This window comes from Spinacia oleracea, chromosome 5 (genome assembly GCF_020520425.1).
Source record: "Spinacia oleracea cultivar Varoflay chromosome 5, BTI_SOV_V1, whole genome shotgun sequence".
Taxonomy (NCBI): Eukaryota; Viridiplantae; Streptophyta; class Magnoliopsida; order Caryophyllales; family Amaranthaceae; genus Spinacia; species Spinacia oleracea.
The window spans coordinates 96,341,304-96,413,392 of NC_079491.1; the positions used below are offsets into that span (position 1 = coordinate 96,341,304).

The 72,089-nt window shown below is 35.8% G+C and overlaps 2 protein-coding genes, 2 long non-coding RNA genes and 1 other non-coding gene across 7 annotated transcripts; 4 read left to right on the top strand and 1 right to left on the bottom strand.

Moving 5' to 3' along the window:
- The first annotated feature begins 6,396 nt into the window (after positions 1-6,396).
- On the top strand, positions 6,397-6,798 carry LOC110793669 (uncharacterized). The gene has a single exon (XM_021998571.1). The coding sequence runs from the start codon at positions 6,397-6,399 to the stop codon at positions 6,796-6,798; it is 402 nt and encodes a 133-aa protein (XP_021854263.1).
- An 11,405-nt stretch (positions 6,799-18,203) lies between these two features.
- On the top strand, positions 18,204-24,564 carry LOC130461249 (uncharacterized). 2 transcript variants are annotated; one of them, XR_008921666.1, is made up of 6 exons: positions 18,204-18,471; positions 18,708-18,815; positions 19,743-20,192; positions 21,130-21,260; positions 21,461-21,868; positions 24,367-24,564. It is a non-coding gene; the product is annotated as an uncharacterized lncRNA (long non-coding RNA). The 2 variants fall into 2 exon arrangements; XR_008921665.1 differs by having other exon boundaries at positions 18,205-18,471; positions 19,743-20,189.
- Positions 24,565-25,937: 1,373 nt separating this feature from the next.
- On the top strand, positions 25,938-28,102 carry LOC110793665 (uncharacterized). Of its 2 annotated transcripts, none has more exons than XR_002534751.2 (2): positions 25,938-26,792; positions 27,405-28,102. It is a non-coding gene; the product is annotated as an uncharacterized lncRNA (long non-coding RNA). The 2 variants fall into 2 exon arrangements; XR_002534752.2 differs by having other exon boundaries at positions 25,938-26,764.
- Positions 28,103-41,155: 13,053 nt separating this feature from the next.
- Positions 41,156-41,258, bottom strand: LOC130462228 (small nucleolar RNA R71). The gene has a single exon (XR_008922340.1). It is a non-coding gene; the product is annotated as a small nucleolar RNA R71 (small nucleolar RNA).
- A 1,472-nt stretch (positions 41,259-42,730) lies between these two features.
- LOC110793668 (uncharacterized) lies at positions 42,731-43,234 on the top strand. The gene has a single exon (XM_021998570.1). It carries the CDS (start codon positions 42,731-42,733, stop codon positions 43,232-43,234), a length of 504 nt encoding a protein of 167 aa, XP_021854262.1.
- Positions 43,235-72,089: the final 28,855 nt, after the last annotated feature.

A 72,089-nucleotide genomic window follows, 5' to 3' on the forward strand; every position in this document is an offset into this window, starting at 1 on the left:
GCAAAAGTTCGAACCCAGAAAACCTCGGCACTTCCAGGAAAAGAAACCACCACCAATCGACGTGCAATCACCGGAATAACACGAAAACACAAGAAAGTAAAAAGCTTGGAGTTAGAACACTTAGGAAATGGCGAAATTGAGTTGAACGAAGAGAAGTTGAAAGAGAGTAAGAATATGAAGAAGGTAAGAAATAAGAGAGAGAAAAGGAAAGTGACTGAAGTGACATATTTAAAGGGGAGAACGAACGGCCCAGATTAGAGAAACTCTTCAAGTCACCCACCTTGATGAAGGGCACGTGAAGCACAGTAAACCGTGACGGTTTATTTCTCAAAAAAGTTATTACAATTAAAAAATAAAATATAAAATAAAATAAAAATAAAAATGGTGGTAATGTATATATTCAAATGCACGAAAAGGGACTCAAAAGAGCAGACCTAACTCCAAGCAGTCAGCCCTACTCTTGGGGACTAGTTGTACAAGGTGCAGCTAAAACATCAGAAGAGCAGGCCTAACTCCAAGTAGTCAGCCCTACTCTTAGGGACTAGTTGTACGGGAATGAAGATAACCTACCAGACCATTCGTTTCCTAGCAGAGGATCCCACCACTTGACAAGCCTTCCGACAGAGCAGCCGCAAAGGTAGTTGGTAAAAGCAATATAAACGCTTAGGAGACCACGCAGACCAAAAGGTCTGTGGGACAACGACCTGCTAGACGACAATGGAGGCATGTCGTTAAGCAAAAGGACAAATAACAAGTACATCGTCGACGTACACGCGGCAACATCTAAATAGGCCAAAGTACTAAATAGTACGCCTATAAATACTGTCGTCCCCATTTATTTGCGCAGACGTTAAATGCAAGTACAATTCTTAACCCTCTCTACTTTCTCTCTCTAGTATTACTTCATTTGCTGACTTAGGCATCGGAGGGGGTTTCCTCGGTTAAACCCCCGAGGTTAGCTTACGTTCGTTCTATCTAACAGGACACCATCTCCAAGAAGAGCATCTCTCCAGTTCCATACTCGGAACACAAGGTTTTGATTTTTCCAGCTTGTGTGTGTAACTTGTCCAACATTGTTTAATTTACTTCTTTACTCCTTTTTATGTATTGATGCATTTGATAAGCTTGTTGATACTGGTATATAATTATGTATTGATATTTGACAGGGCACAAAAAGTGCAGCAGGTGCAGCAAGAAGTCCACCTTATATAGTCCTGGGAGTGTGTATTTATGCAATAAGTCCACCCTATATAGTCTTGGGAATGTGTGTTTTATGCAATAACTCCACCCTATATAGTCTCGGGAGTGTGTATGCCACATGACTTTCATACTGGCCAGGTATTTCTTTGTTGCAATACACCAATTCCATGTTAGTATTTCTTCGTCAGGCATTTTCTCAACATTTATTGTCCCAGGGTTAACAGTAAGAAAATGTGGTTAAACTTAAAGCCAAAGCGTGAACTAGGATTTATGTTTAAAGATCTGATAAGCTTGCTCTATGCTTCTGAAAATGCAGATCAAATTCGTATGTTGGTTATTTTTCAAGTTTAAGTTGAGAAAGATCTTGTCTGACCTTCCTGCTATTTCTTGAAATGTGCTTGTGATGATGAAGTATGCTGAGTTCATTGCTATTATATTGGCTGTAAACTAACATGAAAAGTGGTACTTGGAATCCTTTTGTTTCCAGTTGACATCATCTGAGTTTCCATACCTCGTCTTTTATAAGGCATGTGCTATAGTAGCCTATTAATAGTTTAACACAGACGGTTAATTGCAACACAGACGGTTATTAATTACAATAATTCATGGATAATAGTCTAGTCAGAGTACAAATTTAAGTTCACATAATTGGTTATCTGGATTTCAAATTCAATTCTGTTATTTAATTACAACAATCCAGGAATAATAGTCTAGTTAGAGTACAAATTTAAGTTCACATTATTTATCGTGTTTTAGCTAGTGTACTATCTTTGACTTGTGCTCATTTGTGATTTAAACTTGCAGGAGCATGGTGAGCTAAATGGAGGAGAAATGTAGATCTAGCGAATGAGACTGTGGAGGCTTTTGTTTGTTTATGGGTCATTTTGTGATTTCTAGTAATATTGAATTTATTTCTATGGATTTTAATTTTATGTATTTTGTCAATAAAAACACTAAATTAATTAGTGAACAACTATTTTGTAATGCATGTGTCCTATGGGCATTAATATTATGATATTACTTTTTAAGTCAATGAAAATCTTTTGTTATTGACATCTTTTTTTAAAAAATAATAATAATAATAATAATAATAATAATAATAATAATAATAATAATAATAATAATAATTGTTATTGTTATTATTATGAATAAATAAACTCGTTGCATTAGGTATCCAACAAATTTTTTTTGACTATAAATTACCGTTGTATTAGGGAAAAAGGCATTGCATTATTTCATTAAGCTATCGTAGATAAGCGTTGCATTAGCTAAAACTTTCGTCACATTAGCTAAAATACCCCGTCGCATTAGCTAAAACTTCCGTCGCATTAGCTAAAATACCCGTCGCATTAGCTAAAATAACCGTCGCATTAGCTAAAGAACTAATGCGACACCCCTATAAGGACCATCGTATTAGATGTCTACCTAATGCAACGGTATTAAATTTCAGTTGCATCAGGTCACTGATCGTTGCATTAGGCCTAATGCAACGCCACCGGATGCAAGGGTCATCTGTCGTCGCATTAGGTCTAATGCAACGGATTTTCATGCCTACTGCAACGATTTTAGGCGTTGCATGAGATTAGAAATGTAGTAGTATATGGGCCTTGTATGGAAGTAAATGAAGAAGTCCACTATGTTGGCATGACATTAGTGAGACAGTTGTGTTAGGACCTCAATGATAGAGGACACAATGAACCAAATTAGAACTATTCAATCCAAAATTCAAGTAGAGAAAGATCGCCAAAAGAGCTATGCAGACTTGAAACGTAGGGACGAAGAATTCCAAGTGGGTGACTAAGTGTTACTCAAAGTTTCACCAATCAAGGGTGTGATGAGATTTGGCAAGAAAGGAAATCTTAGCCCAAAGTACATAGCTTAGGTCCTTATGAGATCCTAGAACGGATAGGAAAGGTAGCTAATAGGCGATTTTCGTGTCGTTAACAATAACCACCCAATCAAATAAAATTTGTAATACTCCTAGCCTACCAAGTATATTTATTATAGTGATAAGTTTGGGATCGTCCCAAGAGAACGGTGAGCAAGATTTTAACAAGTTCGGGCTAGCTTAAAAGAGAAAGGAAATTAGGTTTGTAACGAACTAACATTTCTACAACTAATTAACGAGAGAATCAAGATGGATATAACCAGGGATCGGGGATCAACTCTGTTTCATTGGGAAAAGGCTAACAAAATTCAAGCACAAAAATGCAAAGACATGAATCATAGGGGGCAAACCATAAATGTAGCATCCAACACCTCCAGGATAGGATGCAATAGCCAACTAATTCCAATGACATGCTTTTGCGTCACCTCAAAACTAGCATGGCTCATAAAATCGACGATTCACCCTTATGCTCTCATTAATTCTCAATCTCTTGACAAATTAACAATGGGCACTCCAATCAAATAGCTATCCTAGCATTTGCAACTACTATTCAAGATAAACATGAAAATCTTATTCAACACATCACAATTTAATCACAACATTATCATGAATCCCTTTCTAATTCCCCAAATACTATCCAAGCTTCACCCTACCCCTAGCAAGAAACTACGCAAGAGCCATAGAAATGAAGAACAATTTAAGTATAGAAATCAAACAATGAAGCACACTAATTAATCAAAAAAGAAATTAAAATCAACAAATCAAACGAACATATTTTTGTGTTTTTCTTAATATGAAGGAAAATGAAGAGCATAACAAGTGAACAATATTGAAAAGAAATAAAGGAAGAGAAATAAGGAAGAGCAAGGTCGGGGTTCAAATATGCTCCTTTGACCATTGGAGCAAAGGGAAAATTATAGTTTATACTTACAGTTGTTCATACATATTGGTTATTTTTTCATCTTTGGGGGGGGGGATACTAGCCCCCTGTCTCCGCCTCTGCCCATGCAGCCCCCACCCCCTTACCCCCTTTAAAAAGTTGACACATATCCCTATCTATATTAAAAAAATACCCACTATCAACTACTCCCTCCGTATTTATTTAAGAGATACACTTGACCGGGCACGGGTATTAAGAAGAAGAATTAAATGAAATAAAGTAATAAAACAAGTGGGGTTGGGTAGATATTTTAATAAGTAAAACAAGTGGGGCCCATGTCATTTTAGTGTGGGGGGTGGGGGTGGGGTGTAAATAGATTATTTAATTAGATAGTGGGGTTTATAAGTTACTAAAAATGACAAGTTTATCTCTTAAATAAATACGGTCGGAAAAGGCAAGTGTATCCCTTACATAAATACAGAGGGAGTACCATTTAATTAAATAATAAGTCAATTACTTTCTATTAAACTCTGTGCCGGTCAAATCGTTTCAAGTATTCCGCGACGGAGTACGATTTTATATTTACCAAAAAAATAACTATACTTGACAAGCGCGGCTCTTAAGGGTTTTAAATCACCTACACCCAATATTCCATTAAAATCTAATATACATATATAAAGGAGGCATATTTGCTGAAAGATTAGAGCACCACCTAGGATTACTAATGGTTTCGGCCAATGAAAAATAAGATTTCTAATTTCTTTTTGAATTAAAAAATCAAGTGTCACGTAGATAATTAATTAGGTGCCACGTAGATATTTTAATTAATTAATCTAATATATATATATATATATACATATATATATATATATATATATATATAAAGGAGGCATATTTGCTGAATTATTAGAGCGCCACATAGGATTACTAATGGTTTCGGCCAAGGAAAAATAAGATTTCTAATTTATTTTTGAATTAAAAAAATCGATTGCCACATAGATAATTAATTAGGTGCCACGTAGATATTTTAATAATTAATTACTAATATATAAAACTCCATCTAAAATCAAACACTATAATAATTTAAAAATTAATCTAAAATAAAATTAATCCGAAATCAAACACTAATATAAAACAAAATAAAATAAATAAAATTCAATTTAAAATCAAACATTAATCCAATAGGCATATTTGCTGAATTATTAGAGCACCACGTAGGATTACTAATGGTTTCGGCCAATGAAAATTAAGATTTCTACTTTATTTTTGAATTAAAAAAATCAATTGCCACGTAGATAATTAAGGTGCCACGTAGATGTTTTAATTAATTAATTACTAATATATACAACTCCATCTAAAATCAAACACTCTAATAATTTAAAATCAAATTCATCCAAAATCAAACACTAATCTTAAATAAAATAAATAATAAAATTCAATTTAAAATCAAACATTAATCCAATATTAGAGCGCCACGTAGGAAATCTAATGGTTTCGGCCAATGAAAAATAAGATTTTAAAATTAATTTTGAATTAAAAAAGTCGAGTGTGACTTAGATAAATAATTAAGTTCCACGTAGATATTTTTATTAATTAATTATTAATATTACGCATATACAATTTCATCCAAAAACAAACACTCTCATAATCATAAAAAATTAAAAAAAAAATCTAAAATGAAATTCAATGAAAAATTAAAAACTATACTAATCTAATACGAAGTAAATAAAATTGGTATATACATAAGAGTTTTATTTAAACATAACAATTTAATAGAATTTGTGCTTCGCACAAGCTAAAATCTTGTTGTATATAGGTAAAGGAATTACTCCAACATGTTGACTCACTGGCTCCCATTTAGCCCTTTACGTGAGAATATTTCAATATATATGTATAATCGACAGCCGTATAGATGGAGATATACAAGACCTCAATAAGGGAAAAACGTATAATTATAACCATGCGCGCAGCTCGATCATTTCCATTCTCCAATACCCAACAAAGTAAAAGCCATGCATGCATTGTAATTGCCTAATACGGAGTAGTTGACAGCAAATTAATTAAGATCGATCAGAAAAGCTACGGTGTGGCCAGACAATTCAATTCAATGAACCGTTAAATAAATAAGTTGATGTGTTGTCGAACCAAGTGTCACGCTGCATGTTTAAACCTTGAACATCCCATTTTCATCCATCACAATTCACAAGAAAACTTTCATGCAAAACCATAACTACAAAAATGAACTGTAAACACTAAACGGTAAAGGGCAGTCAGGTGAATGAATGTCATTTATGGTCTAACTTTAATAGCTTCAACTGTCCCAGCACCGTTTATCTTTCTATAAAATCCAGACCCAATTTTATTCATCTCATCTCATCGATCTCACTTGAAATATTATTCATCTTAAACAGAAAACAGAGAGAGAAACATGGCAGTTAGGTCATTTTGGTTTGTGTTTCTAGTGTTAATCCTAGTTGTAGTTTTGAATGTCAAAGCAAGAGAAATTCCACAACAACCCAAAAACACTACTAGTACTACTAATAATCTTAACCCATCAACCAAAGATGTACCAAAAGACAGTGACAAAATGAATAGGGATAAGAAATGCGGTATCTTCTTTGCTGGAGTTGGAGCAGCTGGAGGAGTTGGTGGTGCTGCTGGTGTTATCCCTATCGATAAGGGATTTGGTACTCTACCCACTTTCGGAGGCCTTGGTAGTACTGGTGCTGGTACCGGTGGTGGCCTTGGTGGTGGAAGTGGTGCTGGTCTCGGTGGTGGTCTTGGTGGAGGTTCTCCTCCTAGTAGTCCTCTTGTTCCCATTAGTCCTTGATCATCGAGAATACTTCACTATTACTAGGAGTATTAGGGTTTGGAAGCTACCTAGTATGGAGTCAGTCGAGGGTTGTCTTTTCATGTTTTTAGTTCAAAGGTTTGTTAGATGGATTGGCTGGAATTTTAGGTTTTGTGCAACTTCATTTCATTTGTATTGGGGCGTCTACGTTTTCCTATGCATGTACTCGGGTCTTTTCTATTGATCGATATCTTTTAAATATGCATCTTTGATTATGTAAACCAATTCCTGTCTATGCACAACAACGTATTCAAAATACGCAAATTGACGATCGTAATTCACTAATTGCTAACCTACGAAATAAACTATCTAATTAACTAATACTCCGTATGATTAAGTCCAAATTGTAATTAAATTGTCAAAATCATATTCTACGCCAAGTTAAAATAAACTAAGCAACTAGATCATGTAGTATACAATACGAAACCCTAATTAAACATCAAATTAGATCTGAAAAATGTTCAATTCATCGTCGAACTATACTCTTTAGTCTTTAAAACAACAAAAATTAGCATCACTATGATTTCAAAGCTGAATGAAAAATGGCTCCGTAGCAGCCACAAATCAAAGAAAAAACGTAAGAGAGAGAAAGACAGAAGGGGAGGAGGTCTGGAGGTGGCGCCTGTGGGTGAGATGGAAACAACGTTGAACTCCGGCGATGTTGATTTAGCCGGAGACTAGATGGAACCAAGAAAAGATCTAGTCTAGTACGGAGGAGGGTAAGTGTAGTCATAAATCATGATACCCTACGACCTTATGGGTTCTCTTTGCCAAGTCACATCCTAATCACGTCCTAGTCACTCTAAAATTGTTGAAATCGAAATTGAATTTCAATTTCAATTTTTTTTAGTAGCAAGTCAGAAATTTTCTTTAAAGTTTAAACATGCCACTTGTCACTCTATAATTATTTTATATTTATTTTGATTTTTTTATTAAAGCTCTCCTCCCCCTCCTTCCCCAGCATTCAAAACCCCCCATATTTAATTTCAATTTCAATTTTTTTTTTAAACTTTATTAATATCTTTTTGGAAAATTTGTAAAAAATTATTCAACCTTTGTTCGTTCTACTAATAACGGTACCACCTTTGATTTATACTGGAATAATCCAAGTTGTTGGGTGTATGTTGTCAAAATAGTACATTTTACCTACGACCTTAGTAGCAGGGTAGAAATTTTCTTCAAAGTTTAAACATGCCACTTGTCACTCTATAATTATTTTATATTGATTTTATACTGAATTTAATTTTTTTTAATAAAGCTCTCCCCCCCTCCTTCCCCAGCATTCACAACCCCTCCACCCCCCCCCCCAAGCCCCCCACCACCAACCATATGTCTCACCCTCTTCCCTCCACCAAAATGTTCTCTCTCCTTCCCTCCTTTTGGAGGTTGGGTGTCACCATTCAATGGATTTCCCTTCGATCAATAGTATGGAACCAAGATCAGCGGATCAATATTCGACAAACAAGGTCGTCGTCACACCGCCGCTGAGCTCTTGGCTTCAGCTGACCATGAAAATCTCGACCTCTACACCCATGCAACCGTCCATAAAATCACATTTGACACTCAAGGTACATAACTACTACTTCTTGGTCAAAGTTAATAACTTTTTTTTTTATCATAATTAATCAAAATTCAATAATTGGAAAATACAAGAGAAAATCCAAGGTTAGTGGGAGTAATCTTCAAATATGAAAATGGAAAACAATGTGAAGCTTTCCTATCAGAAAGATAAGGAAGTGAGATAATTTTGTCAAGAAGGGAATTGGGTGTCCTCGGTTGCTTCTTCTAAGTGGTATCAGCCCCGAAGAAGATCTCAAACACAAGAACATTCATATAGTCCTTAACAACCAGTTTGTAGGAAGATATGTGCAAGATGAGGAGAGAGGGTAGTAAGAGCAAGAGGGAGTTAGAGTTGAGGGTGAAAGATGAGAGGAGTGGGAGGATGAGGGGTTTCTTCCATGGGATAAATAGAAGAGGGAGAAAGACGATTTTTTTTTTAAAAATAAAAAAATAAAAAAAGTAGGACAATAAGTTAGTGACACATGTCACATTTACTTTTATATCCGGTCACTAACAGGTCAAGTACTGTTTCGGGAAGATACACCCCAAATTTGGATTATTCCAGAGTAAATCCAAGGTAATACTATTTTTAGAAGAATTAACGGACACAGGTTAGATTATTTTAATTTCGATGAAACCAAAGGTGAATTTTTCCCCAATGTTTCTTGATTTGGGTTGTTATTTTGACTATTTCAAGCATTCATCTGCGAATTTGGTTTCTACCTTGCTTCCCTTTAATGGATTCGCTAACACCATAGTTTTTTTTTATGGAAAGCCAACACCATACTTGAACTCATACCTTAATGATTTTCAATAAAACCGAAGTTGAAGGTAAATTGAACTTTGATGATACCAATGTTGCAAGTGTAGACGTCTACATTTGATCCCAATGCCATAAATGATAAGTTCAATGATGAAACTATAACCCACTTATCAACAATGCACTCTGATTAGCTGAAGAACAACCCTTGCATGACTGAAGAGACCATATGGAGAAGAACCTGTTAAGTATAGTAACTTCCATAAATAGAAAGTATCCTAAAATATACTGGACACATACTTAGTCGCATTCGCATCCCGATGCGACTTAATATGTGATTGCGTCACAACACACCTGTACGCGCTACAATGATTCGAAATGCTTGCCTTCATGCTCTAGAATAACATAGCTTTGATGAGGAACACTCTCATCTGTTCTTTAATTGTCCTTACAGTAGCAGATGTATTATGGAACTTAAAGTTTGGTTGAATTTATCTGTTGTATCATGTACTCTACTCCAGCTTCTGAGAGTGACAAGTCATGGTAGATTGACAAAATTCAGGAAGCAAGTTGTCTATGCAGCCTTGGCAGCAGCAGTGTACTTCATTTGGCATAGTAGAAACAGCAGTTTTTGGAATGCTTCTGTCCCAACTGTGCAGCATGTGGTGAGTAAGATCAAGCAATCTGTAAAGGAGAGAATCTTGTATGTGATGCCTAAGAAAGTAAGTAGGAAGGATAACTTATGGTTTATGAGCTTGTAATGGCTTAGTTTTTCCTAGTTCTTTGGTGAAGGAGTCCAACCTAGTTGGTTTGTTTCCCATTGAGCTAGTGTAGGTTGTAACTTGTTTGAGCATTAATATATTCCCTTACTTGCCTAGCAAAAAAAAACATATCTTTGATGAGACACTTCCCGAACTCATATATCTTGGGCACAACACATGTAAATGTTAGCCCAAATTACGTAAACATGTTCACAAGTGCATAGAATACGCTCGTTAGCAAATGATACGCCCTTACAAAGTCAAAGTTAGTCTTATAAATTATGATTTGGTTCACGCATATTACATGGTTGTATATGCCTTGGAATAAGCTTTACATATACTTATCATAAGCCCAAATCTGATTTAAAATGAATAAGTTCCAAGACACTAACTTGGGCTTTGTCAAAACGGGCCGACCTCCACTCTTTGAGCCATAACTTGATATTTAACTACGAAGAACGTCAATTCAAGACCGGTGGAATTGAAAAGCTGGATTCAACAAAATATTATTTTCTAGAATCCGAGTTCGTATGAAGAAGTTACGAACTGTAAAAGATAGAAGTTTCTGGAAAACGCGTAATCGAGCTGATCTGGGCAGCGCAAGAATTTTCTTGCGCCCAATGACAAAATTCTCACGCACAAATGACCACTGCAGGGATATTCTTGCGCACAATACAGTTTCAGACGGATACAAATTAGATTTAAATATGGTTTAGCAATCCTAATTCTATAGGAATTCTGCCAGTCTACACTATAAATACAACCCTTTTGCACCCCAATTATAATCATCAATTCAGTCTCACTCCTGTGATATTATGAATTCTCTATATTCTCTCTAGTATTCTAAATCTCTGTTAAAGTCTCGTGTAACACCCAAATCATTCCTTGCCTTTATAAAACTATTTTCCAACTTAAAAACAAGGAATTATCAAAGTATTACGGCCACCGTGATAATGGCTAAGGCTAGCTAGTACCAGAATTACGCAGCGGAATTAACTAACTTTCAAAACAAGAAATAATATTTAATGGTCTTACTACAAGTTGGAACCATAAAGGCCCACCAAAATACTTTAAATCAAAATCCATTAACTAACTTGAAATCATTATAGTCTAGACTAAATAAAATAAATAGTGTTTTAAACATTACAAGTAAATAAACTCTTTTATTCAACCCCTTGAAAGATTACTTGGCCTGCAAGTCACCTCTAGAAACCTGGTTATTAATATTCTACTCCACAACAATGCAAGTGCAAATGATGGATCATCATAGGGTCATTACACAAAGCACGTAATCAGCGAAAGCTTAGTACAAACAAGCTAGGATGAAATCCTATATCTATCATGCTTCATTCTAACGATAAATTAGATCACATGTGAAAGTCAACTAAGTAAACAATTAATCATGAAGACAAGGCTCGACTCTCGACACGACTCTTGACTCATAGATTAATTAGAATAAGTTTCGAACGGGCCCAAAAGAAAATATTCATTAAAGGAAAGGTGTTGGGAGCCAACCAAACACCAAAATAAATAATAATAAGATAACTTGTCGAACCATACCGGCGGAATTCCAGCGCATTAAGAAAATGAAACAACGTCTTGTATCATTAATAGGAGTATAAGTTTTTCGGCAAGACTCCCCCCCCATTGTTCATACTCGAGGTATATACGTTCCAAGAGTTTTGAAGCTTGTTTTGGTTGCACTTTACGTTTAGTAATATTTTCTAACCAAGTGAACTCAAGACACAACACAAGGCATATAACAATAGGCAACCAAACAACACTCATTTTTAATTCCATTATGACTTGTGATCAAGTGATATTACTCCCATCACTAGAGGAAAAAACCTCAAGTGCGGGCTCATTTTAAGGGGTTTAGTGCGGGCTTTTACATGTGCAGCACATGGCCTGCCCGCACTTGGCATTTCTCAAGTGCTGCCAATATATGAGCCTGCACAAAACTATTTTTGTGCTGCCAATTTAGAAAATGTGCCCGCACTTGACAACTTTGTGCTGCCAATTTTCGAATACGTGCCCGCACTTGACAAAGTTTGTGCTGCCAATTTTCGAATACGTGCCCGCACTTGACAAACTTTGTGCTGCCAATTTTTTAAATGTGCCCGCACTTGACAACTTTTGTGCTGCCAATTTTTAAAATGAGCCCGCACTTGACAAACTTTGTGCTGACAATTTTGTAAATGAGCCCGCACTTGACAACTTTTGTGCTGCCAATTTTGGGAATGAGCCCGCACTTGTGATATATATACGAGCCTATAAACGAGCCGTATTTGTTATATATCCTATTTTCCTGCCACATATTTTATATAATTGGACCACGCCACTAGTTAACCTCCATACATCATATAAAAAAGTACCCAATTATATAGATAATTAAATTGTACAGTTGAAAACTCGATTACATAACAGTCATAAAAAACTAGCATCCGTAACCTAAAATTCATTACAAGGAAATATCAAAAACAATACTAAAATTCACTACAAGAAAATATCAAAGACAATCACTAGAAATGAAGTTTGCCAACTTTTCTCGAACTTCATTTATCTCTTCAATCGTGAAAGGCTCCTCCCTCTAATTTTTGAGTACCTTACGAAGACCGACAATAAAAAAAAATATATGTATACTTTAGTTAGTTATATTATAAATATTGTATCGTAAAATAAAGTAAGACTTAATTTTCTCATACCAATGAAATAAAGAATAAAATTGTCGTTTTCGATCCAAACTCTTAACTAATGAACCTATTCTAAACCTTTTACATGTTTAACATATTGTTTTTATGTTTATAAGTCTCATTATTACCTAATTTGGTCAAGTTATGCACAATTAAGGGTCGTTTGATCGTTATATGTAATAATTTTACTAACATTGTCGTTTTTGCTCCTAACTTTTAACTAATGAACCTAAAAAGGTATTCCAAACCATATAATTGTTTAACATACTTGGTTTTATGTTTCTAAGTTTCATTCTTCCCTAGTTTGGTCAAGTAATGCATATTTAAGAGTCGTTTGATCGTTATATGTCATATTTTGACTAAAATTGTCGTTTTCGCTCCTAACTCTTAACTAATGAACCTAAAAAGGTATTTGAACTTTGAAGCCATATACATGGTTAACATACTTGTTTTTATGTTTCTAAGTCTCATTCTTACCTATTTTGGTCAAGTTATGCACATTTAAGGGTCTTTTGATCCTTATATGTCATATTTTAACTAAAATTGTCGTTTTCGCTCCTAATTCTTAACTAATGGACCTAAAAAGGTATTTTAAACCATATACATGTTTAACATGCTTGGTTTTATGTTTATAAGTCTCATTCTTACCTATTTTGGTCAAGTAATGCACATTTAAGGGTCGTTTGATCCTTATATGTCATATTTTGACTAAAATTGTCGTTTTTGCTCCTAATTCTTAACTAATGGACCTAAAAAGGTATTTGAAACCATATACATGTTTAACATACTTGTTTTATGTTTCTAAGTCTCATTCATACCTATTTTGGTCAAGTTATGCACATTTAAGGGTCGTTTGATTGTTATATGTCATATTTTTACTAAAATTGTAGTTTTCGCTCCTAACTCTTAACTAATGAATCTAAAAAGGTATTTCAAACCATATACATGTTTAACATACTTGATTTTATGTTTCTAAGTCTGATTCTTACCTATTTTGGTCAAGTAATGCACATTTAAGAGTCGTTTGATCCTTATATGTCATATTTTGACTAAAATTGTCGTTTTTGCTCCTAACTCTTAACTAATGAACCTAAAAAATACCATATACATGTTTAACATACTTGTTTTATGTTTTTAAGTCTTATTCCTACATATTTTGGTCAAGTTATGCACATTTAAGGGTCGTTTGATTGTTATATGTCATATTTTGACTAAAATTGTAGTTTTCGCTCCTAACTCTTAACTAATGAATCTAAAAAGGTATTTGAAACCATATACATGTTTAACATACTTGTTTTTATGTTTCTAAGTCTGATTCTTACCTATTTTGGTCAAGTTATGCACATTTAAGGGTCGTTTGATCCTTATATGTCATATTTTGACTAAAATTGTCGTTTTCGCTCCTAATTCTTAACTAATGAACCTAAAAAAGTATTTGAAACCATATACATGTTTAACATACTTGTTTTTATGTTTATAAGTACCATTCTTACCTATTTTGGTCAAGTTATGCACATTTAAGGGTTGTTTGATCGTTATATGTCATATTTTGACTAAAATTGTCGTTTTCGCTCCTAACTCTTAACTAATGAACCTAAAAAGGTATTCCAAACCATATAAATGTTTAAGATATATGGTTTTAAGTTTTTAAGTCTAACTCTTACCTAGTTTGGTCAAGTTATGCACATTTAAGGGTCCTTTGATCGTTATATGTCATATTTTGACTAAAATTGTCGTTTTCTTTCCTAACTCTTAACTAATGAACCTAAAAAGGTATTTGAAACCATATACATGTTTAACCTACTTGGTTTTATGTTTCTAAGTCTCATTCTTACTTATTTTGGTCAAGTTATACACATGTAAGGGTCGTTTAATCGTTATATGTCATATTTTGACTAAAATTGTCGTTTTTGCTCCTAGCTCTTAACTAATAAATTTAAATAGATATTCTAAACCTTTTACATGTTTAATATACTTAGGTTTATGTTTATAATTCTCATTATTACCTAATTTGGTCAAGTTATGCACATTTAAGGGTCGTTTGATTGTTATATGTCATTATTTTGACTAAAATTGTCGTTTTCGCTCTTAACTCTTGACGAATGAATCTAAATAGATATTCTAAACCTTTTACCTAAATAGATATAGATAAATTCCATATACCTCATACATCTCTTGTAACTTATTCACGATGTCCCCATCTTCATATTTACCAAATAGCGAAGATGTCATGCAAACACCTATAGAACCCGTGAGAAAAAAAGAGTAAGATGTTACCAACCAAAAGCAAAGTACATTAAAAAACAGAAGTGTCAAGTTGGAACTTTTTCAATTTATTGAACATGCATGCTTTGCGCTTTACGAAATATGATAACTGGTTGGAAACATCTACCTTGCATAGAAAGAAAACGAAGTTCTTGATTTGTTGATACAGCAATCTCGACAAGGCGATCATCCACTGCAACACAATTATCTTCAGTAAAGTACGTACTTTTCAACCGTTCTAGAGATACAACTGTTGTCTGTGACCTGCAATTAAATAAAATAAAAGTGAGTTGCCTATTGATACGAAATTCACAGAATGCAGAGACATTCACCAATTACTTTATTCACAGTCAATTCACTCAGCATGCTGTTGGAAGTCAGATTGTATCTTACTTGTTTCCACGTTTGTAGCAAATATTTTGCAGTACTTACATCTTGTTTCCTCAACTGAATTTAAAGCAGCTATTCTCCTTGAAGTGGACGTTGATTCAAAGTAGCTATTCTCCAGCTATTCTCTATTATTTGTTTGTTTCGAATAATCAAGTTGACTGATGGAGTGTTGGACGTCGAGTAGCTACTAGCTCTATTGTCTTTTTTAATATGATAACTTGACTGTTCAAGGGATTTCACACCTTGTATCAGTTAGGGTAAAGGATCAAAAGTACATACATTTAACGAAATGGATCGTGTCTTCATTAATCTCCCTGAAATGCTTTAATCACAGTATCATCCCTGTCCATAAGAGCTTCCATTAGCATGGCCCCTACCATTTGGTCCTAAAAATCAATTAAATAAAAAAAAAGTTCATGAATATCTCCACCAGAGGCCAAAACAAAATCTATAGAGTTCTTAATGAAGTATATGCAATTGAAATATGAAAATTCTTGTACAAAGACTAGAATTATTCGAACACAGGCAATTTATAAGTTATGCTTTCATTAGAACAGCCTGCTTATGATTCGAAGAAACCTAATTGCATATTTTCCTAAGAAAAGAAACCTAATTGCATATTTTCATCAACCATAAGAGTTATAACAACCAATACCTCTTCGGAGAGAAAAAATGAAGGCAAGAAGAAATTCCTACCAAGAAATACATGCGCTATAGAGGTTAAGAAGTGAAGGGGGTGCCAAAAAAGGAGTAGGCAACATCATTAAATCACTAGCAGTAGACATGGAGCATGGAAGAAAATTAATATTAGTTTCTCTTTAACACTTTCACTTTCCTTATGCCATCCTACAATAATCTGCAGTTGTTACAGTGTTTTTTATAGACTATTATAACCTAAGAATCATATTTTTGTACGGTGCCAGGAATACGAATAAATCAATATATTGAACCATCATATAAATCATTGAGGAAAAAACAACCTTGTTACCTGTTGAGATTCTTTTATAACAGAAGTGAATAAGGTTTTTAGAAGATCATGCACATAAGAAACAATCACAAACTTTAGATGACATGTAGTTAAGAACAAGACAACCTGATCGAACACAAGCTGCTCTGATCTCTGCATCCTCTAGGGACTGTATAAATACAATAATAAAAGGATAGAGGAGAAATTTTACCTCTTTCCTGCAGAAAAGAGGGAAACTAAACTGAATGAAGATAACAATTATATAGATGAACAAGCATTGAATGTGAAACAAATAAGACAAGCTTTTTCGACAAATTCCAACATAGAAGACTTCCTACATCCATTAAATCACCGAAATGCAACATAACAGACTTAATCAAACAAGCTCAACCACTATGCTAAATTTCATAATTCATAATATTTAAATATGATTTAGATAAAATTCATGTACAGCTAACAAAATCCATTCAAATCCAAACCATCAACAAATTCCAAATCAAACAATCCGAACCTTGCATACATCACCAGTGAACACAATCACAATTCAAACAATAAAAAAACCTAAAAAAAAATCAAAAACTAAGAGAAATTAACAATAATTACACTAGAATCGAACTTTTTCAATGCAAACAACATAACAGAAATATGAATCACCAAAAATATAAAAAAATCGAAGAACAAACCTGAATTAGTTCGATTTGGAAGAAGGTAGAGCTCGACGGCGGTGGGGGAAAGAGGAGCGACGCGGAAGGAGGAGGAGAGGAAGAGCAACGACGACGTGTTAGAGAAGGAGAGCGACGCAGAAGGAGGAGGAGAGGTTATGCGTCGCAGAGGAAGAGTAGGAGCGACGTGTTAGAGAAGATCCAGAGAAATAAGAAGCAGAGAAGGGGAAAGAGAGGAGCGAGGAAATGAAAATGGAAATGAAAAAAAAAAATCGTGAAATTTTGTGCGGCTCGTTTTAATGAGCCCGCACTTGAGTTTAAAGCCCGCACTTGAAGTTAAGTGCTGCCAATTTTCTAAAATGAGCCCGCACTTGTGAAAATGTTTTTTTTTTTTTTTGTGCTATCAAGTGCTGCCAATTTAATAAATGAGCCGCACTTGAAAGGAAGCACATGTCGATTTTTCCTCTAGTGCATGGTTCCTTCTCAATACACTACTGAGATAACTCGACGTGCCCATTAACATGCGGGTGGTGCACTAGGCACAAAAATCCTTAGTTCAATTCACATAGACTTCCCAAACATACCCTACGAAAGGGGCAGAATAAATGGTGTAATGAGGCACGAATACTTGGCTCAAAATATGCTAGATATTACGTACAATAACATAAAAATAATCCCTTGCATGTGAAACACCCATACATGCATATAAAACTTGAACAACATGCTTGACATTAAATTCAACGATCATAAATAATCACAACATGCTTGTTCAACAAAACATAGTTCCACAATAATCCAATCATGCTTGTTCACCACATCAAACATGAATCCATAATAATATAGCATGTTCGTTCACAACATCAAACATGAATTCATAATAATCCAAATCACATGAATCACAATAATATAAATATCACATGAATCCTCACGAAACGGTGGTCCCCATAGACATGTACGTACCTTGAATATTTTGTGATTCAAGCTTCTAAATTAGAAATCACCTCCTATCATCAAAATAATGAAATTCAATTATTATCCTTATTCATTAAATTTCCAGCAACTTTATTTAATTTTAAAACACTTTAATTAATGAGACATTAATCGTCCGTTAATAAAATAATACACTAGAGGAAAAATTGTCATGTGCATCCCTTCAAGTGCGGCTCATTTGATAAATTGGCAGCACTTGAGAGCACAAACAAAAAAATAAAAAATATATTTTCACAAGTGCGGGCTCATCTTAGAAAATTGGCAGCACTTGAGTTCAAGTGTAACTCAAGTGCGGGCTATTTTACGAACTAGCCCGCACAAAATATTTCCAAATTTTTTTCATTTCCCCTTCTCTCTCCTTCCTCTCCTCTGGTTCAACCTAACTTCATTTTCCCGGTTCTCTCTCTTCCCCTCTCTGGTTTCTCTCCTTCCCCTCTCTGTTTCTTCTCTGGGCGCGAAATTCAAACTTCTTGCACACACTGTACTGTTGTTCCCCCACCGCCGCATCGCCGCAGATGTTCCCCACCGCTCACCGCTGTTGTTCCTCCACCGTTGCGTCCCTGTTGTTCCACACCGTCGCGTCGCTCCTCCTTGTATCTTATAGGTTTGTATTTTAAATTTTAATTACTTGTTTCCGATAAGCTTGTTACTGTAATGATGAATTAGTTTTTTGTTTAATTTGAAAGATTTAGGTTTTATTTTTGTTATTTTTGGAATAGATTTATGAGAAATTACGTGAATTAGGTCTCTACTCCCTGATAAATTGGAACTATTAGGATCAAATGTGTTGTAATTTCTGATTTAGGCTTTCTGTTGATTGTTTTGGAATTGGATTTTCAGGAGGACACCCCGTACATCAATCATTAGCTTTCTTAAATTTGTTCGAAGAATTTCAGCGGGAATGGGAGATGCACTAAGAAGTTCAGGAGGACATCAAGTAATGCCGAGGTAATATTGCAATTAATGTCCATGTGATTTCAATTTTTCTTTCTTTGTTTGTGTATTATTATAGGGTTCTTATCGATTGAAGGGTGTGGTGTATCAAAATGAATGGTTTTGGGGTTTTTTGTTGTTGTGATTATTAGATTTTGAAGTTTAGTTGAACCTAATTTTCTGTATTCTATCATATTGGTTAGAGACAGATTCCGGCGATTCTGGAGAAGTGATGAAATATGATTTATATGTTCAGTGTTGTATGTACTGACTGCATTCTATTGCTGCTAATCTGTCGAATTTGAATTGGAAAATTTTTAGTTGATTCCCAGAGTCCACAAGGGTGAAATTGATCGATGATGTATCATTGCCTAGGCTGAATTTGGATTTCTAAGGGTTATATCTCTGTGATGATTATTGTTTCTCTCTTAACGACTCTTGTGGCATGTAATTGTAAATCTGTACGTGGTTGTGCTGCCGTTGCATATGTGCTGCTAAGAGTGATCACCCTTGTCCAGTTAGTTAGTTTCTTATTTGGATCCTGATGACTTGCATGGTGATGTAGTAGTTTGTACTTCCATGCTCTAGCTAGTCTGTTGAGATCTGGAAACAATCTAAAGCAAATCATCTAACTCTGGAAAGAGTGTCAACCTTTTATTTTATTTTATTTATTTTCTGTTTAAAATCTTTAGCTAGTTGGTTGGAAATTTCAGCTTTTCTGGTATGCATGATTTCTTCATTTGGTAAATGATTTCCAGCTTTTCTGGTATGCATGATTTCTTCATTTGGTAGGAGATTACCTGTATAAGATGAAACTACTATCTGCCATGACCATGAGCCATACTTCTCTAACTTTTGTATACTAGAAGAACAAGGTTTGGTTGTCTTGATCTTAATTAAAACAGTTACTGATTGAAACTGCTTCTTTTCCTTTCTTAACAGAAATCAAGAAACGAAAAGAAGATAGATGCGGAAAAGCCACGGCAAGAAACTTTCAGAGAAGGTATGTTGGTAGATGTCAAAAGTGATGAAGATGGTTACCATAGATCCTGGTACGGAGCCACTATTATCAGATTTTTAGGAATGGATAAGTTCCTGGTAGAATATGACAGTCTGAAAACTAATGATGAGAACCAGCCTTTAAGATAAGAAGTGTATGCTACTGATGTTAGATCTTTGCCTCGTAATCTGCACCATGGTCATTATAAGTGTCTGGATGAAGTAGATGTGTGGTGTGCTGGTGGGTGGTGGATAGGTGAAATCTACAAAGTTCTGAACAGAAAGAAGTACATTGTTCAATTTGGTTTTACAAGTGATAAACGAGAAGTTGATCATTCGAGTTTGAGATCTCACCAAGATTGGATTCACGAAAAATGGATAACCTCCAAGGTAGTAAGTAGTTCTATTTCTTTTTCTTGTTTGGTGAATCTTAGTTTTCTTCAGATCAGATTGCTTAGATGTACCAAACATGTTCACTTATTGCTCAGAAATAGAAAACCATTATTCTTCAGTCATGCACTCATGCTTACACTGACCTGTATCATTTAGAGAAATAGAAAACCATTATAGGCAACCTAGAAATTGTCAGTTTCATTGAAGCTTCTTCCATTTTCTGCAAAAAAGGTTGTAGTATTCAAAAGTCTCACCAATCATAGGAGCCACGTCAAAACAACACCCTTAGGCTATATTTCTGTAGCTTCTGCTGTGATACAGGAACATGCTTGTAAAGCATTTAGCTCTGCTACTGCTAAATGGAGTCTGTGACCGAAATTATTCTTTAACCAACCTTTTGAGGTTATCCAAAATCTAACACTGTTGTTCATCATGCAATGGAAGATCAGGTTCTGGGTTTGCTAGAAAGAATTACATGAAACATTTGAGAATTATTTATAGTTGAGAAAAAGTTAGGTTAAAGTAATTCTTGATGTTGAGGAGAAGACAATTTAAGAAATGTCACCCCCACTGTAAGTGTCTCATAATGCAACTTTTCTTTAAAAAAGAATTATTGAATGTCTTTAAGTAGCTATTTTACTTTCTTTCCCTGAAGTCTGTTGTTTGTTCCGTCTGATCTGTATTGTTCTTGGTGTTGATATGCTCATCTGCTATTGTTCTTAGATGGTGCATAAATACGTCGAAATTGAGTTTGAAAAAACTATGACAATCTTTTGTATTGACTAACTATCTAATTATAGTAAGATGAATATGTGGATGTTCCTAATAGTAATCCAGGCTAGTAAAAAGAATCCAGCCAGTTTGATTTATGGCATCAGTAGTTCAGTACTTCCCATTGTATTCTCTGAAGAGTCTGAATATAACTTGGCTTCTCCAGGTGCACAAAGGTGACATTTCTACGAGGTGTTCACCAGCAGCTTGCTCTAGAATTCCGGGATGCCCAGACTGTGCAGCACACTGTTCACTAGCAGTTTTCGATATGCTCCTCTACGACCATTTTCGACTTAGGTTTGTGCTTATATTTGGTTTTCAATCCTCTTTCAACTGTTCCTTTTCCTTCAATTAAACTCCTGTCTGTTCCTTGCAGAAATAAGGTTTTTGTGCTTGAACAGTGATATTAAGATGATTTGTGTATTTTCCTGCATAAGAAGTATGTCAATTACTTTCAGTAGATTTCTCATATGTAAATACTATGGTTTTAAATATAGGTATTGGAAAAAATGTCAAAGAGAAAGTCTGTGTTCATACTAGCCGTGACATACGCAGCATCGCAAGCCAGTTGGTTAACATGTGGATTGAGGTTTTCCGTAAGGAGAACACTACTAATGGTGGCTTGAAGTTATTAAGACACATGACAAATTCAGCATATACATGTGCAGCATTCTGCAGCTGGAAATAAGGTTAATCCGAGCTCAAAGAAGCTGGCTGTAAAGCAAGTGAAACTTGAAACTGGGTTTGGCTCAAAAATAGATGCTCTATCATCAGCATCACAAGTTTCAAACGGCGGACCAGGTAACAAGTTAGAGGAAGATGGGAACGTTTCGTTGTCTGAAGAAGAACAAGCTGCTCTTGCAGTTGCAGATGCTGCTCGTGTTGCTGCTGTAGCGGCTGCTGAGGTTTGTTACCTTCCCATCATTTATGCTTTGAATCAGCTTATAAATGCAAACTTAATCAGCTTATTAATGAAACTTACAGAAGGAGATGGAAATGACAATGACAAGAACTTTGAGTAAGAAATTAGAAAGGAATACTTTAACTGTGTATTTATTTTATAAAGATATAACCTTGTTTAGCAACTAATACTTCCTCTGTTCTTTTTTTAGTTGACGCACTTTATTTTGGCACACATATTAAGAAAAGGTGACAAAGGAAAGTAATAGACAAAAACACCCCTATATTAAACATGTAAAGGGTTTAAAATAATTATTTAGGTTCAATAGTTAAAGTTGTGACATAAAAAAGGCAATTTAGTCAAAATGTGACCTATAATCATCAAACGAGTCTTAAATGTGCATAACTCTACCAAAATAGGTGATAAAGAGTCTTTGAAACATAAAATTAAATGTATTAAACTTGTAAAGGGTTTAAAATATTTATTGAAGTTCATTAGTTGAAAGTTGGGACCGAAATAAGCCATTTTAGTCAGAATGTGACCGATAATGAACTAACGAGGCTTAAATGTGCGTAACTTTACCAAAATGGGTGAGAATGAGTCTTTGACACATAAAACTAAGTGTATTAAACATGGAAAGACTTTAAAATACTCATTTAAGTTCATTAGTTGAAAGTTAGGACCGAAATTAGCCATTTTAGTCAAAACGTGACCGATAATGAACTAACGAAGCTTAAATGTGCATAACTTCACCAAAATGGTGATAATGATTCTTTTAAACATAAAACTAAGTTATTAAACATGGAAAAACTTTAAAATACTCATTTAAGTTCATTAGTTGAAAGTTGGGACCGAAATTAGCCATTTTAGTCAAACGTGACCGAAATTGAACTAACGTAGCTTAAATGTGCATAACTTCACCAACATGGGTGAGAATGAGTCTTTGAAACATAAAAATAAGTGTATTAAACATAGAAAGACTTTAAAATACTCATTTAAGTTCATTAGTTGAAAGTTGGGACCGAAATTAGTCATTTTAGTCAAAATGGGACCGACAATGAACTAACGAGTAACTTCACCAAAATGGGTGAGAATGAGTCTTTGAAACATAAAAATAAGTGTATTAAACATAGAAAGACTTTAAAATACTCATTTAAGTTCATTAGTTGAAAGTTGGGACCGAAATTAGCCATTTTAGTCAAAATGTGACCGATAATGAACTAACGAGGCTTAAATGTGCATAACATCACCAAAATGGGTGAGAATGAGTCTTTGAAACATAAAAATAAGTGTATCAAACATGGAAAAACTTTAAATTGCTCATTTAAGTTCATTAGTTGAAAGTTGGGACCGAAATTAGCCATTTTAGTCAAAATGGGACCGATAATGAACTAACGAGTAACTTCACCAAAATGGGTGAGAATGAGTCTTTAAAACATAAAACCAAGTGTATTAAACATGGAAAGACTTTAAAATACTCATTTAAGTTCATTAGTTGAAAGTTGGGACCGAAATTAGCCATTTTAGTCAAATTGTGACTGATAATGAACTAACGAGGCTTAAATGTGCATAACTTCACCAAAATGGGTGAGAATGAGTCTTTCAAACATAAAACCAAGTGTATTAAACATGGAAAGACTTTAAAATTCTCATTTAATTTCATTAGTTGAAAGTTGGGACCGAAATTAGCCATTTTAGTCAAAATGTTACCGATAATGAACTAACGAGGCTTAAATGTGCATATCTTCACCAAAAAGGGTGAGAATGAGTCTTTCAAACATAAAACCAAGTGTATTAAACATGGAAGGACTTTAAAATTCTCATTTAAGTTCATTAGTTGAAAGTTGGGACCGAAATTAGCCATTATGGTCAAATTGTGACCGATAATGAACTAACGAGGCTTAAATGTGCTTAACTTCACCAAAATGGGTGGGAATGAGTCTTTTAAACATAAAACTAAGTGTATAAAACATGGAAAGACTTTAAAATACTCATTTAAGTTCATTAGTTAAAAGTTGGGACCGAATATAGCCATTTTAGTCAAAAGGTGACCGATAATGAACTAACGAGGCTTAAATGTGCATAACTTCACCAAAATGGGTGAGAATGAGTCTTTCAAACATAAAAATAAGTGTATTAAACATGGAAAGATTTTAAAATTCTCAATTAAGTTCATTAGTTGAAAGTTGGGACCGAAATTAGCCATTTTAGTCAAAATGTTACCGATAATGAACTAATGAGGCTTAAATGTGCATAACTTCACCAAAACGGGTGAGAATGAGTCTTTGAAACATAAAACTAAGTGTATTGAACATGGAAAGACTTTTTAATACTCTTTTAATTTCATTAGTTGAAAGTTGGGACCGAAATTAGCCATTTTTATTATTTTATGGTTCATTATTTCTTTGTTATGAACAAATTAAGTATTAATTTTTTGTGCGATTCAATATTTATAATATAACTAAAGTGTATATATATTTTTTGATGGTTGATATTTTAAAGGTATTCAATAATCCGAGGGAGCGGCCTTTCACATTTGAGGAGATAGATGAAGTTCGAGAAATGTTGGCAAACTTCATTAGTAGTGATTGTCTTTGATATTTTCTTGTACTGAATCTTAAATTACGAATGCTAGTTTTTCATATAATTGTAATGTGAACGACTTTTATATTTACAATTATATACTATTTATTTTAATTATCTATATAATTGGATAGTTTGATATGACGTATGGAGGTTAATCAGTGGCGTGGTCCAATTGTAATATGTAGCAGGGAAATCGGTTATACAACAAATCTAGATCAAGTGCGGCTCATTTATAGGCCAAGTGCGGCTCATTTTTATGCATGTGCTGCCCCTTTTTATGTCAAGTGCGGGCTCATTTTCAAATTTGGCAGCACCAAATATGTCAAGTGCGGGCTCATTTTCAATATTGGCAGCACCAAATATGTCAAGTGCGGGCTCATTTTCAAATTTGGTATCACCAAATATGTCAAGTGCGGGCTCATTTTCTAAATTGGCAGCACAAAATATGTCAAGTGCGGGCTTATTTTCTAAATTGGCAGCACTTGAAACATCAAGTGCGGGCAGGCCATGTGCTGCACATGTAAAAGCCCGCACTAAACCCCTTAAAGTGAGCCCGCACTTGAGGTTTTTTCCTCTAGTGATAGTTCTAATAAATCGTTTAACCCCCTATCATGAAATTTAATTAATTTCATGTTTAAAACCATAAAAAATTGACACTTTAAGTCTTAAAACGAATCTGAAAATTATAATTGATTACCATAATTAAAATTGTCATCTAATTATGTTTATCAATTAGTCATATGGTTTAAACCAAAACCCTAATCATAGTTTGTAATTGAAACCATTAAAACTAATAAAAAATAAAGCTTTAATATATATTTCAAATCTGAAAATTACAATTACTATAATTGAAATCATCCTCAATAATCTAATAATCAAAATCCTCGACTTTTGTGTTCATAACCAATCCCAGCATAATAATCAATCATAAATCAATATTAATAATAAAAATCCATAATTTAAAATACGTAATTGAAATAGAATAGATTTGGAAGAAGAGAATTATACCAAATCGGCCTATAGCACGGTACGATCATGAATTGAATGTGACCGGGCATAAAAAGGATAAAAAAATAAGGAGCACTGTGCGCGGCACACACACGAGTGCTTGTCTGTGTGCGCGTGTGCGACGCGAGCAAGCAAGCACACTACAAGAAAACAGTGATTTAGCGACTGAATTTTCCGACCGTAAGAAAAGTAGTTGGTAAAATTGTATTTTACCGACTAATAAAATGGTAGTCGTTAATATTATTTTTTACCGACTAAAATTTAGTGGTCTGTAATTCACGACCACTTTGCAGGTAAACTACGACTACTTAATAGTCGTAAATTAAGTCGACCAAAACTAGTATTCGAAAAAACTTAACGACTACTTTTATCGACTAAATATTTTACCGACTACTTAAATGTAGTCGGAATTTACCGTTTTACCGACTACTTTGAAGTTGGTCGTTAATATAACGACTACAAAAGTAGTCGGTAAAATATCGACAAAAAAAAATCCCAAAAATTTTCAAAAATGTATTTTACCGACCAATGATGTAGTCAGTATTTTTTAAAAAATAAAATAAAAGTTACTACCGGCTACTACATTTGTCGGAATTTTCTAAGAATACCGACTAATATAGTAGTCGGTGTTTTTTGTAAATTAAAAACAAATGGGCTTTGGAATTTTCTAAGAATACCGACTAATGTACGCACAAGAAACAAACTACTACTAAACCTAACCCTTACCGACCGCTTTAAACCCTAAAAACTATCCCTCCTGGCTCCTTCCTCATTGCGCCCCCCTTCTCTTTTATCTCTCATCAGATTTCCTCCTTCACCTCCATCTCTCTCTCTCATCACTCTTCCTCTTCTGTTTGGATTTCGAACTCTAATGCGAAATTGGCGATTGTCTTCTCAAATCCTCAAGCAATAATTTTGGATTCAGATACCGCATATCTCAAATCCTTTTTTCTTCTTCTTGTGTTCCTGAATTCAATCAAAGAATAGGTTTTGAAATTTACTTTTTTCCTAGATTAATTGGGAAATTGTGACCATTTATTCATCCGGGTATGCGAAATGGATGGGAATCTCAAGTGTTAGCCAAGGGTCTCAAATGCTCAACAATGAATTAACTTGAAATTCCTCTTTTCCACCTTATCTTTCGTTTAATTTCTTATTTTTTTAATTTGGTATATCTGAATTTTGATTTATATGTGATTGTAGGTGAATATCTCACGTTTTCAATCAAGTTTTTGAAGTGGGGAGATCCAACAAATTTTAAGTACAGAGAAGAATTGAAGTTTGTACACATGTCTACCTTTTTTAGGTGAATTAAGGATGTATTTTTTTTTTGGGTATTGTTCATATTTTTTTAATTAGATCAGGTTTTAGATTTTTAGATCTAAGTTCTTGTTACAAGTGTTGGTTGTTTTGGAATTCTGTGAAAATTTGATGATATAAAGTTGTGTTTATTTTATTTTACCAGATTAGTAATATGAAAAATGGTTCAATTTTTGCTTAATTGAAAATTTTATTTTTTTGTATGGTTGCAAATTAAAGCTTGGCTAATGGAATCAGGCGTTGGTAGATTACAGTGGCTGGTTTCACCTTTTTATTTTTTTATGTTGAGACTTTAAATTACCGACTGCATATGTCAGTCGGAAAACTAACGACAACCTTAATTGGTCGCTAAAATTACGACTACAATTGTAGTTGGAAAATTCCCACAACTTTTGTAGTAGTTAATTTAGCGACTACACAAGTAGTCGGTATTTTCCGACTACTATTGTAGTTGTTAATTTAGCGACCCCAATAGTGGTCGGAAATTTAGCAACCTTATTTTAGTCGGTAGTCGGTGAATTTTACCGACTACTTTTCAGTCGTAGTCTTCTTATATTCGGACCAGTAATTTTCCGACTACTTTCAGTCGGAAAGCTTTTTACCGACTATTTTCACCATTTTTGCAGTGCGTCGAGGGCAGCAACACTCGGCAGGGCCGCGAGGCGACGAGGAGAGAGGGCGCGGGACGCATGCACAAAGGTGGCAGGGCGCGCTGCGCCGAAGGAAAGAGAGTAAGAGGGAGTGCACGAGTGTGAGAGAGACCAAGGTGCGTGGCTGGCGAGAGGAAGCAGCGAGCAAAGGAGAGGGTGAGGTCGTCGAGTGCAGGGAAGCACGAGGAAGGTGCTCGGCTAGGCAGGCGACGTAAAGAGAAGGCAAAGAAAAAGAGAGGAGAGACAAAGAAGAAATACTGCTGCAGGATTTTAGAACGCCGGTAACTCCTAATATAGAACGCCGGTAACTCCTAATATATAACTCGAAATCAATCTACTCTTGAGGAGAAGTTCAAGATCTACAACCGTGAAGAAGAAACTTTTGTCTGAAATCGAACTTAAATAGGAGAATAAAGGCCAAATAGAAGTTCGACAAAAGAAAGGGAGATTTAGGGTTAGGGTTTTACTTTTGGGTTTAATGAATAACTAGTGTTTGGCCCGGGCGATGCTCCGGTTGATACTTTGAATAATTAAATTTTGAGATTTTTCGTCAGATCTATATGTTTGACCAAAATACATGTAGTCCATGCATAAAAGTGAAAAGATTCATTAAATTAATCAACTACACATGTACACCACGTACTCATTTATCATGCGAAGTAATTTTTCAATTAGATTATCTTATAATTCGTTTAATTTATTTTCTAATGGAGTTAAGTGATTCAAATTAATAAACACAAAATTACATGCCGGTCATTTATATAGTTGATGCTTATGAGACTTATGATATCATGTTTAGTTCATGGTTTTCCTAATGTTTTAATTGTTATTTTCATTCCAATATAGTCCATATGAAATAACAGGTAACATAAAGATTTAGTTGTTTTAGACTTTATGTTTACGTGCATTTATAAATTAATGTGCATGAATAAACAACAATTAGTGGTTGGTTAAGATGGTAATGAGAGTTATTCTCCAAACTGGAGGTCTTGTGTTCGAGCCTTATTGTATCGATTTTTTTGTTGTCAATAACATTACATATCCTTGGTGAGTGAATGACGTGGCGTAAGTAGGAGAGTTCTACGTGACACATTAAACTTTATTCCCTTTCGAGCTTCATTATACATAAGACTAGCTTACTTAATTTGTTTGGACTTGAACTTGAAATTGGATTGGGCTAGATTAATTTAAAAATGTTTTACTTTTGAAACCCAATTAAATTCTCAACTTAAAATTTAAATTCATTTCGTAATTAATTAAAATTATAAATATTCTTAATTAATAAAATACATTTAAATAACTATTTAAATGCAATTTCAATTCTCAAAATAATAAAATGCTTTATAAATACAATATAATATATTTATTACTTAAAAATACGAGGTATTACATCCTGTCTCGTATTCATAATAGTTCTTCCGTATGAACTCTTGTTAAGCAGAACTCGATATATTAGTATAAGTATTCTAACAATCCCAATTACTCCAGCCTAGCTAAACCAGAGGATCTAAGGGGAAACTCGATCTCTACCGGAATTGAAAGAAGGATAAAGATCTAAAAGTCAGTACAAAGGTCGTTCTAAAGCTAAAGAGGGCTCTACTAAGGCGAGTGGTAAGTGTTCCTAAGAACCGCAATATAGCATAAACTATATTGTAACGTGCTATAATCTATTTTATGACTTTGATCACCATTATAAATTTGTCAAACTTAATCTGCTTATTTATAACGCCTAAAAAGATATTTTTTGGATAATCCGGATTATTGCTAGGTACCTAAAAGTAATCTAAATCATATTTTTGACATTTGTTTAGTTATATTTTTTTTGATAAGCAAGTATAGTATATATATATATATATATATATATATATATATATATATATATATATATATATATATATATATATATATATATATATATAGAGAGAGAGAGAGAGAGAGAGAGAGAGAGAGAGAGAGAGAGAGAGAGAGAGAGAGAGAGAGAGAGAGAGAGAGAGAGAGAGAGAGAGAGAGAGAGAGAGAGAGAGAGAGAGAGAGAGAGAGAGAGAGAGAGAGAGAGAGAGAGAGAGAGAGAGAGAGAGAGAGAGAGAGAGAGAGAGAGAGAGAGAGAGAGAGAGAGAGAGAGAGAGAGAGAGAGAGAGAGAGAGAGAGAGAGAGAGAGAGAGAGAGAGAGAGAGAGAGAGAGAGAGAGAGAGAGGAGAGAGAGAGAGAGAGAGAGAGGAGAGAGAGAGAGAGAGAGAGAGAGAGAGAGAGAGAGAGAGAGAGAGAGAGAGAGAGAGAGAGAGGCTCCCGTAAGAACACTTCTTACGGTGAGAACATTTCATACGGTAAGAACACTGTCTATAATGGCATTTTCGTAATTTTTATAAACAAACAAACCAATTTAATTGTTTTATCACGTTTTTTTTCCATTATTTCTGGAACTCTTTCTCTCTCTTCAATTCCCCTCTCTCTCCTATTCGAACACCACCAGTAATCTTCCTCGCCAGCCGCCGCCACCACCAACATCCGGCGACATCCTCTCGCCTCTCGCCTCTCTCCGCCGCCGCTTCTCGCCTCTGGCCGCCGCCGGTCGCAGCAATTCAATCGGAATTTCAATCGCTTAAATCGAACCAGAAATCAAGTAATTTCACCGGTGTTCGAACAAAATCTCCTTCTCGCGGTGGTTCCTTCTCGTTGCTCGCCTCTCGCCGCTCGCTGCTGCTCAAACTGATTCGCCGGTGTTCGGACAAAATCACCGGTCGCCGAACCTGGAATCGAACCAACAATGGTGTTGGCGGTGGTTGTGTTTCGCGAATCAGGTAAACACAATTTCAATTCCGCAATTCGCATTCGATACTTCGTTGAATTCGATTTCAAAAATCAATTTTCATCGATTTCTCAATTCTGAAATTCAAATCGATTTCAATCGATTTTTCGAATACGAAATCGGATTTTCAATCTCGCCGGCGCCGCTCATAGCTCGTCGTTCTCAGTTCGCCGCTCGCAGTAATATGGCCACATAGCATCTCCTCCTTCCTTCTCCAATTTCGATTATATTTTCGCAGCAACTCCGATTATCTCCTCAATTAGCACTTTCAATTCAAAATCAGATTCACAATTATATTTTCAATGTTATATACTTGGACTAATTAATAATTTCTTTAAAATTATCTAAATAGAACGATATATATACCGTTACAATTGCATCTCGAGAAGCCAAAGCTAAAACATCAGCACAAGAAACAACACCAGGGAACTCCTTTTCTATAGCGGACTTGATTGCGTTTATGACTTCAAATCCTCGAAGTGTTGATTAAATTAAGAAACAAACTAATGTTTGAATAAATTTAGAACATTCTTGAATGGATTTAGAACATGCTTGAATAAAGTTAGAAAATCGTTACATAAATTTAGAACATGTTTGAATGGATTTAGAACATGTTTGAATGGATTTAGAACATGGTTGAATAAATTTATAACATGTTTAATAATTTTAGAACATACTTGAATTAATTTAGAACATGAGCTTAAAATTTTAGAACATGTATATATGTATATGTGTTGATCAGGTTCTCATGTTCTAAATTTAGAACATGCTTGAATAAATTTAGAATATGCTTGAATAAATTATGCTTGAATAAATTTAGAACATGCTTGAATAAATTTAGAACATGGTTGAACAAATTTAGAACATCGTTGAATAAATTTAGGAACATGAACTTCAAATTTCAGAACCTTTGTATATGTATATGTGTTGACTAGGTTTTCATGTTCTAAATATAGAATATGGTTGAATAAATTTAGAACATGGTTACATAAATTTAGAACATGCTTGAATAAATTTAGAACATCGTTGAATAAATTTAAAACATGCTTGAATAAATTTAGAACATGAGCTTTAAAATTTAGAACATGCTTGAATAAATTTAGAACATGATTGAATAAATTTAGAACATCGTTGAATAAATTTAAAACATTCTTGAATAAATTTAGAACATGATCTTGAAAATTTAGAACATGGTTGAATAATTTTAGAACATGCTTGAATAAATTTAGAACATGAGCTTAAAAATTTAGAACATGGTTGAATAAATTTAGAACATGCTTGAACAAATTAGAACATGGTTGAACAAATTTAGAACATTGTTGAATAAATTTAGAACATGCTTGAATAAATTTAGAACATGGTTTAATAATTTTAGAACATGTTTGAATTAATTTAGAACATGAGCTTAAAAATTAAGAACATGGTTGAATATAATTAAAACATTCTTGAATAAATTTAGAACATGTTTGAACAAATTTAGAATATCGTTGAATAAATTTAGAACATGAGCTTATAAATTTAGAACATTGTTGAATAAATTTAGAACATGCTTGAATAAATTTAAAACATGGTTGAACAAATTTAGAACATCGTTGAATAAATTTATAACATGCTTAAATAAATTTAGAACATGAGCTTGAAAATTTAGAACATGATTGAATAATTTTAGAACATGCTTGAATTAATTTAGAACATAAGCTTAAAATTTTGGAACATGGTTGAATAAAAATAAAACATGCTTGAATAAATTTAGAATATGGTTGAATAAATTAGAACATCGTTGAATAAATTTAGAACATGAGCTTGAAAATTTAGAACATTATTAAATAAATTTAGAACATGGTTGAATAAAGGTCGTAGCGACCAACAACATTCGCCGCTTGTTGTTCGACGGGTTCCTGTCGCTGCTCGCTTCTCGCCGGTCGCCGGTCTATGCTCGCGGTAGTCAATCGATTTATCAATCGATTTATCATTCGATATATCAATCGATTTATCAATCGATATATCAATCGAAATCGATTTATCATTCAAAATCGATTTATCAATCGATTTATCAATGGTCGGTGTTGCTGGTGGCTACAACTCGTCGTGTTTCTAGTGGCTGCAAATCATCGGTGTTGGTGGTGGCCGCAAATCGCCGGTGTTGGTGGTGGCCGCGAAATCGAACAAAATCGCGAAATCAAACGGGATTTCGCCGGTGTTCAAACGACTATTTTCGCCGGTGTTGGTGCTGAGCGATTTTTTTATCCGGTGAATCCTTATGTCGCTCCTCGTTCCTCCGATCAAGTATCCGGATGTCGCTCCTCTTTCTTCCTTCACAAAATCAGTACCGCAAATTAGTGCTGGTGGTGGCAGCGAAAGCGGTTCCGATCTAGCAGCGGTTGCGGTGGATGAAACTGGTCCGTGCTCTGTGGTGGTGGTGATCGAGTGGTTTGCCACCAACGTTCAAGCCACTAATTTGGCATTCTTCTCTCCCTTCCCGTTTTTATCATCCTTGGCAGGCTCATCTTTTCTAATCTTCCTAGGTAGGCTCAATTCAGAACATGCTATAACAAATTTTAGAACATGCTTAAATAAATTTAGAAAGCTATTGAATACAGTTAGAACATGTTTGAATAAATTTAGAACGTTGTTGGATAAAGTTAGAACATGCTTGAATTATTTTAGAACATGCATGAATAAATTTAGAACATGTTTGAATAAATTTTGAACACGGTTAAATTAAGTCAGAATATGCTTGGATTAATTTAGAAAGTTTGAATAAATTTAAAACATGTTTAAATAGATTTAGAACATGTTTGCATAAATTTAAAACATGGTAAATAAATTTATAACATGGTTGAATAAATTTATAACATGCATGAATAAATTTTGAACACGGTTGAATAAATTTAGAAAGCTTGAACAAATTTAGAACGTGCTTGAATGGATTTAGAACATGTTTGAATAAATTTTAGAACATGCTTGAATTAATTTAGAACATGAGCTTGAAATTTTAGAACATGTATATATGTATATGTGTTGACTAGGTTCTCATGTTCTAAATTTAGAACATGGTTGAATAAATTTAGAACATGCTTGAGTAAATTTAGAACATGGTTAAACAAATTTAGAACATCGTTAAATAAATTTAAAACATGCTTCAATAAATTAAGAATATGAGCTTGAAAATTTAGAACATGGTTGAATAATTATAGAACCTGCTTGAATTAATTTGGAACATGAGCTTAAAAATTTAGAACATGGTTGAATAAAATTAAAACCTGGTTGAATAATTTTAGAACATGGTTGAACAAATTTAGAACAACGAACATGCTTGAATAAATTTAGAACATGGTTGAATAAATTTAGAACATGAGCTTGAAAATTTAGAACATTGTTGGATAAATTTAGAACATGGTTGAACAAATTAATAACATGGTTGAACAAATTTAAAACATTGTTGAACAAATTTAGAACATGGAGAGTGTAAAGGTGTTCTTACCGTAAGGAGGTGTTCTTACCGGATCCCTCCCATATATAGGGAAAGGCTCCCGTAAGAACACTTCCTTACGGTAAGAACACTTTCTGGTAATGGCATTTTCGTAATATTTAAAAACAAATACCCCTATTTTCTTATAATTCACGGTAATTCATTTCAGATTCTCTCTCTCCAATTCCTCTTTCTCTCTCTTCGAATCTAACCACCAACATCCAGTGATTGCCTCTCGTCGGTCGCCGGTCACTGCTCGCCGGCCGCCGGACACCGCTCGCTGCTCGCCTGTCGCCGGTCGCCGCTCGTATCTCGCGGTTATAGCGGCGGTTGTTCTCTATGTCTTCTATTCCTCTCTCTCTTCCCTTTTCGAACACCACCACATCCGGTCACCGCTCGTAGCCACCACCAACAGCAGCTGCTCGCCTTTCGCCGCTGCAGTAATTTTAATCGCCGGTGGTTGTGGTTGTGGTTCGCGAATCAGGAATCGTTTTCAATCGCTGGTGTTCGAAATCGAAATCGATTTCAATCGAGCGATTTCGGTAAGTTTGTTCGATCCTCCTCCTTCCTCCTCCAATTCGAAATCAATTTCAATCAGCACTTTTCAATTCGAAATCAATTGCAATCGGAAATATTCAATCAAATCGCTGCTCGCGGTGTAAATTTCAATCGATTGTTCGAAATCGAATTTTCAATCGGCATTCTCTATTGATTGTTCAAAATTTTTGTGATTTCGTGGCTGAACTGGTCTGAGGTTACGAGATTCAGCTTTCGTGGCTAAATGGAAGGACTAGGTTTGCTGGTTGTTTGCGGTTAAAAGACATTTCCAGAAAATGTATTCGGATCTTGAAAAATGCAAAAATTCGAACATGCTTTAATATATTTTGGAACATGCTTGAATAACATTTGAACAATGTTGAATAAAGTTAGAATATGCTTGAATAAGTTAGAACATGCTTGAATAACTTGTTTCCTTCCATTCAAATACATAAATAATCTCCTTAAATAAAAGACGCATCTACTACAATATAAAACGTCTTCTTAAACATTGCTAAAAAACCAGCTCAGACAATCAAGCATTCTTTATGAACGACAAAGCGTAGCACTTATTATCCTTGCCATCCCTTGACATATCTTCATGCAAAAATGTCCCTCACCTTCTTGCGCTTTGAGCATCTAAACTTCATCCTGAATCGAGCAACCGATATTTCTTACAAGTAATCTACAAGTACTACAGCCATCAACCCAAGTGAAGCTTCCATAATAAAATAAAAATAATAATAATAAAATTGTTTGATCTTAGGCTATGTGACCACATTGTCGAAAGACTCCCTTGAACATTCTCGAATATGCTTTTAAATAGGGACCCTACTTCTTCTTTTTGTTTTCAAAATATTTTCAAAAAAACTAGTTGGATATGTCCTCTATCTTAGTCATTTCATTCATTTCCTTGTAAGCAATCAAGTCTGGATGCACCTTCCCATGTCTAATTCAAAGGAGGTAAAAACTTTGCCCTGCTTTATACTAGGGGCTAGCTAAAGCCTACACGTCCATTCTTCTTCTTAACGACTGATTGAACACACAAGACCTTTCCATTGCGAGTAATTTGGAACTAAATCTGCATCTTTAACTGATATCTTTAATCTACTAAATCTTGAAAAAAGACATTGTTGACTTTGAAATATACGTCTGTTTGTTTGAGTATAAGTCGGAAATCCTTACTCTGACTTTGGCTAGAAGGGAGACACCTAAGCTTTGGTCAAGGCACACTTAGACCTGCTAATTACCTTGACCATAGCAATGTCGCCTAATACGACACCTACAAAGCAAAACAGCGAGTAGTACTTACTACTCGTTCCTCGAACATACCTTGCAATAAACAAGTATATTCAAACTATTCATGAACTCTCAGTAGTCGAATGATTCATGTTTATCCAAGACGTCGTGAATATGCAAAAACGTATGCAAAACATTACAGTACAAAGCCAATCCCGTAGCCATGCTTGGGGGCTTGAGGAAGACACTTCAAAACTGCTCTAGACGTCAGTTTTATCGCAAATTCTCGATGCTAATGCTATACTTAAGTTATAGAGAGAAAATGCTAGTATTCAGTTGCATAAAATGAACCTTGGTTTTCTACAACCCTCGTCTAAATTCTAAGCAAGATTAACTACTTAGAACTTGGAGTTTACTCCAAACTAATAGGGCAATGAAACATCGCAAGTTTATGAGAACTCCGATCATCCTGCTGCAGCGAACATGCATGATAATCACTCTATACATATCAGTTCGCACAGTTCGACCATTGCTTCAGAGGACTCTGAAGAGCCATAAAAAAATTTCTACTGCAAGCAAAGGTAAACATTCGGGGGTTGAAACCCCGAGTTCTTCTACGAAAATGCGGCACACGCGACAAATCATTTCCGCAAACCCCAAGTGCCCATGAGGCATGCCACTCGTGATGCTGCATCTTACAGACGCTCTTCGCATCTACAACATAGAACCAAAAACAAAAATGAACAGTTAAAATCTCGCATAAAACGAGACGATACAAAGTAAGCAAATTATTACACTTACCTAACTAGGACTCAAAGTCTCCAATGTCTCCTGCAATACCAATAGGTTAAGCCGCCTCTTCAGTCGCCTCGCAGCACCCCCAACGAATAGTAATGGGTTATCCATAGTTCTCTCTCCCCAACTAAGGGGTAAGAAAAGGAAAACGCTAAAAAACCCACAACTGCAAAAAGACAACCGTAAATTAGTCTGGAATGAACCATCCATAGACTAGCATTCCTAAAAGTACTAAGGCATAATAGCTTAACCAACATTCAGCACCTACTATTCTAAGTTCAAGTACATTCTACTTAAATGGAGTCAAACAATTTGTGTTCCCTAAGTATGAACATGCTACTAAGTTCAAAATAGTAGTATACTCCTACATGCAAAATTTGCCCAAACAACTACAAAATCAAAATTCATACATTTTCTATCACTCGTAGACCATGTATAACGCAAGCAACAAAGCCAAAAGTACCTACATTGTATCCCAAGTATCAATTCGTAGGTACACTTGGGGGCTAGTTCGACCAAGCCAAAAATCAATGGAAATTGACATACTTGCGAAAAAAAACATGCACAAACATTTAAACATGTCATAAACATCAACTTTAAGCAACCAATTGTAAGGAATTGGGCCAAAACCAAAAAGCCCCAAATCAATTTAAGCATAAGTTTCATACGAAATTTTACTCAAAAATTAAACCAAAACTCAAGAAAATTCGAAATCACTTACATAACTGTGATCTAGAATTACTTGTGAGTAACTTTGGTGAAGGAATCAGCAAAACCCAACCAACATCAAGCAAGGAAGTCGAGAGAAAATCACTAGAATGTCGAACAAAGCAGCAACAGGAAAAAAAAAAGGACGAGCAGCGCAAGGAAAATTTCTTGCGCCTATCACCTAGACGAAAATATTTTCTTGCACATAGCAGCAATGCCGAAAATATACCTGCGCCCAAAGATTAGCTGACAAAAAACATTCGGGCCAATTAGCCTACACTCAACTGCAAGTCAATCGTTGTACTCTACAATTTTCTTCCCGTAGAAAAATAACGGTTTTTCAAGATTATCATTTATTCAAAAAGTAATAATAATAATAATAATAATAATAATAATAATAATAATAATAATAATAATAATAATAATAATAATAATAATAATAAGCATCATAGGCCCACCAACAGGCTACAACCTCTCGGGAAATAATCGGGATCCACTAACCGGTCACGATTCCAACTATTTATTTTTATCCGGATTTCTTATTTCCGAAAAATAATAAATGTTCTTACATTATTTCTAAAAAATAAAATTTTCTGTTTTTCAAAAAAGACGAGAGTGAATTTAAGTTTCCGTTTTCTAAAAATTGAGGGTTAAGTTTTACACAAGTTTTCCGCTTCTAAAAATTGAGAGTTTCCGCTTCCAAAAAGCGAGAGTTTAAGTTTCCGTTTCTAAAATACAAGAATTTTCCACTTCTAAAAAGCGAGAGTCAAGTTTTCGTTTCTAAAAAGTGAGAGTTTTCCGCTTCTATAAGCGAGAGTCAAGTTTTCATTTCTAAAAAACGAGAGTTTCCGCTTCTAAAAAGCGAGCATTAATCCCAATTTACGCTTCTAAAAAGCGAGAGTCAAAACCAATTTCTGTTTCTAAAAAAACAAGAGTTAATTCCTTTTCTATAAAAAACGAGAGTTTCCACTTCTAAAAAGCGAGAGTCAAAATTAAACCGAGTTTTTCCATTTTCTCTAAAATAATAGAGTAAAGTTTTCCGATTTCTTTCTCAAAAAGCATGACAACCAAGTGAAGTTTTCCACTTTCTTCCTCAAAAAGCAGGACCGTTAAGTTTTCAATCTATCCATGTTTAAACAAGTTTTTGAAAAGCCCCGCCTCTATCTGAACGCCTCCAATGACATTGCGAGGAGGTACAAGTTCATTCAACAAATATGCAATGACTTGTGAGGAGAAATGTTGACATTCCAAGTAATGAACCTTAAGTTAAATGTTATCACTAGAGGGCTCGTAAGACCCTCGCACCCTAATCAGTTTCCCAATATTAGATTCGTTAAGACGCATCCGTCTACCAATAATTTGATCTTCGTCTTAATCAGGCTCAATCAAAGTGGGGGCTAACAGTAGACGCCTACATTTGACCCCAAGTCCAAAAGCGATAAGTTCAAAGATGAAACTATAACCTACTTGTCAACAATGCACTCTGATTAGCTGAAGAACGACCCTCCACTAACGGAAGAGACCATCTTGAGAAGAACCTGTTAAGTATAATAACTTCAATAATTAGAAAGAATCCTAAAATAGAATGGACACATACTTAGTCGCATTCGCATCCCGATAAGGCTTAATATGTGGTTTCATCGATAGAAAGATAGAATATAATTGTCTGCGTTACAGCACACCTGTACGCGCCACAATAATTCTAAGTGCTTGTCTTTAGCCTCTAGAAAAACATATGTTTAATGATGATACTTCCCAAACTCATATTTCTTAGGTACAACACATGTAAATGTTAATCAAAATTACTTAAACATGCTCACGAGTGCATAGAATACGCTTGTGATGAGCGACATTTATGTCGCTCTAAGCTTAGGATTTTATAGAATTTTATTATGATTTTTTGGTAGTTTTGTATAGCTTTTGTTACATTTTTATGCCCTTATACAATCTTTTCACTTTTCAGGAAAAATTTTGGAGAATGATGGAAAGGAGTGGAAATATGCTCGAATCAGGCCCGTGCGATCGCACGGGAATTCTATGCGTTCGCACGGGTCAGCAGGCTTGGCCTTAAAGTAGATCAGGCCGTGCGATCGAGTTCTAGAAGTGTGTGGTCACACGAAATCGCAAAAATGATGCAAAAACATTTCAGAGTTTCGTGCGATCGCACCAGGTTTTAGCCCGCTCGCACTGATTTTTTTTGTGCTCGCACAGAATTTCCGTGCGAGCACATGAAGAATTTTGAATATTTTGGCTAAGTCAAGACTGTGCGATCGCACGAATTATGAGTCCGTTCGCACCATGCGAAGAAGAGAATCGTCGCTGAGAACGATCGCACAGATCTGGGGCACGTTCGCACCGATGCGATCGCACCTAGGTCTTCGCGATCGCATCGCTGCGAGGGCTGACTTATTCGAGTTTAAATTTCTATTTTCTTAGGGGTTGTATAAATAGAATTTTCATTTTTTATTATTAACAATTAATTTCAGAAATAAAGTTTTTAGAAGTTTTAGAAAGTTTGCTATTCAAGCTTAGTTTTCTAGAGAGAGAAACATCATTGCTTTGAAGCTTCAAGTTGTAATTTCTTCAACTCTTCTCAATTCCTTGCAATTTTAATTCAAGTTCTTAGTTCTTTGTTCATGATATTTTATTATTGTTCTTTGATTGTTCTTTAACTTCTTGAATTCCTCTTTGCTTTGGTTTTAGTTTCATTGATTCTCAATTCTTTAATTGATTTTACAATTGAATGCTCAACTTCTTGATTCTTTCCTTCTACTCCTGCGATTGCATGATTGCTTGCCTAGAAGTCATGAATTTCCTAGTTTCAAGTATGTGTAATGAGTAGATTTAGGTTAGGGAAAGGGGAGAATCTAGGGGCTTAATTAGGGGAAATTGATGGTTGAATGTTGATTGATTGATGTAATTTAATTTGATTTAGTGATAGGATATCCATGACTAATTGAGTAGTAGTTGCAAATACTAGTTGGTTGGAATTGATTGGATTGCATAGCTTAGGTTTGGCAAGACATTGTGAGCCTATTTTATGCAAGTGAATGGTGGTTCCTATTATATGCAAGTTTATCTAGTCTAGGATTAGGCGAAAGCTCTTTCATAGATTAGATGCTTCGCGTGCTCCATCCGAGAGGTGGCGAGCACGTCATTCGTTCCATTCCCCTATGCACTAAGTCCTGCATCATCATGATTGCTTGATTGTTTAGATCGTTTCCCCCAATTCCCTAGGCTATCCCCGACTCCCTAGCATTTCCCTATATTGTTTATTTCCTTGATTAATTAGCTTAGTTTCCTTAGAAATTATTTCAAACCAACTCTTGTCTAAACTAGCTTAACGCCTTGACTCAATGCACACCGTTTCTATGGGATGATCCCTATACTTGCCGCTATAGCAATATAGCCTGTTAGTTAGTGGTTTATAAATTTTGTTTGGTCGGGTGGTTTTCTTTTCTACGACGGAAAAACACCTTATCAAAATGGTGCCGTTGCCGGGGAAAAGTCGTTGTTATTGAGTTTTGTTGAGACTAGTTTACCATTAGAAAAATACAAATAAATATTGCATTCTTGTTTGCTTTCTTTTCCTTTGCAATACTCACGTGTTTCTTTGAGTTTGTATGCTTGATAGAGGTCGATCACGTCAAAGGTCTCTCCATCCTCTTGACCTCGAATTGGAGAGGACACTAAGGAGATTAAGGCGCGTTCGAACTCGCTCGTCAAGCCACAACCGGTTTGAATCCTTGAGTGTAGGCGTGGAACAAGAAGAAAGTGAGCAAACCTTCGAAACCATGGCGCTCCCGGTCAAGAATTTGGGTATACCGGGAGCATTTGAGGCAACATGTGGTATCCAAGCTCCCACTACCAATGCTAATAACTTCAAAATCAAACCCGCTTTGATTAACTTGGTTCAAAGCCATCCTTTTTGTGGGAAGAGCAACGAGTCACCACACGAGCACCTAAAGCAATTCTCACATTATTGTGATACAATCAAACACAATGGTGTGACTTCGGACTATGTGCGGATGACTATATTCCGTTTCTCTCTCCTTGGGCGAGCTAGCGATTGGCTTGACAAGGAGGTCAAGACAAATTCACTCCGCACTTGGAATGAAGTGACTAGCGCATTTTTGAGCAAGTTCTACTCTCATGGCAAGACGGCGGAATATCGTCACAAAATTCAATCTTTTGAGCAAAAGAGGGATGAATCGCTTTTTGAAGCTTGGGACCGATTCAAAGAATACCAAAGGGAGTGCCCTCACCATTGGATCCCTAAGTGGTTGCTACTTCAAACCTTCTACTTGGGATTGAGCCCAACCTCCAAGACGAGTCTAGATGCGGGGGCGGGTGGTCCCATCATGAACAAGACCGAAGATCAAATTGAAGAGATAATTGAGGATGTGGTCCAAAATTATCAAGCTTGACACGTTGGTGCAAGGGACTATGATGGCAAGGGTAGGAGTGATGATGGTAAACGGTCGGTATATGCTATGGAGCAAGCTAGGATCATTGAGAAGCTTAGCTCGAGATTGGAAAAGCTAGAAAGCACACCAAGTCAACCACCATAACCATCAACAATTCCACCGCCTTGGGCTACTCTTCTCACCAAGGGGAAGAGCAAGGTGAGTTCCTATGACACTATGCCTCCGGGCACATCTTTTTGTGATAATTGTCAAGATTTTGGTCATTTTCCCAATGCTTATGCTTTGGTGCATAATGTATCTTATGTGGATTATGGCCCTTCTTGTGAAGGTGATTTTGATATGGAATACGCCCATGCTTTGAATGAGAGGTCTAGAAATGATAACCCCAATAATCAAAACTTTGCTAGGCAAGCACCTAGAGGGCCCCCTATGTATGGATCCTACCAAGGCTATGGCCAAGGAGGTGGGTATGATAGTCAAGGTCGAGGTGGCTATAGAGCGCAAGGCTATCAAGGCCAAGCATCCTATGGTCAATCTCATGGTCTTGGCAATCAAGCCCAATACAATCAACGTAGTTATAATCCTAACCACCAAGGTGGAGGGGGATACAACTACTCTTATGGGCAATTTAGGGGTGCCTCTAGTGGGGGTTATCCGTTGAACTCGGGAGTCCATATGGTGTTTCTCAATATCCACCTCCCGGAATCAATGGACCGAGGACCTTTGGCAACCAATTCCAACAAAACCTTAGTGGTTATGGCAATGCACCTCCACCGCTCCCGCCTCTCAAGTCTAATCTTGAGGCTCTCATGGATTCGTTCGTGGGGGCGCAAGCCAAGAAGAATGTTGAGTTTGAGGATGGATTCAAGCAATCCAACACTCACTTGAAAATGATTGAAACTCAACTAGCACAACTAGCTAGCACCATCAAAGAACAACAAGTGCATACTAGTCTCCCACCCCAAGGTCAAGCACCTAAACAAATGTATTCGGTTGTGACTAGGAGTGGGATGATTCTAGATGATGGTGCTAAGCTTGTTGTTGCACCTTGCTCTAGGGGTGAGGATTCTAAGGGAAATGAGTCCCCGGACTGTGATGTGGCGGAAGAGGAGTCTCATGTCGATGACATGATTGATGGTGTTAAGTCGATGGAAACTACTCTTCCTCCTCTCCCGATTCCTCCTCCCCCCTATCCTCAAAGAATTGCTGGGAAAAAGCTAGATGATCAGTTTATAAGTTTTGGGAAACAATTAGCAAGCTATATGTGTCATTGTCTTTCACCGAGGCACTCAAGAAAATGCCACATTATTCTCGGTTCATGAGAGACATTTTGAGCGGCAAAAGGACTTGTGGCACCAATGAAACCGTGCACCTAACGGAGCATTGTAGTGCTTTGATTTTGAGCCCTTTCCCCCCAAAGCTCAAGGACCCTGGGAGCTTCTCGATTCCTTGTAGCATCCAAGAGCTTAAGTTTGACAACGCTCTATGTGATTTGGGGGCGAGTGTAAGTATTTTGCCGTACAAAATTTATGAGAAACTTAGTCTTGGCGATCTCACCCCTACCCCTATGTCCTTGCAATTAGCCGATCGCTCGGTTACGTTCCCATTGGGTAGGGTTGATGATGTTCCTCTAGTGATAGGGAAGTTGACTTTCCTCGTTGACTTCATTGTCTTGGACATCGATGAGGACGCGCATACCCCTATAATATTAGGGAGGCCATTCTTGGCTACGGCGGGTGCTCTCATCGATGTTCAAGGTGGCCTTATCACTTTGAAGGCGGGAGACGCCAAGGCTAGTTTCAAGCTTGCTATTGATGATTAATATTGCTCTAAGATGAGAAGTTGCATGAAAATTGACACTCTTCCTTGTGTTGAGCACAATCACTCTTGTGCTAATTCTTCTAACAATCCTTGTGTTTTTAAGTGTGATGTTGAGATTGCAAGGAAAGTCAAGAAGAATGTGCACGAGAACTCTTTGGTGCTAGGTGACTCCTTTGATGACGTCATCACCATTCCCGACACATTCGGGATGGATCTTGATGATGTAGGATCACACACTCCGGCGTATAATGGTAAGAAGTGCATGAGCAAGGAATCTAAGCAAGGCAATCCTACACCTAAGAAGAATTGGTTTGGTCCCCATTCCATGAGTGGTGGTGTGGGTAAGTTGTTTGTGCCCAAAGGGGCTAAGAAGAGTTTGTTGACAAGTGATGACCCAGCGTTGGGTGTGTTTGACCCCCGTTAACTTTTGGGGGGCCCGTCAAGCGAATGATGTTAAACGAGCGCTACCCGGGAGGCAACCCGGTTGCCTAACTCTAGTCCTAATTTATTTTCGTTTACTAACTTTTGTTTTCATAGTTTTATTTTTCTTTTAATAAATAAAAAGAGAGAGATGGGGTACATTAATCGAGCAAAGCAAAAGGGGCATTCATCCAGTTCTGTGCGATCGCACAGCTTATTCATGCGATCGCACAAAACTGGAAATATGGATCAGTAGCTCATCGGTAGATCGTGCGAACAGGTCAGAATCCAGTGCTCTCGTGCTCGATCCGTGCGATCGCACGAGAATTTCATGCGCTCACAAGGGTCAGGCGACCCGGTTCTGCGATCGAGCTATTTCTGAAATCGCGCCCCCTTCTTTTTCATTTCTCATCTTCATTTCTCATTCTTCACCATTACTCTACTCTTCTCTCTACTCTAACTCTTCAACCTCTACTTCCTACACATTTCCTACTCAATTTCACTCACACATTTCACTCTCAATCACTCTGATTCAAAAATTCATCCCCTTTCCTCACCCTAAAACCATTAATTTCAGATTTTCCTTCAAAAACCACCAAATTCTAGGGTTTGGTTTGAACTTTGATTTTGTGATTCATTGGTGTAATTGGAGCTTTGGAGAGTGCTTTTGGGTGATCTTGTCTTCCTCCTCTACTAGTGGTGACAATTTCTTTCCCTTCCTTCTCCATTTTCTTTACATTTTATCTCATTGTTCATACTATTTGTTGGAATTTCTGAATTTTTGATTTTGAGTGGTTAGAGATGCATGTTTGTTTTTGTGTTTACTCCTTGATAATCTAGACTTGTTATGCATGATTCATTGTTAATATTTGTAAAGTCTAGTCTCTTGGTCGATTTTTGGTGAAATGTTGAATGGAATTCTAGTGGATTTGTTGTTTTTGGTTGATGAGTATTGTTTGGAGTACTCTTGTTCGCATTGAACTTGGGTGTTGTATTGGTATTTGTTTGCGGTAGTCTTGGTGGTAGATTGTTAGCTTTCTTGACTAACTTAGTTTTCCTTTTGCTTTGGATTGTGGTTGTTTTCTTTGTTTGTGTGTAGGTTTTTGTTCTCTAGAAGTTCATCATGATGACTAAACGATCCAAGAAGGGGCCCAACGCCCAACCAAACAAGCGCAAGGCACCCGCCCCGCCGGCGTTCGAAACTTACGGCATTACATTTCCGGAAAAACGGTCTTGGAGCTATTTTGAAGAATTATCTAAGCGGACCATCCGCCCGACAAAAGTCTATCATGAGAAGACTGTTCGTGATTTGGGGTTTAAGAAGGAGCTTGATACTTTGGTTGAGGGACTCGATCTTGAGGAGTTCGTGAAGATGCACGCTAAGACTTACAAGAGGGTAACCCTCGAATTTCTTACTTCGGCTCGGCGGCGAAGGGTTTATGAGGACGGGAAAGAGACGGTAGAGCTTCACTTTCAAGCCTTCAATAATCAACACAAGCTCACCGACGAAGAGATCAATGATTTCTTCACTATATACCCAAACCGGGGTCTTGTCACTAACCCGGTGGTGGAGTATGCGGGCTCCTACGACGAGAACATATGGTGGGGGGACCTCACGGGAGAGCAAGAAGTTCACTTCCTCTTCGGCAAAGTCATCTTCATTTCATCACCCCGCCATCCGTTACTTGAACCGCATGCTTCTATACGCGGTCTTCGTAAAGGCGGCTACCGGGTCCTTGTCAAGCCCGGAGCTTGGAGCCTTATGGCTAGCCACTGAAAAGGATTGTGGCATTTTGGATTTTGGGCAGGTTTTGATCACCCGGATACTTGAAATTCGGGATGGGCAACCCACTAGTGGAGACATTCTTATTGGTGGGATTCTCAATCTTCTCTTGAGGGCACTCCCCAATGATCCATACAAGCTCGCCCTAGAAGAGTTGGATCTAGTTCCCGGAGGGGAGTTCCTTGACTTGCGGACTCTCACCAATGCCAAGTGGATCAAGGCCACCAAGAATTATAAGTATATTTGGCCGGTCAAGCAACGTGATTGGTGCATCCTCCCCAATCCCTCCATCACTTCTTGGACTCCTAATGTGCGGTATTTGCTTCCCCGCGATCCTCAATTCATTGTGCAAGAGGCAAGGCTTCCTCCTCCTCAACCCGCCCCGGAGTCTCCTCCTCATAGTCCTCCTCAAGGTCCTCCTCCGATCACAGAGCCTTCCCCTAATGAGGGTGGTATGTCATCTTCTTCCTCTCCTTTTGATTTACATGGCTTGCAATCTACCTTTGCGTCTATCTTGCAAGGGCAGCCGCACGGGGGATTCTTATCCCGATTTTGACTCGTCCTACTACGGTAGGCGGGTGTACGATTACCATGTTGACAAAGGGGACTTTGCCCCCTATGTCAACTACCCTTATCACCCTCCCCAACAAGGGCCCGTCCCTAGTTGGAATGAGGAGCGTACACCCACTTACCCGTATTGGACGGGCCTCTCCCTACCCGGTGTCACTCCCCCCTCCTTCCCGCCCTATGATTATACTATGATGGGAGGGAGTGACTACCGTGGTGATCCGATGTATCCCACTCCCCCACCGGTTGATCGGCCTAGTGATTGGCCCGAGGATTTCACCGGATGGCCCAAGGGATATATGGGAGGTTGGGATGGTCCCCGAGGAGAGCCTCCCCATGGCAACTACCCCCTTAACCCTGAGTATGCTTGGCCTCCCTATACCGATGCTTCGGGTCCCGATGTGGACCCCACCTTCAATTTCACCCCTTTTACGGACGAAGAGGCTCGTGCTCATCGTCTTAAAATGGATGAATATTGGAGGATTTATGATTCGAAGGGTAAAGGGCATTCCCCGAGCACCTCTTAGGGTTCACTCCATTTCTCCCCCATCTTATTTTGTGATGGTATGCTTGTGATTAGCTTGGGGGAGAGGTGAGGAGTGGGGGTTTGCTATGGAGACCTTTTGATGCTTGTTGGTGTTGTTAATCTTCTTGCCACTTTGTGTGGTTGTATATATGATGAGCTTATGTTGGTTGTTAGTTCGTTTTGGCCATTTGGCCCTTGTCTACTAACATTTTTCTTGGTTGTTTTTGAGTTGTTTATGGTATGTTTCATGGAGGTGGTCCACGCTTTCCGCCATTTGCCTTGTTCGTCGATTTTCCGGTGAGTTTGGTTCGTTTTATCGGTTCTTTGCGGGACTTGCTCCCACGGCATATCCGGTAATATCCTTCTATCTCACATGCATTCTTTGGGACGGGCATATTTCTTGTGGGGCATTTGGTTGGATGGGTAGTTGTGCCCCTCCATAGTTTTGTTTTAGGCCTTGGGGACATGGCCTAATTCAAGCTTGGGGGGAGTTTTGTTGTGTGGTTGCCAATTTGTGATGCTCATTTCTTTGAAATCATACCTTGTGTGCACTTGTATATATTAGTTTCTTTGTTTTTAGTTTGATTTTTGTTTTCTTTTGTTTCCTTTTCTTTTCTTTTCTTTTGTTTCTTTTGATTCTTTTTGTTTTCCTTTTGGTGTGATTTCTTCTTTTCTTCCTTTTTCTTTCCTTTTTCTTTGTTTTCCTTTCCTTTTGTCAAGGCAAGTTTTTCTAGGTTTCTTAGGCAATATTCTTGATTTGGGCAAATAAAATTGGAACTTGTAGGTTAGAATGCTTTTATTCCTAATTGGTAGATGTTTCCATGATTTTCAATGTCTTGGGTCTAATGTAGGATTTAGGTGTCAAGAAAGTCGGTTGAACTTTGGGTAGCATGCGTCTTGAACCCTTGGCTTGTGGTAAGATGGTGTCGATCTCTCTAGTGACTTGAAACCGGAGAGAGTAGTATTTGCTCCCATGTGAGGATCATGTTCACATTAGCCCAAACACATTGTTTACACATATTGAGTGGCATGGATCCTTAGCATTGACTTTCTTATCTCCCAAATTTGACTATTTCCTTCCCGAGACCGCGACCTAACTACTTTAGGGGACGATAGAGGCATTTCTTTCGGTGACTATTTTTCTTTTTAGTTAAGACTTTATTTTCTATTCTCCATATATTTTTTGTTTGCATTTGCCCCCTTGCTAGCCATTTGAGCCTTTCCCCTCCATATATTTTTTAGCAAACGCCTAGCTTGGGGGAGTTTGATGAGCGGCATTCTCCATATATTTTTTGTTTGCATTCGCCCTTATACCATCTTTGCACTTTTCAGGAAAAATGATGGAAAGGAGTGGAAATATGCTCGAATCAGGCGTGTGCGATTGCACGGGAATTCTATGTGTTCGCACGGGTCAGAAGACTTGGCCTTAAAGTCAATCAGGGCGTACGATCGAGTTCCAGAAGTGTGTGGTCGCACGAAATCGCAAAAACGTTACAGGAACTTTTCAGAGTTTCGAGCGATCGCACCAGGTTTTAGCCCGCTCGCACTGATTTTTTTTGTGCTCGCATAGAATTTCTGTGCGAGCACATGAAGAATTTTGAATATTTTGGCTAAGTCAAGACCGTGCGATCGCATGGATTATGAGCCCGTTCGCACCATGCAAAGAAGAGAATCGTCGCTGAGAACGATCGTACAGATATGGGGCACGTTCGCACCGATGCGATCGCACCTGGGTCTCCGCGATCGCATCGCTGCGCGGGCTGACTTATTCGAGTTTAAATTTCTATTTTCTTAGGTGTTGTATAAATAGAATTTTCATTTTTTATTATTAACATTTAATTTCAGAAATAGAATTTTAAGAAGTTTTAGAAAGTTTGCTCTTCAAGCTTAGTTTTCTAGAGAGAGAAACTCCATTGCTTTGAAGCTTCAAGTTGTAATTTCTTCAACTCTTCTCAATTCCTTGCAATTTTAATTCAATTTCTTAGTTCTTTGTTCATGATATTTTGTTATTGTTCTTTGATTGTTCTTCAACTTCTTGAATTCCTCTTTGCTTTGATTTTAGTTTCATTGATTCTCAATTCTTTAATTGAATTTGCAATTGAATGCTCAACTTCTTGATTCTTTCCTTCTACTCCTTCAATTACATGATTGCTTTCCTAGAACTCATGAATTTCCTGGTTTCAAGTATGTGTAGTGAGTAAATTTAGGTTAGGGAAAGGGGAGAATCTAGGGGCTTAATTAGGGGAAATTGATGGTTGAATGTTGATTGATTGATTGATGTAATTAAATTTGATTTAGTGATAGGATATCCATGACTAATTGAGTAGTAGTTGCAAATACTAGTTGATTGGAATTGATTGGATTGCATAGCTTAGGTTTGGCAAGACATTGTGAGCCTATTTTATGCAAGTGAATGGTGGTTCCTATTATATGCAAGTTTATCTAGTCTAGGATTAGGCGAAATCTCTTCCAAAGATTAGATGCTTCGCGTGCTCCATTCGAGAGGTGGCGAGCACGTCATTCGATTCCAGTCCCCTATGCACTAAGTCGTTGCATCATCATGATTGCTTGATTGTTTAGATAGTTTCCCCCAATTCCCTAGGCTATCCCCGACTCCCTAGCATTTCCCTATATTGTTTAATTCCTTGATTGATTAGCTTAGTTTCCTTAGAAATTATTTCAAACCAACTCTTGTCTAAACTAGCTTAACGCCTTGACTCAATGCACACCGTTTCTATGGGACGATCCCTATACGTGCCGCTATAGCAATATAGCCGGTTAGTTAGTGGTTTATAAATTTTGTTTGGTCGGGTGGTTTTCTTTTCAAGAGAGAAGGTAGAGCAGAATAGTTTAAGGTAGGTGGGAATGAATTTAATGTCCCTTTACCTTGGGATCTGAACTATTTATAGGCCTAGGGTTTTTGGGAATTGGTCTCAAACCCTAGCTGTATGATTAGCTGACCTCAGAGATAAAGACATGTGTCCTTATCTGGTCTGTTTTTGGGATAAAGGGCTTAGTGTGCCTTTTCTTTGTAGGCCTACCAGCAATGGTCTTAAGGCCCCTTATTACTACTTTTCAGGAATAGTTTATTTCACGAGTATGGGCTTGCTTTTAGCATGTAAAGGCCATGTGTCGTTTCTTGGTAGGTTTAGGGTGGAAGTTCCCAATTAGGCCACATCACTTGGGATATGTAGTATGAAAGTGAACGTATTCATCAAACACTCCTTCATGTTGTCCTTCGAAATAATGTCTCCAAATTCCTAATTATGAATAAAAGTTTGGGTCAATATATGGTATCCAAATACAATGTATTTCCACAAATTTGTAAATATACTTACTTCGTTTTCAAATTATTTAATATCATTGCACTTAAATGAAAGTTCAAATAAATGGAACATATCATGATCAAAATACATGGTCAATATATACTTAGTCTTACTCGTGTTTCCTACTTACTTCCTATTAATCCAGCAAATTTACTCTATACTTGGCAAGTTTCCCGAGACATCACTAAGCGTTTTAGAAACAAAGTTTGGCAACGTACAATTTATGTAATGTTGTAAAATAGCGGCAGAAGTTATTTTCCTAGTTGCAAAGTTAAAATATTAGCAACCGTTTTTATTTGTTGCCCTTGGAAACCATTTTTCTTAATATTTGTTGTTAGATGGCATCATATTTCTTATTTGTAGCCATTTAGCAACCAACTATGGAAACATGTGTTTGATTCGTTGCAATTGGAAACAAATCATTTTTACTATTTGTTGTTAGATGACATCAAAGTATTGATTTGTTTCCATTTAGTAACAAAATATGGCAACGACTCAACGAGTACTTGATTTGTTGCCATTAGAAACAAGTCATTTCACTATTTGTTTCTAAAATATGAAATCATATTATTTTTTAAGTAGGTAAAAAAATATTTTTAATAACACACTGTGGAAACAAATGTTTGATTGTTTCCATGTAAAATAAGTTGTCTTTTTATGTTGGTCGTTGAATCCATTTTGGCAACCAACTATGGCAACATGTACTTGATTTGTTGCAATTGAAAACAAACCATTTGTACTATTTGTTACTAGATGGCATCATAGTTTTGATTTGTTTCCATTTAGTAATAAAATATGGTAAAAATAATTGATTTGTTGCCATTAGAAACAAGTCATGGTACTATTGTTTCTAAAATATGGAATCAGATTTTTAGCAACACAATGTGGAAACAAATGTTTGATTCGTTGAAGTTTTAAAAAATAAATTTTCTTACCATCAAGGGCTATTACACCAGATTTTTAATTTGTTTCAATTAGAAACAAGTTATGTTAAAATTCGTTGCTAAATTATGTGGAAATTTCCTTCTAATGAAGAAAGTTCGTTGAATCTATTTTAGTAACAAACTATGAAAATTGATTTTTTTCCATCAAAAACAACTTTATGCTTTATTGGTTGTTGCTATAATGACATTAAATCTTTTGGTGGTTGTCAATTCATTGATAATCGAACAGTTTAGCAACACACAACAATAGCGTACAAATATACACATTATGATTTATTGTCACGGGAAACAAGTGGATTTACAACTTTCTTTTAGAATGACATCGAACTTTTTTTTTTTTACTTATTGAAAATTGGTGATTAAATATATTTTTATTGTAATTACATAAAAGTATGAGTTATTAATTAATTTGATTAGGTTTGACTAGCCTTATTTGCAAGAATTCAAATGTGAACATGTGAAACTGATCTTGGTTATTGTAATACTGTTGTGTGATCATAAAAGTAGATAAAATAAAGGTCAAATAATACTTGTAAAAAATAAAGTCTATGAATCGTGTGGAAACATCAATTATACATATTTTATATTCCATACCATGCACTATCAAAAAAAAAATGCATACTATATATACGCCAGTATAGAAAAATACACGGGTAGCAAACATAGTTGAAGGAGAAAAACATAACAAAATAGAAAATCTGGATTTAGTGTAATACGTTTTTTTTAACGATAGAGAATTGAACCTAAGAGTGTGCGGAGTACATGTTATTACTTATTGTAATTACCAATTATTATTTTCCCCTAGCGATGTACATGTTTCTACAGTAGTTAAATTATAAATTCTAGCTTTTTGAGCTTAATACTAGACCAAGTATAAATCAAAACTTAATTAATAAATCATGAAAGATAAGTTAGGTTAGGTCCATTTAAATCCAGATACGTTAAAAGGTGAATATAACACACCTTATTAAATCATCTTATTTGAACTTACTTGGAATTAAATCTTTTCTCAACTTATTTTTCATGAAAGAAGTAAGAATCTAAAACTATATATAACTAGAACATGTATTTCTTACATCGAATTTGTACACAGTTCAACTGAGTAATAACTGTATTATTTTAGCAATAAAAAAATACAATTATTTATGTTGTGCAATATGACTTACGTACCAACCTAGTACATCGTTGTAATTATATGTTAAAAAAATTAATTCATAGTTATGACGATTTGATTTTTTTTCCCATACTGACAAATCTTTACAAATGAAATTTAAATAGCTCAAACGTGAAAATTCAGATATTATTGGTGAAATTTGGTCTTACATATCTTTTCAAACGACTAGTCACTTGAATTTATATTAACTTGTTTTTATTTAAAATTTGAGGGTAGCCCTTTATGTAATTGTTTTTTTTACTAGATTCCCTTTTATTATTAAAACTAATTTATAGAGATTGAAAACTAACTTTTACATATTATAACTTATACTTCCTCCGTTCTTTTTTAAATGACATAATTATTTAGGCACGTTTGCCAATACACGATTTCAAACATTAATATCTCCAATTGTGGATCATAAAAAATTATAAAAAGTAGATATTTAATGTTACGAATCTAATAAGATCCCACACGACTATATTTTTTCTTATGTATAAACCACAAAAGGAAGTCAAAGGTGTTTGTGTGAATAGTGTCTAAAACCCCATTGTGTCATATAAACAAGAACAGAGGAAGTAATTACTACCATCATTTAATTATTTGAATCGAAAAACAAATTATTTTACCTTCCGTTTTTAAATAACTTTTACAGCTTAAATATTTAGCTAGTTTTCATTTTGGCGAAATTCCCAAAAATTAGCGATTATAATTAAAATATTAATATAGAAATTTCCAAATTAAACAAAAAAAACACTGCCAGAATAAAGGAAAAGAATTAACACTGGCATAAAGCCATGGGAACAGTCTTCACCGCCCTTTCTCCTTCTCTCCCTCTCCTTCGCGCTTTCTCCTTCTCAGGCGCCAGTGCTCACGTACTAGGTATGCAATTCTTCTCCTTCTTCCTCATCTTCTTTTGTTAATCTGTTTTTAATTTTTAATTTTAGGTTTCAATTGATCGAATGAATTGATTCTGAATTGAATTTAATTAGCAAGGGGGGTATCTATCTGAATTGATTAAACTAAAATGATTTTGGAATTAAACCTGTAAACGAGTTTTATTTATCTCAATTCTGATTAACTAATTTCCATGTTTTTCTCCTCACCATCGCCGGGTGGCATCTATACGGAATCACGACTACTCTTGCTTTCCTAATTGTCTAATTAGGTTTCCAGGTATTTAAGCTTATCTTAAATTTTTAAAATTGAGTCAGTTATCTTTATTTGTTTAAGTTCAAGTTATGTAGAGTCTTCCTCTGTTTTTTTTCGCAATTGATTCTCTGAATTGAGTGGTTGAATTATGTTAATGGATGGGTTAAATAAATGATGAAAATTATGTGTTAATAGTGTAAAGAAATTAGCTACTGTTATGCCTTAGTGGCTTTCTTGTTTGCTTAGCCTTTTCGCCTTTTCTAGTTTTTTTGGTGTTTCTTTGTGCCTAACCTGTTGGTCTTGAGACTCGAGGTTGTGTTTGTTTGAAGTTTGGGCATTTTTCCCTTTTGGTAATAAAACTACTACAATTTTCAAAATTGGATGTGGTTGGCTTTAGTTGATGATTATTTGGTTAGTTTTAGTTGATGAGAAATCCCTCCCTATTAATGCAAACAACAATCTTCCTGATGTATATGCAAACAGTGACTTGTAAGAACTTGAAGTAAACTGCAAACTACGACTTGAATTCATATTCAAGTAAACTGCAAACTGCAAACTTTGAGTTGTAAGAACTTGAAGTAAACTGCAAACTGTGACTTGTAAGAACAGAAGTAAACTGAAAACTGTAACTTGTATTTGCAACATAATCAAATATATGAATAGTTGATTTGCATCTTCCTTAACTTGATACGCCACCTAACCAACAAAAACCACAGGCTGATCGTGGCACTCCTACCCCAGCCACGAGTCACATGTGGCCTGCTACTAGAGCCCCCTATATCCACTGTTCTGAATTAAATTAGTAACATTCTCCAACTACCCTCACTTTTCACCCAAATTGCATAAACATAAGTTAGATTATGAATCTTTGCGCATTGTTAGTGTAGAACTGAGACCTCAATTTCCTTAAGCACAAACTCTTTTCATTGATACATAAAAATAATAAATGAACACATGTTAAAGAACTCTTGAATTGAAATTAGCATAACATAGTGATATTGACAAACGATTAGACCACCTGCATCTAATTCTTCAAAGTCCCAGCACACATCAAAACCATTTCTTTTATTTTCTTTTCTTTTTAAATCCTCTCAACCTACAAAGCATAACGGAAGTGCTCCACGTTTCAGCTTATCTTATTTCATCATGCCTACTGAATTTCTATCTTTTCATTTTAATAGTATCATGGGTGCGGATCCCTCGTTTTATCAGCATATTGTACTCTAAATACAGAGTGCAAGTAAATGTTAATGCATATACATATTGTTACAATCTCTTCTTTCTGCGAATATGGTTGGGTTCATACCTTATCTCTAAGATCAGAATGTAAATTAATGATGAGCTCATTAATCCCTTTGGAATTCATCACGAGGCTAAGCATCGAAGCCTATTTGAAATGTATTCTCATTCATTGCGGGTATCATCACTGCTGCCAATTTAGCAATATTTTCTTAGCAATTTAAAATATCTAATTGCTGGTATCATCACAGATGAGCTCGTAGATTAATGGTTGTTTCTTTATATCCTCCTTCAATAAGCCATCTAGCTGGGTAGATGCTCACCGTTACATAAAACCACTTTCTTTTTAGACTATCTGAGCTAAATAACTAATAATGATACCCCTCCTTCCTTCATGTAACCTCAAGACTATAGGTGTAAGAAAATTATTAATAAGTGTAGATCCCATTGGTCAATGTCAAAAATATTCCTCTTAAACTATAAGGATTATCAGAGATATATGATCCAAATTCAAATTTTCAAATCTAAAGTTCTTATTTATTCATATTTACAAGATCATGAACAATTGTTAATCTAGACATTGTTGGAGTTTCCACTTTCTGAAAATTGTTATGGAGCAATCTAAATTGTATGTCTCCATTAAATTGCATCTAGAACATAACTGTAAACTGATGACAAAATGGAAAATTTTCTCTAATCTTTTTCCTCGTCATGAATGTGTTATTATTCTTTGTCATATGGAGAATGCTTGATGGCTAAGAACTGTTGAAGTTTTGCTTAATCCTCATATCTATGATAAAGTGTTTTATAATAAATGTGGCTGCTGACATATAATTGTTACATTCTGCTCTGTAGTCTCTTCTTTCACATTTATAGCCATTAGATCAGCAAGTTTGTTTGTTTGCATCCCTGAAAAGAGTGGCCTCTGTTCCCTGCAATCGGGAATAATATTAGCTATGAATCTGAAGTCCTACAGCTATGAGGCAGATACACTATGAATCTGAAGTAGCAAGCCTATCAGTATGCATGTGTATACTTAATTGTATTCATGGAATTTCATTTTGCCTTTGACTTATCCTCCAACTGCTCAGCCTGAAACCAAATAGAAATAAAATACCATGGAGTTATCCTAGTGTGTTATATAAATTATTTTCTTTCATGCTTCCTACTAGATGCTTGGCTACATTTTGAGATGAGTTGTCAAATTGACATACCAACTTCCTGAAAAACTTTTATATTTATGTGATTTTCTTGAAATGACCGGGAGAAAAACTTGTTGTGTCCGCCTACTCCATCAGAGGTGTATTACAAAAGACATGTTAAAGGGAATGGTGAACTCGTGGATGAGACGTCACAAAAAAGTTTGGGTGAGTTCTTAATTTTATAATTTGATACACTTATGCTTTTGTGATAGAAAAACATAAGTCTTACTCACATATCTTCACCTTTTTTCCAGACTGATTTTCAAATCAAGAAATCTACCAACTTGGAGGATGGGAATCCTGAAACTGAGAACAATATATTTATTGAAGCCTTAGGTGGATAGAATAATGGGAGAGTGTATGGTCTCCGAAATGTTATTGACAACTTTTATTTGAAACCAAACGACGAACCAAGTTTAAAGAAAGTGCGGAATCAGCTAGTGACGAATTTGACAAGTAATGCTAAACAACTCTCTTCACAAATTTTGAAACAATCGAAGGAGATTGAAGAAACAAAGGTAGTCCTAGTTAAAACAGCAACAAAGCTCAAAGAAACAGAAGAAAAGAAAAACTTGAGGAAACAACCAGACTGCTTAATGAAACAATACATGCTATGAAGGCTATGCATGTTCAGATTCGCTTCCTAAATGAAAATGTCATTTTGCGCCAGTCTTGAATGCTGGTTATTAGAAGAAATTACTTTTCTTTGTGTTTTTTTGGCTTGTTAGTTGAAACACATTTGGACAATTAGTTTAGCAAATAGAGTTTTTCTTTCCAATGAAAGAAGGTACATTACTCACATATTTAGGTGGATTGGAAGGTGCATATATACGTTTGGTATATATTTGGAACATTTTCAACTTTATTTAGGTTATTGGATATATTATGAAATTTTGATGGGATGAAACTTGTTCTGTACGCTTTGAATTGATCTTTAATGAAAGTTTTATTATTTATTCATTGTTGTAGTTATTGCATCATAAAAATTGACTTAAATTTATTTCAGATTTTGAAATGGAGCAGGTAATGTAATGAAAGCAATGGAAAAGATATTTTGTTTCTAGGTTTGGCAACTAAAAAAAATATCAAGTGCAAATTTTGTTGCTAGGTTTGACAACAAAAAAATTATCCACTGCAAATTTGTTGCTAGTTTATTAGTAATATGGCAACAAAAACCTAAGTTGTTGCCAATGAGGGCAAGAAAAATAAACGGTACTCCCTCCGTATTTATTTAAGGGATACACATGCCTTTTTCGGCCGTATTTATTTAAGAGATACACTTGCAATTTTTCGTAACTTAACAACCCACCATCTAGTTAAATAATATATATATATCTAATATATCCTATGTCCCACCATCCTATTAAACAAATAATTTCAGAACTACACTCCACCCCCTCCCCTCTAAAATGACATGGTCCCCATTTGTTTTCCTTATTAAAATATCTTCCCCAACCCCACTTGTTTTGTTACTTTATTTCATACAATTCTTATACCCGTGCCCGACCAAGTGTACCCCTTAAATAAATACGGAGGGAGTAATACGTTGCAATTATTTGCAACAAAATAAATAATCCATAGCTAATGTTGGCAGCCAAACAAATAATTTGTTGGAAATTTTGGCAACCAAAAATAAATAATTTGTTGCTACTTTTAGCAACCAAATAAATAATTTGTTTCCCCTACTAGAAACTAAAATAAATATCCGTTGCCATTTTCAGAATCCAACCTTAAACTTTTTTTGCCTTATTTTAGCAACTAATGTTATTAATTTGTTGTTATTTTTAACAACCACTGTTCTTAAGTTGTTGCTAGTGGTTGCAACTGTTATTTAATAGTTCACTTCTATTTCTAGACACCAAAGTAAATAATCTGTGGCTAAAGTTGGCAACAAATTCCTAGACATGGCAACCAATATGGCAACCATGTTTAAAGGATACAAAATGGCAACAAAATATTTTGAGATTTAGTTTCCAATATCATATGGAAACCAACAATTTAGTTACCATTATTTTTTGTTTCCAATTTGTTGCTAAATAGATTTGGATACGGGTTTCTTATTAATAGCAACAAATTTGAAGTGTTGCTAAATTGACATATTTTTGTAGTAAACCAAAGGGCGTGAGTTGGATCTTATAGTTCTTCCCTCAAATTTGACACAAGTCCACAAGATCCGTTGAATGAAAAAGTTTTGTGAGTCGGTGGTGGAGATGATTTCGTAATGTTTTGATAGACGGAGGCGGTGGAAATTAATACTATGCTTACTTTTTTCCGGCGAGACTTGAAGGTGGTGAATGTTTGAACTTCGAATTTTGCAGGAAGAAGAAGGTGGAAGGTGGAAGAAGGATTTTTGAAAATGAATGGTGAAGGAAGAAAGAGAAAGCTAGCTAGGGAAGCTAGGGAAGAAACGCGAGTTCAGTTGTTGGGCATCTTTTGGAGAATTTATTTCATTAAATGTCTCTAATGAATGTTAAACATTGATTAGAGGCGTTTTGTTAAAAACCAGCGCCGCTAAATAATGCTTCCAATAATATAGTTAACTTCATTTTGTTATTTAATTAGAGACGTTGTAATTTTAACGCCGCTAATAAATGTAAAACTGACGCCTCTAATGAAAGTTTTTCTACTAATGACATTATGCATCAAGTTGTGGATTTTAATTGCTTATATTCCACCATAAATTTCTTTACATCTTGAAAGAATCATCTATGTAACAAAATTATAAAGTGTCCATCAGCAATATCTTTAATACTTTGACCTCCGTCAGATCCTTCTCTAGTTCAGTATCCTTGTGAAATAATGCAAAATAGCTAAAATAACATTTTAAGGAGGATTTAAGATTGTGGTAACTAAGATAGTGGATGGGAATAATCTTATTATCCACCATACTAATTGCGACTAATTCAGTCTCATTAACTGATTTCCACTCGCTTATGTTCTGACCAAATAAAAGACTTTCTTTCACTTTTCTATATAATAAGAAGAATGTTATAACATTTTTCAACAATATTCTTCCAAACTTATGTCTTATCAAACAAGTGCCACGAATTCTTTGGAGAAAAACATTCCAACTTATATTTATGCTTATCCCCTATGATTTTTGCAGTTATGTCATGACGTGTGGTTACTACAATATATCCTACTTCCTTCTTCTCCCAACATGAAGAACTTTTCCATTTCATGCCACTTCATACAGTTCTCATTCCATACATTATTTATAACAAGAAAGTACTTCTTTCCTTTAAATGTTTCTAAAGTTGATTTTGCACCCATTCTAATGAAGAGCCCTTATTTTTCTCATTGCAAAGAGTTGTTTTCATGTCAAACTGTTTCATGTTCATCAGAGATACAAACCTACAACCTTAAGGTTGGAAACTCTTTTTCAACCTCTGGATCATTATACACATGTTGAGCAAGAGTGGATTTCACTAACCCTCTCACTCCCACAATAGTCAGGAACATAAAGTATTCTTCAACATTAGGACATAAGTAGTATATCAACTACACACAAGGATCACCTCCAAGACAATAACCCAAACAATACAACTCTAATATAGCATAAATAATGCACCAATAAAACAACCCTAGAACTCAACCAATATATGAACAACAACTAATAATCAAATACGAAAGAATAAAATGCAATTAACACACACGAATTATACGTGGAAAATCCCTTCCATGTGAATAATAGAAACCACGAGACTTGTGAGGAGTTCACCCTTGTCACCTTCTCTTATTATGATTAAATTGAGGAAAACTTACCTAGATTGAATAAGAAACGGCTCACCAAACAGACCGCATGTGCAATATCAGGTATAGTACACACCATAACATACATCAAAGAACCAACAGCAGAAGAGTAAGGAATTGATGACATAGCTTCTTTCTACTTCTCTGTTATAGAACAAGATCTCTAGCTTACTTATCTTAAAGTGGGTAGCTAGTGGTGTACTAACAAGCTTAGCATGCTTCATATTGAACCTTTCAAGAACCCGTTCAATATACTTCTCCTAGGATAACCACAATTACCCAGCTTTCCTGTCACCAGCAATCTCCATGCCTAACATATGCTTTGCAGGATCCAAGTCTTTCATGCCAAATGACTTGGGCAAGGCCTTGTTCAAACTTTGAATACAATCTGCATCTTTTCCAACTATCATCATATCATCCACGTATAAAAGAAGGATAATGAAGTTACCTCCATGGAACTTTCTTAAATACACTCAAGGATCGAATGTAGTTTGTTTATAACCATTGCTTATCATGAACGAATCAAATTTCCAGTACCACTACCTTGGTGCCTGTTTAAGCCCATAAAGACTCTTCTTTAACTTGCAAACAAGTTTATCTTTCCCTTTTTCTTTAAAACCATCAGGTTGCTCCATGTAGATCTCTTCATGCAAGTCACCATGTAAAAATGTAGTTTTTACATCAAGTTGCTCCAACTCAAGATTAAGACTTCATGCTAAATTCAACACATATCTAATAGATGTCATTTTCACCAACGGGTAGAAGATCTCATCAATGTCAATGCCCTTTTTATGGTTGCATCCCTTTACCACCAATCTGCCTTTGAGTTTCACTATCTTCTCCCCATCTTACTTGTTTTTGAAAACCCATTTGTTTCTCAAGACTTTCTTGCCCTTGTGAGGCTTCACTAACTCATATGTGTCATTATTTTCCAGGAATCCATCTGATCCTTCATTTCATCGAGCCACTGGTTTTCTCATCATGAGACAACACCTCTTGATAGTTCTCTAGCTCTCCATCTTCACTACCTATAATAAACTCCGAGCTTGGATACTTTGTTGAAGGTTTATGCTCTCTAGTTGACCTTCGAACATGTGTATCCTCCACTTGAGGGGTAGGTTGCTTCCCTACTCATGAACCTCTTCACGAGCCACTTCCTTATGTGCATCTTCCTCATGGATTTCTACATCAGATGAAGACTTATCAAGATCATCGTCATCATGTACATCATCAAGTACATCCTAAACATTATCATTTGTTGTCTGAATAACAGGATTAGTAGAAATAGAACCATTAGTAGTATCAAAAGACAACTATGAAGTAGAAGTGTACCTTGTACTAAGAAGATCTGCACCCTTCTCATGCTCAAAGAATACGACATCTCTGCTTCTCACACATTCTTATTTTCGAAATCGTAGAGTCTGAAACCATACTCTTCATCCCCATACCCAACAAATACACATTGATTGGATTTCGAATCAAGCTTTGACCTCTGTTCTTTAGGCACATGCATGTATGACTTGCTGCCAAAGACTATGAAATGCGAATAAGTGGATCACACCCCTTTCATGCTCTTTGTGGAATGTCAAGACCAAGAGGAATCGATGGAGATCGATTAATCAAATACATGGTACAATGCACTGCTTCAGCCTGTCTTAGGAATATATGATATTCTAAGCATGCATCTCACGTTCTCTACAATGCTTATGTCATCCTCTCAACAACTCCATCGTGTTGTGGTGTGTCGGATTCTGTCTTCTCATGTCTAATGCCATGTTATGAGCAATAATACTTTAATTCAATCGAAGTATACTCACCATCATTGTCACACCGAAGACGCTTTATCTTTCTTTCGGTCTCCCTTTCTACAATGCCATGAACTTTCTGAAATCTAGAACACTTAGATTTTTGTCTTCAACATACACCCAAGTTCTTCAAGTATCATCATCAATGAAAGTGACAACATATCTATTGTCATCAAGAGAGTCCACCTTAATAGGACAACAAACATCATAGTGAACTAACTCCAACTTTTCTTGTCTTCTGGTGGATTTCATAGAAAAGGAAGCTCAATGTTTCTTACCTGCCAAACAATGATCACAAAGGTTAAGAGAAATTATTTTATCAGTAGTAATAAGTGATTTACATTATATCATTTTGATCCCCTTGTCACTCATATGCCTTAGTCTTCGATGCCACAGCTTCGGAGAATTCATTTCTTCAACTACATTTAGCCACCGGAACATACATTCAAGTATGTTTTATACAAAGAGAAACAAAACTTGCCATGAGAAACTGTCATCGAGCCTTTAGACAAGTTCCACTTACCATCACTAAAGGTATGTCGGAACCCTTCTTGATCAAGGACATTTTCAGACAACAAGTTAAGGTATAAATCAGAAATATATATGACGTACATTCTTCGATGTAAGCATGCACCTAACACTTGTCTTCATACGATTATCACCCAACCCAACAATGCTAGCTGAGCTCTTGTTTCCCATCTTCTCACTACCAAAAATTATGATTGATAGTTCGACAAATAATCCTTTAAGAACACAATGATATGTAGCACCTGAATCTACAAGCCACTTTGTGTCTGAACTCTCTACATGATGACACTCACAAGATGCAAAAGTCAAAGTGACCTCATCATAAATTCATCACTCTTAGAGGCGGTTGCTAGCTTGCTGTTGTATTTTTATCATATCCCTCCTTTTGTGAGTCTTGCTTCTTAGTTAGTTCTTTCTTCCAACGGTAGCAAAACGTTTTGATATGGTCAGGCTTATTGCATTAATGACATGTGCTAGTCTCGTTGTCTCTAGACTTGGACCTTCCCCTTGAGTTACCACAACCTTTGGGACCTCTACTCTTTCTTCTTCCACGATTCTCAACACACAAGAGCATGTAAATTATCAACTCCCATCTCCTTCAGTCATAAAAATGCTTCCTACGACTACATGCGATAGCTGCCAGTTGGCTGCTCCCGAATATAAATGAAAGCGAATATGTATAACTCTTATTCCTATATAAATAGAGTAACGCATGACTGTGACCACTCGTCATGAATCGCTAGCCCAACCTAGGAGCATTGGCCTCACGGTTTTGATTATCAAGGTAGGCCTCGAAGGAAGGAATAAGATTACTCCAACTTCGAAGATTTAAGTTAAGCTCGATGGCATCAGGGTAACTTGGCTTTCAGAGAAATTCCCTTGGCTAGACCGGGACATGCACTAACTACTCCTATCGGCAAGGAGAGTGGAATCCCTTGGCTACGAAAGAAGGCTAGGCATATTGAACCAGAGCTAATTAGATCTTCCCCTTTTTTCTGGGTAGGTACTTGGAACATTAGATGCCTAAATTCTTAAGGTAACTAAAGTATGAAATTGGATTTATAATAAAAAAATGATTATTGGTTTTCTTGAAACTAAAGTCAAGCTTCCTATAGACATTTTTTTCTTGGGATGCGGGGATCCCGGAAGTTGGAAAACAAATGGCTCCGTCTTCCACCTCTAGATCATCCTGCTCGTCCTCGTGGACGGGGGTCCTAAACGAGATCCTTTCTAACAAGCCCAGTGGTAACGAAAGAGGACTTTGAGTTGGTTCTACCTAAGGTGTCACAAATCAGTTTTAGCAGATCAAGATTACTTATAACAAGCAAGTCACAGATCGGTCGCGACGTAGTAAGTTTATCGGATATCAGGCTTGAAAGTAAAATGTCAAAAGTAGAAGAAGGGAGTGAGGCATTAACGAGTATCCAGAAATCCCGCCACATAATGATAGGTTTCTTCAAGTTTTAGTTGGATTGATCATCCTCCCTTTTTCAGGTGTTTGCGCCCCCCTTGACTGCTGAAATAGAGATAAACTGAAGGAAATAATGCCCTTGGTCCAAGTATGCATTTAATGATAAGTCTAATAAATACGGTTCAGTATTAATTATACAAGTTAATAAATTCAGTGAGATCAAGTGAACTGAATGCCTAGCTAGAGGCCGCATCAGTTCAAGTGGATTAATGATATTAATCCACAGCTTACTCTAGACTGAACCCGTAGGGTCACACAAATAGTACGTAAACGGATCAAGTATTTAATGGCATTAAATACTCTATCTAATACATATTCGGAATCGACGGATCTTGGTTTCAGTGGGAGCTAAGATCGTCAAAGGCAAACAAAATGAATACTCCGGAAACGATGATATTGCCGGAAACGGAAATATGGATCGTATCGGAAATATAAATATTATCCAAGTCGTAGATGTTGCCGGAAACGGAAACATGATACTTATCGGAAAATATTATCGGAAATGGAAATATTGCCGGAATCGGAAATATTGCCGGAAACGGAAATATTGTCAGAATCGGAAATATTATCGGAATCGGAAAATAATTCCGGAAACGGAAATATTAAATATTTGTTCGAAACGGAAATTAATTCCGGAATCGGAAATGTTAAATATTGTTCGTATCGGAAATGAATTCCGTAATCGGGAAATTAATCGGAAGCGTGTCGTACGAATTAGCATCGGACGAGCTTGCTAGACGAAGGCCCAACACGAAGCTAGGCCCACGTCCAGCAAGGGAATCACGCGCCACAACACGCCAGCCCAAGGCTGCGCCAGGCCCACCGCAAGGCAGGCCCAGCGCGCGCCCAAGGCTGCGGTAGTCGTGGGCTTCGTGGCAAGTGGGCTGCGTTGCTCGGGCTGTGCGAACGCGCGCATGGCGCCCCTCGTTGGCTGCTGTGCGTGCGTGTATGTTTGTGTTCACATACGAAACCTAAAGCGTATAGGATTCGTTTAATGATTAAATTCCTAATCCTAAAAGATAAATTAATTAAATAAGAGTTCTACTAGGATTCTAATTTAATTAATTCGTATCCTAGTAGGATTCGATTACTTATTCCATGGCCTATAAGTATGAGATCAAGGCTCATAATTTAAAACGAGTTTGAAGTATTCAAAGGTAAGAATTTGGGCCAAAAGTTAAGTCATACACTTGCCCATAATAGCCGAATATTTTAGAACCTTAAGGGCGATTCTAGTTGGTCAATCTTAAGGCGGATCCGGACGTGCTGTGGACTTTCTACGGAGGGACGACACTTGGAGTCCTAAAGACTTGTTCTTGTTCGGTTCGGGCGCAGCAAGGGAGGGCACGCTACAAAGAGTATGCATCCTAATTATGCTAATTGTTATGTGGCAATTAATTTGGAATCCTAACATTTATGGTTTTTCCGCATGATTTATATTCGTTTATATGTATCATAACCTAACAGTGGTATCAGAGCCTCTAATTAATTCCATAATAATTGCTTAACATGGTTAAATTTTACAAATTTGCAAAGAATTAAAAGGGGTGATTAATTTTCGTAATTGTTAATTAATTGCAAATTGCGTTTATTTAATTATATGTACGCAGTTATTCGGCAGTTATTCGGCAGTTTCTTCGTTACTCAACGAAATCGAGTGATTTTTGTGTCAATTCCGCATGTAAAATGCATTCTAAAATTTTGACAAAAGTATTATTTTTCGGCCGAACCCAGAATTCTCAAATTCGAAGCCTAACTATGACTTTACGGAGGTTTTAGTTTTTCGAACGCAAAAGTTTGTAATTTTAAGATGTTAAATAGAATATTTGCGATTGTTGTTAAATCTTGAATTTTTGATTACCTACTGTATATGTTTAACAAATTTGAATGCCTAAGCTGGTTAATTATACAACCTAATTTGTAATTGTAAGAAATTCGAATAATTTAGAATTTGATTTGATTTTCATAATTAATTGACAATTTAATTAGGTATCCATGATTAAAAACCACCATAAAAATTGTTAATTTATGATAAATTTTAAATTTTTATGACCTAGATTTGAATCCATGATAATCGGAAATTAATTGATTAATTAATTTTCGATTTTTCGCCCTAAAATTATGAAATTTATATGATTTATTAATTTGTCATTAATTTTGAAATAAAAGTTTTAATTTTTATGAAATTCGCTCATAAAACTTGCACGCACAAAGCAAAGGAAGCTACGTGTTACCCTTAAGGGGAGTTGTATAGTGCGGGCATGCGACGACGAGCAAGGAAGCTCGTCACCCATGCGGTACAATGCACCGAGCAAGGGCCATGGCACACGAGCACAAGGCAGCACGCTGCCCTTATAGCGAGTGCTGTGTGCAGCGTGGGCGAGGGGGCGAGGGCGATGGGCATTGGCGCAAGTCAGGCGAGCAGTCGCGTGTGGGCAACGAGCATGCTGCGCCACAGCGCGAGCTGCCGCGCCCAGCGAAGCAACCAGACGCGTCGAGTGAGGCAGGCTGCGGGCAGCGTGGCCTGGGCTTGCTGCGTTGCGTGTGGCCTGCTCGCGTGATGCCATTCGATCAGTCAAGGGGCGCTGCTGCCTCGTGCTGCGCCCAAGCCCCGTCTTGTTACGATTGATGTGTTTTGATTTTATTTTTAAATTTTCAGTTCGGAAACGTTTTTTAATTAATTTTAAAAATCGTAATTTAAATTGTTTTCTTGGAATTTAATTTTGAATAATCTAATTATTAGAAATTTAATTTATACTAATTATTTTACTAAAATTAAAACCTTGAATTAATTTAAATTCATTTTAATTCAACTGAAAATAAATTAATTGGATTCAATTATAAATTTATATGAGCTTTAAATTTTAATTAAATTTGTATGTTTCCGGTTAGACTAGGAAATACATTTTTATGTTTAAAATTAGTAAAGCATGTGAATTTATTGGTTTAAGTGGGAGCATTTTAGTCATAAACTCTTGATTAGGTCTACATTCCTTTAAGGTTAAACAACTTGATTAGAATTAATAAAGACTGAATAGTTGGTAGATTATTGGTGCCCTTGATTAATTGCTGCAAATATTTATGTGATGCATAACATGTTCTAATAACCAGCTATGTGGGCCATTCATGATAATGAATGGGTGAATGGTATATATTGTATCTGTACTGTTTTGCAGGTTATTGAAAAGTGACTAGTATGGCCCAAATAGGATAGAAAATATGGTCTGCGTACCATTAATTTGAATGTAATATTGGTCTAAAGTACCAAATTTTATTGCTTTTAAATATGGTCTGCGTACCATCAAATAGTTGTAATTAGTTTAATTATAGCTTATCCTATTTGAAGAAAATGGCGCCTCCCATGGTGAAATTCAAGATGGAGTTTCCAATCCATTTTCAAGACGGACTTTGAAGTTGAAGCTTCAAGATGAAGTCGGGCCATACTAGATCACATTTATATCTTATGCATGTTTTAAGTTATTTATTGCTTTAAATATGTCTTAATTATGCATGAGATTATGGCTTGATTATGTTGTATGATTAAGGATTTTAGTTCACTTAAAATCTAACCAACATAGTAAGAGCCGTAAGTTCCAAACTTAAAAATTGAGTTAAAAGGTGCCATGCCAAAATAACACTTACTTGGATAACCTTTACATCAATCTTAGTAATAGTTTTCCGCCATAGCGAGGTGTTACTTATTGATTCTAAAGGGGTAAGGTACACAAATAATTGTGAGTACATGTTAGTTTTGGTGAAACTCAACGATATAAATAAAGAGTCCTTTTATGTCGTGGCAAACGGGATAGGTTTACCTAATAAGTTCTTAGATGTACCTATCAACCAAGAGTAGTTTCTAGACTATTAGCAAAGGCTTTGCTTACCTAAAATATTTTAGAATTGAGTCTAAATACATAATGTGCTTAATTCTTCAATGATTTAAGGATCTTGGAATCATTTTATTCACACCTGCCGGAACAATAAATTCGAATAAAATACCAATGACTTGTTTAAATTGCATGATTGCTTTAATTTTTCAAGTTATTACTCATGATAAATGTTTAGACTTTGCATGCTTCAATGAATGTTTTAATTATTGTTTATAATTAAATATCTTGCACTGCAGTAAATCCTTTTAGAAAGGTAACAGTAAATTTCCTCGATTGGTAGTGAATCCAAGAACGATTCACGGAAATGAGAGGAAATGAGCAATTTAAAATGTATGTTTCTTTTAGCGACTTTTATGGTTGTTTTCGAATATCAAAGTCGAACGGTAAACCGATTGGTGCTTGTGAATTCAAAATACACCGTAGTTTTGAGATCATAAAGCATTGAGTTTAAACGCTCAGCTTTACCAATGGTTAACAACCTAATATCTTTTTCCATTTAATTCTCGAATGAGTCTAGTCCCTAGACATTCGAATAGATTTATGCTTAGAGAACTTTAGAGGCTTGTGGTAAGATCATCTAAGTTGAAACAGAATATTCAACATAAATTAAATGGTAAGAACCTTGTTGGAGTGACATTGGACATGTCTAAACAAAGTATAAAAGTCAACTCTAGAGAAGTCAATTCTTAAGACTATAAGAAAGGGTACAAGAAATAGGAGAACAAGGAACAAATGAAAGAAATTTAACGATTTCGTTTCTACCTATAAGTTTATGTTTAAAGAGATGTGACCTAGCAATCAAACATCCTTGGTATCATATACCGCTTGAGGTTCTTACTTCGATAATAACTCAAACAATGGAAGCTAGGATACACTAATGATCTACAAGTGGGAAATGAAGCATGGAAATGCTACATTAGTTGTACGGTCATCTAGTTTGTTTTAAGTCCTTCCAAAGGTTGGAACTTAATGGCTATTTTTTTCCATAATCAACATACCTAAATTTTTGTTTTCAAACACAAAAAGACTCACATTCAGAAGAACAAAAACAATGCTTGTTTGTTTGTTTATTTGAATGAAAATGGTCATTTACGGGTTGAGTCAATATGCTTGATTAAAACAAACAACTCTTTAACAATAAAAACTTTACTAGGTTCAAATCAATCTCTTGATTTGAGTTCCAGTAATCTTTGGCATTGTTACTTAGACCATGTCAACAAGTTAACATTCAAAAGCTCTATTCTGATGGACTTTTGAAAGTTGATTGATTTATAGATCAATTCAAGACAACCTAGTCTTACTTGTTGAAAGCAACAAAAGATATGAACTATTGTTAGAACACCAAGACAATAGAGTTCAAAGCTAAAGAGAGATTTTATGACTTTATTATTTCACCTAAATTTGAGTGAATATTGGTTTATTTACTCAAAGTGATATAAGTTTGAATCTGTTTGGCTAGTTCAAAGATTCAGAGGTATAAAATCCACATGGCAAGAAAATCATAAAGATCTAGGATAGATCATGTTGATGATTACTTGAGACCAAAAATGATCATCAATGATTGTGTGTTGTAATTTCACGATCTAGCTTCATAAGATATGGCATATCTACGTTGGAATGATCGAAGTCAATTAGTACTTGATTCGATCAATGATGAATCATAAAGACTTTTCCTATAATTTCTAAAACAAAATGCTCAACTATCACCAAACTAAACCAAATTCGTCGAAGCTATTGAAAAGTAATTTTAGAATATCTTTCCAATAATATATATCTAAACAGTTGCTAAACTCAATGGGAGCTTAGTGTTTGTTATTCGACAAACTAAGGCCCATGTCTAGATAATGTTTCATTGTGATTTATTCAAATGAGACACAAGGGTATTGTTTCTACCACGAATTTTTGAGAACATAATGTTTGTTTGCTCGAAAACATAGAATTGTGTTCACACACAAAGCTAGATTAGTTGCTAAAGGTTACAAGCAAATTCACGGCGTGGATTGTGTTGAAGCCTCATGCATAATCGTAATGCTCAAGTCTATAAATCAAGCAATGATTGCATATTGGTACATATGGCAATTGGATGACAAAACGTATTCCTCAATCAAATGTTGGAAGAAACTATGTACATGGTATGTCATAGGAATTGTGGATCCAAATAAATGCTTGAAATAAATGCTAGCTTATGAAATCTAAGTATGGATTTAAGCAAGCAACTGGGAATTGGATCTGTATTTTAGTGAAGCTAATAAGTATTTTAGTTTCGTAAAATGTACATGATTCTTATAGATATATAAGAAGTTTAGTGGGAGTACGTAAAACTTATTTGGTCTTATGTGTATCACACACATATCTCTCTATTGAGAAATAACATTCAAATGCTAATGACTTAGATTTGAAATTATTCATCAGACCACGGCAAAACTTAGTACATACTGGGTATTAAGATCTAATTAAGATCTTATAATATTGTTTTTGATTAGGTAATGGCATTTACTAAATCAAACACGAAATACTCCATTGGAGATATTCGACCCATGTGAATAAATCTAAGTAAAGAATTTTTGAATTATGTATAAGCATTTACTAAGTTAAACATCAAAGAATCTAATGAGATTCTTCACCTATATTATATGTCAAAGAATTTAGCTGGATTTAGTATCTACTGAAATTGGAAAGCTAGAGTTACATGAATAGAATTCAATTGGGAATTATTCTGCAAAAGAATTTATCATGTATGATATAATATGAGGATCGCCAAAAATGTATCGTATGACTTTAGGCATGACGAACATATACCAACCTCTATTGATCGAAGTGAAGATCAACTAGATTGAGATCAAGAAAAACTTATGATACTTGAAAAGGTACATAAGAGTAGTTCTTGATTCAAGGAAATAAAGATATGCTGAATATTGATGCTGCACGCATAAACACTGGAAAAGGATCAAGCAAGATTCCTTTGGAGTTAACCATTGACAAGGACGAGCTAAAGAGCATCATGTTTTGAAATGGCAACATGGATTGGAGACCATGAGTTGTTGCGTGGGAAATTAAAATAATAATTTCTATGTTCTAAGATACAAATGAAAAGTGTTCCACATATCTAGGACTGCTTGGATAAGTAAATCCAAACAAAGCATCACTAGCAACCTATACAGTTGAAGTAAAAGTAATTATTGCCTAAGAAGCAATAAAACAGGGTTGTTTAAAAGTTCTTCACTGAACTTGGGTAGATCACCTATCTGCTGGCTTGATGGTTCTTCATTGCAAAATGCGTAGAACCACTATTGTAGCAAGAAAGATTAGATCACAAAATAAACATACTCAAAAGATCTTATCATCATATCTCGAAGAATATTCGATGAAAAGGATATTAAGATTGGCAAAGCATGATAACTAAACCTATGCAACAAGTGAGAAACAACACTCACATTGTGGCACTGGAAATCAAGCATAGTTTTGAATTCCACTAACTGTTTTAAAGATGGGTTCGAGGCCCATGGTTGTAAAACACTGGGGTTGAACATTTATCATATATGAAATGTATTTTCATATTCCATTTAATCTTGGTTTAGTATTAAATGATGAGTCCCTTCAAATTGACGATATATTCAAGATAGACTGTCAGGACCAGTCCTGTGACTAAGAAATGTCTATCAAGTGCACTTGAATGTCAAAAGTTGAAAATGGTCCTTGGTCAGAGTTTTCTATAAAGATGGACGCATAGAAAACGTTAGACGAATAGAATGCAAGATGACTAGTAGTTCTGTTTCTTGAACTATGTGGACATGGCAATGTCGTAATCATTTGCATAGATACTTACTTTGGGAAGACTAGTATCGGACAGACCTATGAAACTTTACTGTAAGAGATGAAAATCTGTCATAAGTAAATTTCATTAAAATTATTAGACACTAATCCTCAATACCTGAGTGATTTGAGATTACTTGTTTGAGAACTGCTTACTTTGACGTTGTCAACCGTCGCACCGTAAAGGAGGCTATAAAGGCAATGCTCAAGTAATCACCTATCAAACGAATTCTAATCTCAAGATCGCAAGATTGGGATTGTCCTCCCATAAATCGGGATGAGATGCTGAAAGTTGTACAAGGCCACTCGAAGAGCTAGAAACTGTAAAATGCATGGTCGTGCTCAGATGAATCATAGGCTATGATTATCTGTTTATTTGATCAGTTGAACTCTGAAACCGAGAAACACCTCTGGACATAATAAGGATGACAACTCTTACCTTATGTTCAAGAGCAAGCATCGAGTGACAAAGGAATTAGGAAATGCACACTTGTCCCTAAGGACAAGTGGGAGACTGAAGGAAATAATGCCCTTGGTCCAAGTATGCATTTAATGATAAGTCTAATAAATGCGGTTCAGTATTAATTATACAAGTTAATAAATTCAGTGAGATCAAGTGAACTGAATGCCTAGCTAGAGGCCGCTTCAGTTCAAGTGGATTAATGATATTAATCCACAACTTACTCTTGACTGAACCCTTAGGGTCACACAAATAGTACGTAAACGGATCAAGTACTTAATGGCATTAAATACTCTATCTAATACATATTCGGAATCGACGGATCTTGGTTTCAGTGGGAGCTAAGATCGTCAAAGGCAAACAAAATGAATACTCCGGAAACGATGATATTGCCGGAAACGGAAATATGGATCGTATCGGAAATATAAATATCATCCAAGTCGTAGATGTTGCCGGAAACGGAAACATGGTACGTATCGAAAAATATTATCGGAAATGGAAATATTGCCGGAATCGGAAATATTACCGGAAACGGAAATATTGTCAGAATCGGAAATATTATCGGAATCGGAAAATAATTCCGAAAACGGAAATATTAAATATTTGTTCGAAACGGAAATTAATTCCGGAATCGGAAATGTTAAATATTGTTGGTATCGGAAATGAATTCCGGAATCGGAAAATTAATCGGAAGCGCGTCGTACGAATTAGGATCGGACGAGCTTGCTAGACGAAGGCCCAGTACGAAGCCAGGCCCAAGTCCAGCAAGGGAATCGCGCGCCACAACACGCCAACCCAAGGCTGCGCCAGGCCCACCGCAAGGC

Bases quoted from the DNA above. Each gene is read 5' to 3' on its own strand.
- LOC110793669 (XM_021998571.1), top strand. From the start codon at position 6,397: ATGGCAGTTAGGTCATTTTGGTTTGTGTTTCTAGTGTTAATCCTAGTT.
- LOC110793668 (XM_021998570.1), top strand. From the start codon at position 42,731: ATGAGAGACATTTTGAGCGGCAAAAGGACTTGTGGCACCAATGAAACC.